This window comes from Chiloscyllium punctatum, chromosome 25 (assembly GCF_047496795.1).
Source record: "Chiloscyllium punctatum isolate Juve2018m chromosome 25, sChiPun1.3, whole genome shotgun sequence".
NCBI lineage: Eukaryota > Metazoa > Chordata > Chondrichthyes > Orectolobiformes > Hemiscylliidae > Chiloscyllium > Chiloscyllium punctatum.
In genome coordinates this window covers 79,552,517-79,624,605 of record NC_092763.1, presented here as the reverse complement: position 1 = coordinate 79,624,605, position 72,089 = coordinate 79,552,517, and positions in this window count along the sequence as shown.

The window sequence follows — 72,089 nt, the reverse complement described above, 5'->3', positions numbered from 1 at the left end:
CTCTCAGATAACTGGCTAATTCCCTTTCAAAACCTTCATTTGTCCCTACTTCCATCGCATCTCTGGCAGTGTATTCTGGACCTCCAGTACCCACTGTGCGAATTTGTTTTTCTCACATCACCTTTACTTTGTTTCCTGATTAGTTTAAATCTGCACTCTCTCTAGATCCTTCTCAAGTAGAAACAGAATCTTCCTATCCATTCTGACCACTCCCCTCATGATTCACGCTGTTAATCGTCTTCTTTTCTCAACGGAAAAAGGTCCCAAATTCTCCAGTTTTTCTTCATAACTGAAGTTCCTCATCCCCGGAACTATTAGAGTGATTTTTTTTTTCTCTCTGCCCTCTCGCCAATGCATTCACTTCCTTCCTAAAATGCAGTTCCTGAATGCAATATTCCAGGGGAGGCCAAACTCATGGAATATGCAAGTTCAATGTACCCTGTGTCCCAATTAATAAAGTGTAAGGCAGTGGATGTTTTATTAACCATTCTTCCATGTGTCCTGCTACTTTCAATAATGTGTGCACATATACACTGAGCTCCATCTGCTCCTGTATCTGCCCTAGAGTATACACTTTCTTTCATATTGTATCTCTAGAATCAACAAATCCCTATAGTGTGGAAACAGGACATTTGGCCAACAAGTCCACGCCAACCTGCCGAAGAGTAACCCACCCAGACCCATTCCCCTACCCTATTGCTCTACATTTCCCTTGACTAATGCACCTAACCTACACAGCCCTAAACACTTTTGGCAATTTAGCATGGCCAATTCACCTAACCTGCACATCTTTGGATTGTGGGAGGGAAGTGGAGCTCCCGGAGGAAACTCACACAGTAATGGGGAGAATGTGCAAACTCCACACAGACATTTGCGCGAGGCTGGGATTGAACACGGGCGCTGTGAGGCAGCAGTACTAACCACTGAGTCACTGTTATTCTGACAGCAGATGTTTTAATTGTATTATCTGTGAATTCTTTTTGTTCGTAAAGTTATCTCTTTATTCTGAAGGAACCTATGGCAATAGTGTATAATGAATTAACCTATAGCCTGTTTAAACAAAGGATGGTAGGTTTCCTTTCACTTGAATGATACAATTGAAAAAGAGGGTCAACCCAGCTTCACTAATTCATAGTTTGCACACTGCATTGTGGACACATCTACTAGTCGTGACACCTATGGTGTGAGGTCTGAACCCACAATCTTATAAATTTCGAAGATTTTCCTGCAGTTATTCAGTATATCAAAATAAGAATATAATTTGTAAGAACTGAGAACCAGAAAGCATTGTGTTAATTTGAAGGTTATTTCATTAAATATTCTGCCCAAAGAGATAACAAATGAACAGAAACTAATCAGATGGATTGTAAAACTGCATTTGGTTCAAGTTTATGTTTAGACAGAATGTGCAGCATTATTGGATTAAAATGTGGCTAATTTAAAACAGAATTCAAGGTGTTTCAAACATTTGGGATTCTGCAGCTTATAAAAATGTATCTATTTGGCTTCATGTAGTCAGGGAGACAAAGAAACCCTTTAAACTTTGTGTCCTTTCTAGGCATCATATTCCATCAGAGTAATTACACAATTGAAAAGCAATTATTAAAAATGCATGAGCTGTCTTCAGTTTTGAATGTGTGAAGGACCTTGGCTTTGTTCACAGTTCATTTAGCTCAGAAAAGGCAGCAAAGAAATCGAGACCTTCTAGACAACTGAACTCCTTCATCATCTGTAAGGGTTGTGGTGGCATTTTCTCAAAAGGATGCCTCTAATTGCACAGCAGTGCACTTACCCTGCACAGTAAATGCAAATTAGTAGCAAAAATATAGACTGTTGATCCCAGCACATCAAACATTGCCTCTCAACAGTGAACACAAATGAATTAGACAACATATATTAGGTCTGCAGAAGCTTTCCCAACTTTCCCAACAGTCTCAGGCAGCAGACAAATGCATTGTCCATCTGGCTTTTAATCGGGGACACATCATTCCTCTTGCAGAAATTCTAAAGAGATTTCGAAAAACGGTTTATGCCTTTTGAAGAACTTTGGGGTTTTTTGACGATTCATTTTAATTCCCACCCTGCGGTTTGTGTTCAGCCCAAGAAGTCTCATTGCTGAGTTGCGGATTCATATCATATTCAGGTTAACTGACAATGCCATTGCAGTGTGATGGGAAATGTGATCAAACTTCCTATGAAGGCAGAGGTAGATGGTGGAATTCATCATGTCAGCTCGGCTATTGGCCCACTAATGAACATAGGAATTAGAATGAGAGTAGGCAATTCAGCCTTTTGAACGTGCTCTGCCAATTAACATAATCATGGCCGATCTTACCCTTGTGTCGACTCCATTTTCCTGCTTTCTCCCCATAGCCTTTTATCTCATGCTCATCAGAAACATATCTGTTTCTTTCTTGAGCCTGTTGATTGATTCTGCCTGCACTGCACTCTGGGGCAGGGAGCTCCACAGATTCCCAGAGGACTGGAAAATTGCTAATCTTGTCTCCTCATTTAAGAAGGGTAACAGGGATGATCCAGGTAAGTATAGACCAGTGAGCCTGATGTCAGTGGTAGGGAAGCTGCTGGAGAAGATACTGAGAGATAGGATCTCTTCACATTTGGAAGAAAATGGGCTTATCAGTGATAGGCAACATGGCTTTGTGCAGGGAAGGTTGTGTCTTACCAACTTAATAGAATTGCTTGAGGAAGTGACAAAGTTGATTGATGAGGAAAGGGCTGTAGATGTCATATACATGGAATTTAGTGAGGTGTTTGATAAGGTTCCCCATGGTAGGCTGATGGAGAAACTGAAGTCGCATGGAGTACAGGGTGTGCTAGCTAGATGGATGGAGAACTGGCTGGGCAGCAGGAGACAGTGACCAGAGGTGGAAGGGAGTTTCCCAAAGTGGAGAACTGTGACCAGTGGTGTTGCACAGGGATTCTTTTTGGGACTATTGTTGCTTGTGATATACATAAATGATCTGGAAGAAGGTATAGGTGGTCTGATTAACAAGTTTGCAGATGACACTAAGATTGGTGGAGTAGCAGATCGTGAAGGGGATTGTCAGAAAGTGCAGCAATATATAGATAGGTGGAGAAATGGCAGATGGAATTCAATCCAGGCAAATGCGAGGTGATGCATTGTGGAAGATCTAATTCAAGTGCAAACTATATGATAAATGGAAAAGGTAAAAACAATGACTGCAGATGCTGGAAACCAGATTCTGGATTAGTGGTGCTGGAAGAGCACAGCAGTTCAGGCAGCATCCAAGAGAAGCTGCATGATAAATGGAAAAGTCCTGGTGAAAATTGATGTACAGAAAGATCTGGGCATTTGGGTCCATTGTACCCTGAAGGTGACAATGTTGGTCGATAGAGTGGTCAAGAAGACATACCGCATACTTTCTTTCATCTGACGGAATATTGAGTACAAGAGCTGGCAGTTCATATTACAGTTGTGTAGGAATTTGTTTCGGCCACATTTGCAATACTGCATACAGTTCTGATTGCCACATTACCAAAAGGTGTGGATGATTTGGAGAGGGTGCAAAGGAGGTTCACCAGGATGGAGGGTGCTAGCTATGAAGAGAGGTTGAGTAGGTTAGGATATCTTTCATTAGAAAGACGGAGGTTGAGGGGGGGACCTGATTGAGGGCTACAAAATCATGAGAGGTATAGACATGGTGGAAGCTTTTTCCCAGAGTGGAGGACTCAATTACTAGGGGTAACGAGTTCAAGGTGAGAGAGGAAAAGTGAAGTGAGGTATGCGTGGAAAGTTCTTTCCGCAGAGGGTGGTGGGTGCCTGGAATGCGTTGCCAGCAGAGGTGGTAGAGACAGGCACTATAGCATTATTTAAGATGTATCGAGACAGATACATGAATTGACAGGGAGCAGAAGGATACAGATCCTTAGAAAATAAGCAACAGGTTTAGATAGAGTATTTGGATCGGTGCAGGCTTGAAGGGCCAAAGGGCTTGTTCCTGTGCTGTAACTTTCTTTGTTCGTTTTTTTATTGACAACCCTCTGACAGAAATAAATTATTCTCATCTCAGTTTTGAACCTACCTCCTCTCACTCGATATCTATGCCCTCTTGTTCCCCACAGGGGAATGACTGTTGAATGTCCACCTTATCAATCCCCTTTAGCATTTTATATTCCTCAATCAGATACCCTCTCATCCTTCTGAACTTCAATGAGGCCCAAACTATTCAACCATTTCTCGTCCACCAGCCCTTTCACCCTGGATCAACCTGGTTACCCTCCCCTGAACTGCATCCAATGACACTACATCACTCCTCAAGTAAGGAGACCAAAACCACACACAATATTCCAGGTGTGGTCTCACCAATGCCTTATACAACTGTCACGTCAGTTCCTTACTTGTATAATCCAGTCCTTTTGCAATAAATGTCAGGATTCCATTTGCCTTTCTTATTATACACTGCACTTACATACTCACTTTCTGTGATTCATGCATAAAGACACCCAGATCCATCTGCACTGATGCTCCTTGAATCTGTCTCCCTTTTAAATAATAATTTGCCCTTTTATTTTTCCGACCAAAATGGACAACCTCGCATTTATCCACATTAAACTACATCTGCCAGATTCAGCCCCATTCTCCCAATGTGTAAATATCCATCTGTAAACTCTATCTGCTCATCACTGCCTGACTTTCCACCTATTTTAGTATCAGCCATGAACCTTACTATGTTACACTCTATCCCTACTTGCAGATCATTGATATCGATTGTAACTAGTTGGGATCTGAAACTAAACCCTGCAACACCCTGCACTAGTTACAGATCGCCATCCAGAGAAGGACCCCTTTATCCTGGTCCTCTGCTTTCTGTCAGTCAGCCAATCCTCTATTCAAGGCAATAATCTCCTCTTAACCCTTTAAGATCTAATCTTCTGGATCAGTCTTTTGTGTGGAAGTTCAGATATACCAGACCCACTGGATTCCCATTAGCCACCTTGCTGATTACGTATTCAAAGAACTCCAACAAGTTTGTCAAGCATGACTTGCCTTTCATGAAACTGTGCTGGTGAATTGAGCTTTGTTTTTTCTAAATGTTCAGTTGTCTCCTGTTTTATGACTGACTCCAGCAAATTCCCCACAACGGAGATCAAACTAACTGGTCTACAGTTTCCCACTTTTTGCCTATCTTCTTTTTCCAATTAGAGTGTCACATTAGCATGTTTCCAATCCATTGATATCAGGGAATTTTGGAAAATCATAACTTATGCATCCACAATCTTCACTGCCACCTTTTAAAGTATCTTAGGATCAATATTTGAGCCTAGGAATCACAGAGCTGAGACTTAGGTAGTGGTTCATGAGGTAGTGGTGTTCACCACTGGTTCCACACATTTTGGAAATTTGGACAAACTGCAGCAGGTACCTCAAAGCACTTGAGAAGTACCACCAGCAGTCTCTACAATATCCTCCAAATCCAATGCCAAGAATAGAGGCCCCAGAGCAGCATTCCCTCAGAAGACTCACCCGCCTCAAGGTATGAGTTACTGAAAATTATTGGCGACCCTGCTGTTTCTATGGCCAACACCTGCAGAACTGTGTAAACAACAGCTCCACTCACAACTTGATCATTAGTTCCTGATGAAGGGCTTATGCCTGAAACGTTGACTCTCCTGCTCCAAGGATGCTGCCTGACCTGCTGTGCTTTTCCAGTGCCACACTTCTTGACAACTTCGTCATAGCCAGACACATCCAAGATGACAGCATGAGGAACATTATCAAATCATCCCTGAAAAGATCAAACATCCTCATCAACAGATCAAAGTCCCTGACAGAAATGGACAAGATTCATGTGGGGAGAACCAAACACATCTCGAGGTCTTATTCTGGAATTTGAAGCATCTGGAAAAAGTGCTCACAAACTACCAAGCAACTCATTTACCCAAAGCTTCCAGACCTCCCAGCCTTCAATTCTGCAGAGACTGGAGATTGTATGTTGGAATTCACCATTATCTCAGATGCCAACAAACACTGGAATAGAAGCTAGTGACCATTGATCTCAAGGGATTGGTCAGGAAAAAAAAAAGTCGAAGAATGAAGCTTACTTAAGGTTGAGGAGACAAGGATCAGACAGAGCTGTTGAGAGTTACAAGGTAGCCAGGAAGGAACTATAGATTGGATTTAGGAGAACTAGAAGGGGACATGAAAAAGCCTTGGCAGGTGGGATTAAGGAAAATTCCGAAGGCGTTCTACACTTATGTGAGGAACAAGAGGATGGCCAGGGTGAGGGTAGGGCCGATCAGGGATAGTGGAGGCAAACTGTGCCGGGAGTTAGGGAGGTAGAAGAAATCCTTAATGAATACTTTGCTTCAGTATTCACTAGTGAGAGGGACCTTGTCATTTGTAAGAACAGTGTGAAACAGGCTGTTATGCTCAAACAGGTTGATATTAAGAAGAAGGATGTGCTGGACATTTTGAAAAACATGAGGATAGATAAGTACCCTGGGCCAGACAAGATGTAACCAAGGTTACTATGAGAATAGAAGGAAGAGATTGCTGCGCCTTTGGCAATAATCTTTGCATTCTCAATTTCTACTGGAGTATTACCAGATGGTTGAAGGGTGGCAAATGTTATTCCCTTGTTTCAAGAAAGGGAATGGGGATAACTCTGGGAATTATAGACCAGTTAATCTTACATCGGTGGGAAGCAAATGATTGAAAAGCATTCTGAGACACAAGATTTATGATTATTTGGAAAAGCATAGCTCGACTAGAGCTTTGTGAGGGGCAGGTCATGCCTCACAAGCCTTATTGAATTCGTTGAGAACGTGACAAAACACACTGATGAAGGGAGAGCAGTGGCTGTGGTGTACAGGGATTTTGGCAAGGTGTTTGATAAGATTCCCCATGGTGAAGTCATTCAGAAAGTAAGGAGGCATGGGATACAGCAAAACTTGGCTGTCTGGATACAGAATTGGCTGCCCCATAGAAGACAGAGGGTGGTGGTAGATAGCAGGTTTTCAGCCCAGAGCTCGGTGACCAGTGATGTTCTGTAGGTTGGGTTAATAAGTTTGCTGACTACACAAAGGTTTGTGGAGTTAGGTGTAGTGTGGAAAGCTGTTGTAGGGGGACATTGACAAGATACAGAGCTGGGCTGACTGAGTTCAACCTGGAAAAGTGTGAAGTGATTCATTTCGGAAGGTCAAATTTGAATGCGGATTACAGGGTTAAATTTAGGATTCTTGGCAGTGTGGAGGAACAGAGGTATCTTGGGATCCACATCCATAGATGCCTCAAAGTTGCCACCCAAGTCGATAGGTTTGTTAAGAAGGCGTACAGTGTATTGGCTTTCATTAGCAGGGGAATTGAGTTTAAAAGCCGCAAGGTTTTGTTGCAACTCTGTAAAGCCCTGGTTGGACCACACTTGGAATATTGTGTTCAGTTCTGGTCACCTCATTATAGGAAGGATGTGGAAGCTTTCGAGAGGGTGCATTAGAGATTTACCAGGCTGCTGACTGAAGTGGAGGACAGGTCTTATGAAGAAAGGTTGAGGGAGCTAGGACTTTTCTCATTGGAGTGAAGAAGGATGAGAGGAGACTTGATCAAGGGGTATAAGATGATGAAAGGCATAGATAGGGCGGATAGCTAAAAACTTTTTCCCAGGGCAGAAATGGCTATCACTAGGGGGCATAATTTTAAGGTGATTTGGAGAAAGGTTTGGGGGTAGTTGTGGTAATAGAGTCAGATACATGAGGGACATTTAGGCAACATTTGGATAGGCACATGGAAGATAGTAAAATGGAGGGTACATAGGTTGTTATCAAGTAGGAGAAAGTGGGGACTGCAGATGCTGGAGATCAGAGTCGAAGATTGGACAAATTCACTGATCTGGGGGTGTAAGGGGATGAAGCTGAGGCCTTTGTTGAGGACTGATCGTTCATCCTCAGTGAGGGGGAGGTCTGGGATATTTAGGTTAGCTTGATCATAGAGTAGGATAAAAGGTCGATGCAACATCAAGGGTCAAAGGGCCTACACTGTGCTGTACTGTTCGATGTTCTCTGTCCTGTGTTTTACGTACTGAGGGGAACCTTCATTGTCACATGAGACGATAGTTATGATCCCAACTGAGGTAATTACTGGACACAGTAGATCCCAGAACAAAATCTAACTTGATGGAGCATATTTTAATATTTCTTCTTCAGTTAACCTGGTGGTCAATCACTTGAGGTTGTAGGCTTCATTTCAATAATAAAACGGATGCATATTACATTGTTTCGCTCTGCACAGATGCTGCCAGACCCGTTGAGTTTCTCCAGCAATTTCTGTTTCAGTTTCAGATTTTCAGCATCCTCAGTTCTTTGTTTTAATTCGAGTAGGTTGGAATTGTACTCATTGAAATACAGAAGAATGAGAGACACTCTTATTGAAACATATATGATTCAAGGGGACTTGAAAGGGTCAATGCAGAAGAGTTGTTTTATCTTAGTTGAGAGTCTAAAACCAGAGGGTATAATCTCACAATAAGGAGGAATTTCTTCTCTCAGAAGGGAGTGAATCTTTACCATTGAGGCCTGTTGAGACTGTTCAATGAAGTAAATTTAAAGCCGAGATAGATTTTTAATCAGTCAGAGGATCAAAGGTTACGAGGAGAATGCTGGAAAATGGAGTTAAGGATTATCAGATCAGCCATGGTCTTGTTGACTGACAGAGCAGATTAGATTATATTAAATTCCCCACAGTATGGAAACAGGCCCTTCGACCCAACAAGTCCACACTGACCCTCTGAACAGTAACCCACCCATTTCCCTCTGACTAACCCACCGAACACTATGGGAGGTTTAGCATGGCTAATTCACCTGACCTGCACATCTTTGGACCATGGGAGGAAACTGGAGCACCCGGAGGAAACCTACGCAGACACGGGGAGAATGTGCAAACTCCATGCAGACAGTTGCCTGAGGTTGAAATGGAATCTGGGTCCCCAGCGCTGTGAGGCAGCAGTGCTAACCATGCTGATGGGCTGAATGGCCTACTTCTGTTCCTATGTCTTATCATCTCTAGGTTTTGGTGTTGGCTATGACACTAATAAACCATCTTGTTTGTTTGAGCAACATTTGGAGCCCCCTTCCCAGCCAGGTATAAGAGAAGTAGACAGGCAGGAGGCTGGAAGAACACAGCAAGCCAAGCAGCATCAGAAGGTGGAGAAGTTGATGTTTCAGGTGTAACCCTTCTTCAGGACTGGGGGTGCGTGTGGGATGAGCTGCAGATAAAGGAGGTAGCAGGGGGGCAGGATGGTGAAGTACGGATAAGTGAAGACAGGTAGAGGATATGACCTGGTTGGTCAATGAGAGGAATGAATCCGGTTGGTGGCAGGGAGCAGTGGAAGGGATAGGGAGGGGCTGGGAGGGAATTGGGGGATGGGGAGGGAGGTTACTTGAAATTGGAGAACTCAGTGCTGAGTCCTCCGGGCTGTAAGCTGCCCAGGCAGAAGATGAGGTGTTGTTCCTCCAATTTGTGGTGTGGTTCACTGTGGCAATGGAGGAGACCAAGGATAGTCATGTCCAAAAGTGAGTGGGAAGAGGAATTAATGTGAGTGGTGGCGGGGAGGTCCAATTGGCTACAGCGAACCAAACCGCAAATTGGAGGAACAACACCGCATCTTCCACCTGGGAAGCCTACAGCCTGGAGGACTCAACATTTAGATCTCCAATTTCAAATAACCTCACTTTTCTGTTGTCAATTTTCCTAAAAGTCATGATTTGTATTATTTATGCAAATTAAGTTGGAAGATGCTGTCATCAACACATTAAATCACTGCTGTTATGATATGTTGTGGTACCTTACGGATCATTAGACGTAGGCTCCAAAATGGGCCCACCATCTACAAAGCACAAGTGCAGACTGTGATGGAATACTCCCCACTTGCCTGGATGGGTGCAGAACCAACAACGCTCAAGAAGCTTGACACCATCTTGGAAAAAGAAGCCCACTTGTTTGGCACTACATCCATGAACGTCCACTCCCTCCATCATCAATGCTCAGTGGTTAGCACTGCTGTCTCATAGCGTCGGGGACCCGGCTTTGATTCTAGCCTCGGGCGACTGTCTATCTGGAGTTTGCACATTCTCCCTACATCTGTAGGGTTTCCTCCAGGTGCTCTGGTTTCCTCCCATAATCCAAAGGTGCGCAGGTTAGGTGAATTGGCCATACTAAATTGCCCATAGTGTTCAGGGATGTGTAGGGTAGGTGCATTAGATTAGATTAGATCCTCTACAGCGTGTAAATAGTCTCTTCAGCCCAACAAGCCCACACTGAAGATTAACCTCCAAAGAGTAACCCAACCAGACTCATTTCCCTACATTTACCCGTGACTAATGCACCTAACACTATGGGCAATTTTGCTTGGCTAAATTAGTCTAGGATAAATCTAGAGCAATAGGGTAGGGGAATGGGTCTGGGTGGATTACTCTTCAGATGGTTGGTGTGGACGTATTGGACGAAATGGCTTGTTTCCACACTGCTGGACTTCAATGAAAACTGTCTCTAGCCAAATAATATGGCTTGGCTCATTGATTGGCCGTAGATTACTGTGACTGATGGGGATATACTTCCCGCTGACCCTTTGGGTGTTTGGGAGAAAGTGAGGACTGCAGATGCTAGAGATCAGAGTCAAAACATGTGGTGCTGGAAAAGCACAGCAGGTCAGGCAGCACCGAGGAGCATTCCTGATGAAAAGCCTATGCTCAAAGCCTCGAAACTCTGCCTTGGATGCTGCCTGACCAGCTGTGCTTTTCCAGCGCCGTGCGTTTTAACTTTGGGTGGTTGGGCAAGAGACCTTGCCATCGGAAAAATGCTGCCTGATGGGATTTGATTTATGTTCCCATTGTGACAGAGATACATTAAGGGATATCAGCACATGTGCAGCCCTGGATACAAGCCAAAATTAAATGCAGAGATTACTCAAAGTGGATGATTAAAAACATCATGTTAATATTCAGATATTACCTATGGCTGTCACATTCATTTCTTTGAATACAAGATGATTCATTTCAGGTATATCAACCAAATAATTGCTCAAACAATTCTAATAGAACCTTGAATTTAAAAAATAGTCTGGAATGTGGAGAAAAGAAAAGTTTTCTTTTCAAGTCCCAATGGCCTTCCAAAGAAGAGGAGAAAGTGAGGACTGCAGATGCTGGAGATCAGAGCTGAAACTGTGTTGCTGGAAAAGCGCAGCAGGTCAGGCAGCATCCAAGGAGCAGGAGAATCGACGTTTCAGGCATCAGCCCTTCTTCAGGAATGAGGAAAGTGTATCCAGCAGGCTAAGATAAAAGGTAGGGAGGAGGGACATTGGTAATGCGATAAGTGGAGGGAGGTCAAGGTGAGGGTGATAGGCCGGAGTGGGGTGGGGGCGGAGAGGTCAGGAAGAAGATTGCAGGTTAGGAAGGTGGTGCTGAGTTCGAGGGATTTGACTGAGACAAGGTGGGGGGAGGGGAAATTAGGAAACTGGAGAAATCTGAGTTCATCCCTTGTGGTTGGAGGGTTCCCAGGTGGAAGATGAGGCGCTCTTCCTCCAACCGTCGTGTTGCCATGGTCTGGCAATGGAGGAGTCCAAGGACCTGCATGTCCTTGGTGGAGTGGGAGGGGGAGTTGAAATGTTGGGCTACGGGGTGGTTGGGTTGGTTGGTCCGGGTGTCCCAGAGGTGTTCTCTGAAACGTTCCGCAAGTAGGCGGCCTGTCTCCCCAATATAGTGGAGGCCACATCGGGTGCAGCGGATGCAATAGATGATGTGTGTGGAGGTGCAGGTGAATTTGTGGCAGATATGGAAGTGTCACTTGGGGCCTTGGAGGGAGGTAAGGGCAGAGGTGTGGGCGCAAGTTTTGCATTTCTTGCGGTTGCAGGGGAAGGTGCCGGGAGTGAAGGTCGGGTTGGTGGGGGGTGTGATCAGTCCTCAGCAGAGGCCTCACCTTCAGTCCCCTACGCTCTCGGATAAACGAGTTCAACATGCGGCGTGACATCGAACAATTCTTCCGTCGCCTTCGCCTCAGTGCCTACTTCTCCAACCAAGATTCTCGCCCACCCTCTGACGACCCTTTCTCCCGCCTCCAACACACCCCATCCACCTGGACACCCCGTGCTGGCCTCTTACCCGCCCTCAATCTCTTCATAGCCAACTGCCGCCACCTATCGCATTCCCAACGCCCCTCCCCCAAGTCCCTCCTCCCTACCTTTTATCTTAGCCTGCTGGACACACTTTCATCATGCCTGAAACGTCGATTCTTCCAAAGAAGAGTCAGCTTTATCCTTATCAATCCCCAAATTGAATCACTTTATGATCAGCAGCCCATTCAATGAAGGATTGCATATTCCTTGAGTGATGGGTTTCTAACAAGGACCTCATGTGAATGAACAGGTTAATTCTCAATCTGTCAATTTTTGAGCTCATGAGCTAGGAAGGTCCACAAGTTAGTGAGATCCAGAGAGGGAGATCTGCTTTCCTTTCTTTTCTTCCAGTTGCCACTCTGCTGTATTATTAAGATGGAGAGAGAGCTGGAGACAGGTTTCCTGCCCCTTACTTGGGCACTAAAAATGTTGTTCTGTTTATTCTTTCATGGGATGTGGGAATTGCCAGTTATTACCTTCTCCCACTGCCCTTGAATAGGTGAATGGAAGCCATCTTTCTTGACCTTTTGAAGTCCACAATACAGTTAGATAGTAAAGTGCAGAAATCTGACCCAGTGAAAGTGAAGGAATGGTGGTATATTTCCAAGCCAGGGTCATGAATGATTTGGAGGGGGACCAACAAGTAGCAGTATTTCCATACATCTGCTACCCTTGTTCTTCCAAATACAGTTAGTTCTCTTATAATGCCATAGTTCTGTTCCCATGCAATCTCACTTTATAATAAAATCGTGCAGGACCAGCACAATTTAAACAGTTAGGGCTGGAATCATGCTAAAGACAGTACAGGTAAGTATCTACAAATATCAGTTCTAAATTTGGAAATTGTGTTATAGAAAGTTCATGTTTTACAAACATGCCCAATAGGAGAACCACCTGTAGTAGGGTTCATGGGTTTGGGAGTGCTATTAAGGAGGCATAGTGTGTTTTGCAATGAATCTTGCAGATGGTTCACATCTCTGCCTTGATGTGCAGTAATGAAGGGAGTGAACGCTTTACATGGTTGATGGCTGTCAATCAAGCAAGCTGCTTTGTCCTGGATAATATTGACACTCTTTCAAGTTTTTGGAACTTAACTCATGCAGGCATTTCTACTATTTATATGGCTGGCTCAGTTCAGTTTCTGGTCAACAACCCCAGAATGTTTATGGTGGGAGAATGCAGGGTTGGCAATGCTCATTGAACATCAAGAGGACATGTTTCAATGCATCCTTTTTGAGGTGATCATTGCCAGGCACTTTTGAAACAGAAATTCAAGTGGGTTTTTTTCCATTTTATAATTTTTGCAGCAGAGAGCAGCGGGAGCTGAGGGCAGTGAAGTTGGAGTGCAGAGCCGATTGGGAAGGTAAGTGATTGTTATTTAAGAACTTACCTCAACACCAATGGTCTTTTTGCAGCAGAGAGCAGTGGGAGCTGGGCGGAAGTGAAGCTGGAGTGCAGAGCCGATTGGGAAGGTAAGTGATTGTTATTTGAGTGGGTGTGTTCTAGACATCGCACAGAGCCGTGGTGATAGGGGACTCCATAGTGAGAGGAACTGAACGGGGTTTCTGTGGCAACAGGTGGGATTTAAGGATGGTGTGTTGCCTTCCTGGTGCCAGGATTAAGGACCTCACAGACAGAGTGCAGGAAATCCTCAAGGGCGAAGGTGAAGAGCCAGAGGTGGTGGTACATGTCAGCACAAATGATGTCAGGAAGAAGAGGAGGAACATACTACAGCGGGACTTCGGAGAACTAGGAAGCAGGCTGAAAAGCAGGACGTCTAAGGTGGTTATCTCCGGTTTGTTTCCAGTTCCTCGGGCTGGTGAGGCCAGGAACAGGGAGATAATGGACTTGAACATGTGGCTGGGGAACTGGTGCAGGAAGCTAGGATTTAAATTTTTGGATCACGGGGGTATGTTTTGTGGTAAGCATAAATTATACAAAAGAAATGGTTTTCACCTTAATAGGTTGGGGACCAGCATTCTGGCAGGCAGGTTTGCTACTGCACCACAGCTGCGTTTAAACTAAATAGTGGGAGGGAGGGGACAAACTGGAAGTTGAAGAAGGAAATTGAAGGGAAAGTTAGAACAAGGGAAGTCAAGAAAGACAATGGTATCAATGTAACAGAAAACTCAAAAAGGGATCATGCCATAAGGTTGAGTGAAATAGGGGTTGATAGGAAGGGTGAGGGCAGTAACAAATTAAAAATACTATCTATGAATGCACGAAGCTTTAGAAATAAAATGGATGACCTTGAGGCTCTTTTGGAAATTGGCAGCTACGATATTGTGGGGATAACTGAGACGTGGCTTCAAGTGGACAGGGCCTGGGAAATTAATATTCAAGGCTATACATGCTATCATAAGGACAGACTGACGGGCAGAGGGGGTGGGGTGGCCCTGTTGGTAAAGGATGATATTCAGTCCCTTGCGCGGGGGGACCTAGAATCAGGGGATGTAGAGTCAGTATGGATAGAGCTGAGAAATTCTAAGGGTAGAAACTCCCCTCTTGGGAGTTATCTACAGGCCCCCAAACAGTAGTATGGATGTAGGGTGTAAGTTGAATAAGGAGCTGAAATTGGCCTGTCACAAAGATGTTACTACAGTTGTTATGGGGGATTTCAACATGCAGGTAGACTGGGAGAATCAGGATGGTATTGGACCTCAAGAAAGAGACTTTGTGGAGTGCCTCCGAGATGGATCCTTAGAACAGCTGGTGCTGGAGCCAACCAGGGAGAAGGCAATTCTGGATCTGGTATTGTGCAACGAACCAGAATTGATCGGGGACCTTGAAGTGAAGGAGCCATTAGGTGGTATTGACCATAATGCAATAAGCTTCAATTTGAAAGATAGGGTACAATTAGTAGTGACAATATTTCAGTTGAGTAAAGGGAATTATGGAGCTATGAGGGAGGAACTGGCCAAAGTTCAATAGTGCAATACCTTAGCAGGGCTGACGGTGGAGGAACAATGGCAGATATTTCTGTGTATAATGCAGAAGATGCAGGATCAGTTCATTCCAAAAAGAAAGAAAGATCCTATGAGGAGGCAGGGGTGGCCGTGGCTGACGAGGGAAGTTAAGAAACATATAAAGTCAAAAGAGAAAAAGTATAACATAGCAAAGATAAGTGGGAAAATGGAGGAATGGGAAGCTTTTAAAGAACAACAGAGGATTACTAAGAAGGAAATATACAGAGAAAAAATGAGGTACGAAGGTAAACTGGCCAAAAATATAAAGGAGGATAGTAAAATCTTTTTTAGGTATGTGAAAGGGAAAAAATGGTTAAGACTAAAATTGGGCCCTTGAAGACAGAAACAGGGGAATATATTACAGGGAACAAAGAAATGGCAGAAGAGTTGAATTGGTACTTCAGATCTGTGTTCACTGGGGAAGACACAAGCAATCTCCCAGAGGTAACAGTGGCTGAAGGACCTGAACTGAAGGGAATTTATATTTGCCAGGAATTGGTGCTGGAGAGACTGTTAGGTCTGAAGGTTGATAAGTCCCCGGGGCCTGATGGTCTACATCCCAGGGTACTGAAGGAGGTGGCTCGAGAAATCGTCGATGCGTTGGTGATTATTTTCCAGAGTTCAATAGATTCAGGATCAGTTCCTGCGGATTGGAGGGTGGCTAATGTTGTACCACTTTTTAAGAAAGGAGTGAGAGCGAAAGCAGGAAATTATAGACCTGTTAGTCTGACCTCAGTGGTGGGAAAGATGCTGGAGTCAATTATAAAGGATGAAATTACAATACATCTGGATAGTAGTAACAGGATAGGTCAGAGTCAGCATGGATTTATGAAGGGGAAATCATGCTTGACTAATTTTCTGGAATTTTTTGAGCATGTAACTCTGAAGATGGACAAGGGAGATTCAGTGGATGTAGTGTACCTGGACTTTCAGAAAGCCTTTGATAAAGTCCCACATAGGAGGTTAGTGAGCAAAATTAGGGCACATGGTATTGGGGGCAAAGTACTGACTTGGATTGAAAATTGGTTGGCTGACAGGAAACAAAGAGTATTGATAAACGGCTCCCTTTCAGAATGGCAGATGGTGACCAGTGGGGTACCGCAGGGATCAGTGCTGGGACTGCAGCTTTTTACAATATATATTAATGATATAGAAGATGGTATTAATAGTAACATTAGCAAATTTGCTGATGATACAAAGCTGGATGGCAGGGTGAAATGTGAGGAGGATGTTAGGAGATTACAGGGTGACCTGGACAGGTTAGGTGAGTGGACAGATGAATGGCAGATGCAGTTTAATGTGGATAAATGTATGGTTATCCACTTTGGTGGCAAGAACAGGAAGGCAGATTACTACCTAAATGGAGTCAAGTTAGGTAAAGGGGCAGTACAAAGAGATCTAGGTGTTCTTGTACACCAGTCAATGAAGGCAAGCATGCAGGTACAGCAGGCAGTGAAGAAAGCTAATAGCATGCTGGCCTTCATAACAAGAGGGATTGAGTATAGAAGCAAAGAGGTTCTTCTGCAGCTGTACAGGGCCCTGGTGAGACCACACCTGGAATATTGTGTGCAGTTCTTGTCTCCAAATTTGAGGAAAGACATTCTGGCTATTGAGGGAGTGCAGAGTATGTTCACAAGGTCAATTCCTGGAATGGCGGGACTATCTTATGTTGAAAGACTGGAGCGATTGGGCTTGTGTACCCTTGAGTTTAGAAGACTGAGAGGGGATCTGATTGAGCCGTATAAGATTATTAAAGGATGGACACTCTGGAGGCAGGAAACATGTTTCCACTGATGGGTGAATCCCGAACCAGAGGACATAGCTTAAAAATAAGGGGTAGGCCATTTAGGACAGAGATGAGGAGAAACTTCTTCACCCAGAGAGTGGTGGGTGTGTGGAATGCTCTGCCCCAGAAGGCAGTGGAGGCCTAGTCTCTGGATTCGTTTAAGAAAGAGTTGAATAGAGCTCTCAAGGATAGTGGAATCAAGGGTTATGGAGATAAAAACAATGACTGCAGATGCTGGAAACCAGATTCTGGATTAGTGGTGCTGTAAGAGCACAGCAGTTCAGGCAGCATCCAAGTAGCTTCGAAATCGATGTTTCGGGCAAAAGCCCTTCATCAGGTTATGGAGATAAGGCAGGAACAGAATACTGATTGAGGATGATCAGCCATGATCATAATGAATGGTGGTGCAGGTTCGAATGGCAGAATGGCCTACTCCTGCACCTATTGTCTATTGTCTATAGTCTATAAATAGAGATCAAACCTTCCAGGCAAATTTGAATCATAAAAAAAAGAGGTTAAATTCTGTCTTTTAAAAGTGGAACTATTTGCCCAAGAACCTCAATATACTAAAGCTGAGAGCATGATTGACGATAGATTGACGATATAGTGAACGGCGAAAAAGAGTCAATGTCATTGCTGTTGCTTCCCTAGTCAAATCGCCCAATACGATGGACAACATGGTGGCTCTGTGGTTAGCACTGCTACCTCACAGTGCCCAGGGAACTGAATTCAATCCCAGTCTCAGGTGACTGTCTGTGTGGTGTTTGCACATTGTCTGTGTGCTCCAATTCCACCGACAGTCAAAAGATGTGCAGTTTAGGTGGATCAGCCAAGCTGTTATGTGTTGTGATGTGTAGGCTAGATTGGGTTAGCCGCAGGGTTACGTGGATGGGGTGAGTTTGGGTGGAATGCACTTTGGAGGGCCAGTGTGGACAAAATGGACTGAACGGCCAGCTTCCATATTGTAGGAATTCTACCAAATGTCTTTCAATCAGTTATTAAGGAATTTTCATTGAATTTTCATTAGCAACATTTCCAAAGTAAGGTTGCATGACTCTGAAAAGCATCAGAAATGTTCTTATCAATAAATACGCCTTCCATTACAGGTCTGCTTGTTTACAGGCATGGTGAAACAATATGCTTGAGAATGTAGGTGCAAGTATCGGCTGAGCCAGGAGAAAATGATTTCTATTTGAATGTTAATTGTAAAATCTATTTGGTCTGGAAGATCATTATAAATTTCCACCTAGCCCTGTAATTCATGGGCAGTTCTGCAACTCAGCCAGCATAATTCTGGTCAGAGTCTGTTAACAACCGATGGAACACATCCTAATTATATTGACTTCAGTCCCATCTCCCGAAGTCATCTACCAGTTACTGTCAAATGTGGAGCAATCAACAGGACTCGTGCTTTCAGTTTTAGATGCCCTCTTTACTAAGGAAATATATTGTCCTGCGTCCTACTTGACTACCAATGAAATGGAGGCAAGGAACGTGCTTTCATGTCAGACCAATGTCAAGCAATGATCACCTGCAACAAAACAGAACCTAATCATATCTGGGAGCAAATTACTGCAGTTGTTGGAATCTGTACTGAATACAACAAATGCTGGGGATCACAGTGGGTCAGACAGCATCCATGGAGAGAGAGAGAGGCTAGATGAGCATTCATCACAGCTTCAGCTCGAGTGAAGAGTTATCTAGACTAGAAACATTAGCTTGCTGTCTCTCCCTGGATATTGTCTGATCCTTTTGCTGTTTTCAGTATCAAATCGTGTCTCCTTAACATTCATTGGCATGATCCTTACTGAATACTTCATCTTCAATATTCTGGGGTTAGGAGAAACTATATTAGTTATCATTGACCAGAAATTGTACTGAATCAATCACATTAATACTTTAGCTACAAGAACAGATGAGAGACTGATAAAAGTAATTTGGTTCAAGCATCATCTGGAGATGTATGTCATGAATGCTGACTTCAAGACTCTGATTCTGCCTTTTAATGAGATGTTATATTATGAAGATTAATGATATTGATTTATCATTACTTGGAAACTTGGGATCAAAGGAAGACCGAGCTTTAAGTCTGATTGGGATTTCATTATTTGCATTGAGAAAGTGTGCATACTTTGAGATTCATTTCTGAGTTTTATGAGTGATACCATGTTGTCAAAACTTCTTTGCTGTATATGTAGCAGAGGTCTTTAATAAAAGCAGATTAGTGCTTCAGACGAAACAATGAGTAGAATAGAGAAAAGAATTAGGATCAAAACCAGAGACTGCTGGAGAAATCAGCAGGTCAGGCAGCATCTGTGAAGACAGAAGCATTTCGGGTCAAAGAACAGAGAATAAACAAAATTACAGCATAGGAACATGCCCTTCGACCCTCCAAGCTTGTGCTAATCCAGATCCTCTATCTATACCTGTCATCTATTTTCTAAAGATCTGTATCCCTTTGCTCCCTGCCCATTCATGTATCTGTCTAGATACATCTTAAATGAAGCTATGGTTCCCGCCCCTACCACCTCCGCTGGCAATGCGTTCCAGACACCCACTAGCCTCTGCGTGAAGAACTTTCCATGCATTTCTCCCCTAAACGTTTCCCCTCTCACTTTGAACACGTGACCTCTGTTAATTGAGTCCTCCATTCTGGGAAAAGGTTTCTTGCTATCCACCCTGTCTACACCTCTCATAACTTTGTAGACCTCAATCAGATTCCTCCCCAAACTTCTTCTTTCCAATGAAAATAATCCAAATCTACTCAACCTCTCCTCATAGCTAGCACCCTCCATAACAGGCAACATCCTGGTGAACCTCCTCTGCACCTTCTCCAAAGCATCCACATCCTTTTGGTAATGTGACGACCAGAACTACATGCAGTATTCCAAATGTGGCCAAACCAAAGTCTTATACAACCGTAACTTGATATGCTAACTCTTGTACTCAGTACCCTGTCTGATGAAGGAAAACATGCTGTCTGCATTCTGGACCACTCTATTGGCCTGCTTTGCCAGCTTCAGAAAACAATGGATCTAAACACCCAGATCTCTCTGTACATCAATTTTCCCCAGCAATTTACTCTTAGCTCACTCTTGAATTGGATCTTCTAAAATGCATCACCTCACTTTTGTCCAATTGAACTCCATCTGCCATTTCTCCGCTCATCTCTCCAGTCTATCGATATTCTGCTCCATTCTCTGACAGTCCCCTTCACTATCTGCTACTCTACCAATCTTAGTGTCATCTGAAAACTTGCTAATGAGGCAACCTTCACCTTCTCCAGATCAATTATGCATATGACAAACAACAGTGGTCCCTGTGGAACCTCAATGGTCACATTTCTCCATTGCGCAAAACTCCCTTCCACTACTACTTTGTCTCCTGTTGCCCAACCAGTACCCTAACTATCTAGCTAGAACACCCTGGACCCATGCAACTTCACTTTCTCTAACAGCCTACCATGGGGAACCTTATCAAATGCTTTACTAAAGTCCATGTATATGGCAACTACATCTTTTCCCACATCATCAACTATGTCACCTCTTCAAAGAATTCTATTAGGTTTGTAAGAAATTATCTTCCCTGCACAAAACCATCCTGCTTATCACTGATAAGCCCATTTTCTTCCAAATGGGTATATATCCCATCCACTGTCAGTACCCTTCCACTGATGCACTTATTTGTTTGGCTGAACTGTTCCTCACCCTGAATAAGTTCTCCTTTGAGTCCTCCCACTTCCTCCAGATGAAAGAGATAGCTATGGGCACCCACGTGGGCCCCAACTATGCCTGTATCTTTGTTGGCTACATAAAACAGTCCATAGTTACACCGGCACCACTCCCTATCTCTTCCTCCGCTACATTGATGACTGCATCGGCACTACCTTGTGCTCCCACGAGAAAGTTGAGCAGTTCATCAACTTCACCAACACACTCCACCCTGACCTTAAATTCAACTGGACAATCTCTCCTTCCTGGATCTCTCCATCTACATCAATGATAACCGACTCAAAACTGACATTCTCTACAAACCCACCGACTCCCACAGCTCCCTAGGTTACACCTCCTCCCACCCTGCCTCCTGTATAAATGTAATCCCTTATTCCCAATTCCTCATCCTCTGCCGTATCTGATCCCAGGAGGACCAGTTCCACCACAGAACACACCAGATAGCCTCCTTCTTTAGGGACTGAAATTTCTCCTCCCACCTGGTTGATGATGCTCTCCAGCACATCTCATCCACATCCTGCACCTGCCCTTGAATCCTACCCCTCAAACCACAACAAAGACAGAATGCCCCTCGTCCTCACCTTCCACCCCACCAACCTCCGTACGCATTGCATCATCCTCCGCCATTTCCGCCACCACATAACGGAACCCACCACCAAAGACATATTTCCCTCCCCACCCCATCCGCTTTCTGTAAAGACTGTTCCCTCCGTGACTCCCTCATCTGGTCCACACCCCACCAGCAAGCCAACCCCCTTCCTGGTACCTTCCCCTGCTACTGCAGAATTCTAAAACCTGCGACCACACCTCCCCTCTCACCTCCGTCCAAGGCCCCAGAGGAACCTTCCACATCCATCAAAGTGTCACCTGCACTTCCACGCATGTCATTTACTGTATCCGTTGCTGCCGATGTGGTCTCCTCTACACTGGGGAGACAAGACGCTTACTCACAAAGCTTCAGATCTGTGAGCCTGACTCAGCGGTAGGGAAACTACTGGAGAAGATACTGAGAGAGAGGATATATAGGAGAAAGTGCGGACTGCAGATGCTGGAGATCAGATAACATCACCAGAACACCCACGCCAACCAACTCCACTGCCCTGTGACGCCTCCTCCATCGCCACTCCCTAAAGACCCAACGCCTGGAGGAAGAACACCTCATCTAATGCCTTGGGACCCTCCAACCCCATGGCATCAACTGGATTTCGGCAGTTTCCTCATTTCCCCTCCCTCCACCTAATTGCAGATCCAACCTTCCAGCTCATCACCCCTCTCATGAACTGTCCTACCTGTCCATCTTCCTTTCCACCTATCTGGTCCACCGTCTCCTCTGACCTATCACTATTACTCCCACCTCTATCCACCTCTTGCATTTTCACTTACCTTCCCGCCAGTCCCACCACACTCCCATTTATCTCCCCACCCCCGAGGCTCCCAAACGTATTCCTGATGAAGGGTTTTTGTCTGAAACATCAATTCTCCTGCTCCTCCGATGCTTCCTGACTGGTTGTGATTTTCCAGCACCACATATTTAGACTCTGATCTCCAGCATCTGCAGTCCGCACTTTCTCCTATATATCCTCTCTCTCAGTATCTTCTCCAGTAGTTTTCCTACTGCTGAGTCAGGCTCACAGATCTGTAATTACCTGGATTATTCCTGCTACCCTTCTTAAACAAGGGGACAACATTAGAAATTCTCCAATCCTCTGAGACCTCCCCAATTTTCAAGGATGTTGCAAAGATATCTGTTAAAGCCCAGCTATTTCCTCTTTCTTCTTTCCTCACTAACCTGGGATAGATCCCATCAGACCTGGGGACTTGTCCACCTTAATGCCTTTCAGAATATCCAACACTTCCTATCTTTTTAGGCCAACTTGACCTAGAGTAATCAAACATGTGTCCCTAACCTCAACATCCAACACATCCCTCTCCTCGGTGAATACTGATGCAAAGTACTCATTAAGAATCTCACCCATTTTCTCTGTCTCCCCACATAACTTTCCTCATTTGTCCTTGATTGGGCTAACCCTTTCCCAAGTTACCCTCTTGCTCCTTATATATGAATAAAGGCTTTGGGATTTTCCTTAACCCTATTTGCTAAGAATATCTCATGACCCCTTTTAGCCCTCTTAATTCCTCATTTCAGATTGGTCCTATATTCCCAATATTCTTCCAAAACTTTGTCCGTCTTCAGTCACCTAGACCCTATTTATATATCTTTTCTCCTCTTAACTCATCTCACAATTTCATCTGTCATCCAAGGCTCCCTAATCTTGCCATTTCTGTCCCTCATTTTCACAGGAACATACCTCTGCTGAACTCCAATCAAACTCTCTTTAAAAGCTTCCCACATATTGAATGTGGATTTCCCTTCAAACAGTTGCTCCCAATCTATGTTCCTCAGCTCCTGCCAAGTTTTGGTATGCTTGTCGTTCACCCAATTTAGCACTCTTCCTTTAGGATCACTCTCATTTTTTTTCCATGAATATTGCAAAACTTATGGAATTCTGATCACTATTACCAAAATAATCATCTGCTGAAACTTCAAACACCTGTCCGGGCTCATTTCCCATCACCAGGTCCAATATGACCCCTTCGCGATTTGGGCTATTTACATACTGCTCTAGAAAACCCTCCTGGTTGCTCCTGTCAAATTTGGCTCCATCCAGACCTCTAACACTAAGTGGCTTGGGATCTCACAGCAATTACAGAAACATGGCTCAAGGATGGGCAGCTGGAAAAGCGCAGCAGGTCAGGCAGCATCCAAGGAGCAGGAGAATCGTCGATTCTTCTGCTCCTTGGATGCTGCCTGACCTGCTGCGCTTTTCCAGCAACACATTTTCAGCTCTGATCTCCAGCATCTGCAGTCCTCACTTTCTCCCTCAAGGATGGGCAGGACTGGCAGCTTAATGTTCCAGGATACAAATGCTATAGGAAGAATAGAAAGGCAGGCAAGAGAGGAGGGGGAGTGCCATTTTTGATAAGGGAGAGCATTACAGATGTGCTGAGGGAGGATAATCCTGGAAATACATCCAGGGAAGTTATTTGGGTGGAACTGAGAAATAAGAAAGGGATGATCACCTTATTGAGACTGTATTATAGACCCCCTAACAGTCAGAGGGAAATTGAGAAACAAACTTGTAAGGAGATTTCAGCTATCTGTAAGAAGAATAGGGTGGTTATGATAGGGGATTTTAACTTTCCGAACATAGACTGGGAATGCCATAGTGTTAAGAGTTTAGATGGAGAGGAATTTCTTAAGTGCGCACAAGAAAATGTTCTGATTCAGTGTGTGGATGTACCGACTAGAGAAGGTGCAAAATTTGACATACTCTTGGGAAATAAGGCAGGGCAGGTGACTGAGGTGTCAGTGGGGGAGCACTTTGGAGCCAGCGACCATAATTCTATTAGATTTAAAATAGTGATGGAAAAGGATAGACCAGATCTAAAAGTTGAAGTTCTAAATCGGAGAAAGGCCAATTTTGAGGGTATTAGGCAAGAACTTTCAAAAGCTGATTGGGTGCAGATGTTCGCAGGTAAAGGGATGGCTGGAAAATGGGAAGCCGTCAGAAATGAGATAACAAAAATCCAGAGAAAGTACATTCCTGTCAGGGTGAAAGGAAAGGCTGGTAGGTGTAGAGAATGCAGGATGACTGAAGAATTGAGGTTTTGGTTAAGAAAAAGAAGGAAGCATATGTAAGGTGTGGACAGGATAGATCGAGTGAATCCTTAGAAGAGTATAAAGGCACTCAGAGTATACTTAAGAGGGAAATCAGGAGGTCAAAAAGGGGACATGAGATAGCTTTGGCAAATAGAATTAAGGAGAATCCAAAGGGTTTTTAACAATACATTAAGGACAAAAGGATAACGAGCTAGAGAATAGGGCCCCTCAAAGATCAGCAAAGCGGCCTCTGTGTGGAGCTACAGAAAATGGGGGAGATACTAAATGAGTACTTTGCATCAGTATTTAATGTGGAAAAGGATGTGGAAAATATAAAAAGTAGTGAAATAGACACCTTGCAAAATGTCCAGATTACAGAGGAGGAAGTGCTGGATGTCTTGAAACGCATAAAGTTGGCTAAATCCCCAGGACCTGATCAGGTGTACCCTAGAACTCTGTGGGAAGCTAGGGAAGTAATTGCTGGGTCTCTTGCTGAGGTATTTGTATCATCAATAGTCACGATAATAGTCTCATCGAGGTGCCGAAAGACTGGAGATTGGTTAACGTAGTGCCACTCTTTAACAAGGGTGGTAAGGACAAGAACTATAGACCAGTGAGCCTGATGTCAGTGGTGGGCAGGTTGTTGGAGGAAATCCTAAGGAACAGGATGTACATGTATTTGGAAAGGCAAAGATTGATTAGGGATAGTCCACACTGCTTTGTGCATGGGAAATCATGTCTCACAAAATTGATTGAGCTTTTTGAGGAAGTAACAAAGAGAATTGATGAGGGCAGAGGGGTAGATGTGATCTATATGGACTTCAGTAAGGCGTTCGACAAGGTTCCCCATAGGAGACTGGTTAGCGAGGTTAGATCTCACGGAATAAAGGGAGAACGAGCCATTTGGATACAGAACTGGCTCAAAGGGAGAAGACAGGGTGGTGGCGGAGGGTTGTTTTTCAGACTGGGGGCCTGTGACCAGTAGAGTGCCACAAGGATCGGTGCTGGGCCCTCTACTTTTTGTCATTTACATAAATGATTTGGATGCGAGCATAAGAGGTACAGTTAGTAAATTTGCAGATGACACCAAAATTGGAGGTGTAGTGGACAGCGAAGAAGGTTACCTCAGATTACAACAGAATCTTGATCAGATGGGCCAATGGGCTGAGAAGTGGAAGATGGAGTTTAATTCAGACAAATGCAAGGTGCTGCATTTTGGGAAAGCAAATCTTAGCAGGACTGAGACACTTAATGGTAAGGTCCTAGAGATTGTGTTTCTGAACAAAGAGACCTTGGAGTGCAGGTTCATAGCTGCCCGAAAGTGGAGTTGCAGGTAGATAGGATAGTGAAGAAGATGTTTGGTATGCTTTCTTTTTTTGGTCAGAGTATTGAGTTCAGGAGTTGGGAGGTCATGTTGCGGCTGTACAGGACATTGGTTAGGCCACCGTTGGAATATTGTGTGCAATTCTGGTCTCCTTCCTATCAGAAAGATGTTATGAAACTTGAAAGGGTTCAGAAAGGATTTACAAGGATGTTGCCAGGGTTGGAGGATCTGAGCTAAAGGGAGAGGCTGAACAGGCTGGGGCTGTTTTCCCTGGAGCATCAGAGGCTTACGGGTGACCTTATAGAGGTTTACAAAATTATGAGGGGCACAGATAGGATAAATAGACAAAGTATTTTCCCTGAGGTGGGGGAGTCCTAAACCTAGAGTGCATAGGTTTAGGGTGAGAGGGGAAAGATATAAAAGGGACCTAAGGGGCAACATTTTCACGCAGAGGGTGGTACGTGTATGGAATGAGCTGCCAGAGGATGTGGTGGAGGCTGGTACAATTGTAACATTTAAAAAGCATTTGGATGGGAATATGGAATAGGAAAGGTTTGGAGGGATATGGGCCAGGTACTGGCAGGTGGGACTAGATTGGGTTGGGATATCTGGTCGGCATGGACGGGTTGGACTGAAGGGCCTGTTTCCATGCTGTACATCTCTATGAGCCTATGACTCTAATCCCAGTCAACGTTGGGAAAATTAAAATCTCCTGTCACCACCACCCTGTTGCTCCTACATCTTTCTATGATTATGGTCCAATGACACAAGGGCCTGAGCACCTTCTCCCATGTCCTTACCCCAATTCCCCACACGCCAGGCCTTGTCATCACATGGGCTACTACCACAACCAACCCATTGTCAGCCGCAAATGGTCCCCAATAAATAGTGATTAATTCTTCCATGGCTGACCTTTAACAATTTCTTTGTCTGTTCAACTATTGTTCATACTCTTTCCCTTGGCCCCATCTCTATCGACTGTTTACTCATCCCCCCTCTCCTACGCCATCTTCAGCATATATATCAACTTTTTCCTTTCTCCAATCAGTTCTGAAGAAGTTATTATACCCTTGTTCAAGAAGGGGAGTAGACACAACCCTGGTAATTATAGAGCAGTGAGCCTTATTTTGGTTGTGGATAAAGTGTTGGAAAAAGCTATAAGAGATAGGATTTATAATATCTAGAAAGGAATAAGTTGATGAGGGATAGCCAACACGGTTTTGTGAAGGGTAGGTCGTGCCTCACAAACCTTATTGAGTTATTTGAGAAGGTGACCAAACAGGTGGATGAGGGTAAAGCGGTTGATGAGGTGTATATGGATTTCAGTAAGGCATTTGATAAGGTTCCCCATGTTAGGCTATTGCACAAAATGTGGAGGCATGAAATTGAGGGTGATTTAGTGGTTTGGTTCAGAAATTGGCTAGCTGAAAGAAGACAGAGGATGGTGGTGGATGGGAAATGTTCTCCCGGTGTTCAGTTACTGGTGGTATACCACAAGGATCTGTTTTGGGGCCACTGCTGTTTGTCATTTTTATAAATGACCTAGATGAGGGAGTAGAAGGATGGATTAGTAAATTTGTGGATGACACAAAGGTCGGTAGAGTTGTGGATTGTGCTGAAGGGTGTTCCAGTTACAGAGGGACATAGATAAGCTGCTGAGATGGGCTGAGAGGTGGCAATTAGAGTTTAATTCGGAAAAGTGTGAGGTGATTCATTTTGGAAGAAGCAACAGGAGTGCAGAGTACTGAGCTAATGGTAAGATTCTTGGTAGTGTAGATGGGCAGAGAAATCTTGGTGTCCATGTACATAGATCCCTCAAAGTTGCCAGCCAATATGATAGGGTTGTTAAGAAGGCATAAGGTGTGTTAGCTTTTATTGGTAGAGGGATTGAGTTTTGGAGCCATGAGGCTATGCTGCAGCTGAACAAAACTCTAGTGCAGCCGCATTTGGAGTATTGTGTACAGTTCTGGTCACCATATTATCAAAAGGACATGGAAGCTTTGGAAAGGGTTCAGAGGAGATTTACTAGGATGTTGCCTGGTATGGAGGGAAGGTCTTATGAGGAAAGGCTGAGGATGTGAGACTGTTTTTACTAGAAAGAAGAAGGTTGAGAGGTGACTTAATTGAGATGCATAAGATAATCAGAGGGTTAGATAGGTTGGACAGTGACAGCCTCTTTTTCCTCCAATGGTGATGGCTCACACGAGTGGACGTAGCTTTAACTTGAGGAGTGATAGACATAGAACATAGAACATAGAACATAGAACATTACAGCGCAGTACAGGCCCTTCGGCCCTCGATGTTGCGCCGATCAAAGCACACCTAACCTACACTAAGCCACTATCCTCCATATACCTATCCAATGCCCGCTTAAATACCCATAAAGAGGGAGAGTCCACTACTGCTACTGGCAGGGCATTCCATGAACTTACGACTCGCTGAGTGAAGAACCTACCCCTAACATCAGTCCTATATCTACCCCCCCTTAATTTAAAGCTATGCCCCCTTGTAATAGCTGACTCGATACGTGGAAAAAGGTTCTCACTGTCAACCCTATCTAACCCCCTAATCATCTTGTACACCTCTATCAAGTCACCCCTAAACCTTCTTTTCTCCAATGAAAACAACCCCAAGTGCCTCAGCCTTTCCTCATAGGATCTTCCTACCATACCAGGCAACATCCTGGTAAACTTCCTCTGCACCCGTTCCAGTGCCTCCACATCCTTCCTATAGTATGGCGACCAAAACTGCACACAATATTCCAGATGCGGCCGCACCAGAGTCTTATACAACTGCAGCATGACCTCAGGACTCCGGAACTCAATTCCTCTACCAATAAAAGCCAGTACGCCATATGCCTTCTTCACTGCACTATTTACCTGGGTGGCAACTTTCAGAGATCTGTGTACATGGACACCAAGATCCCTCTGCTCTTCCACACTACCAAGTATCCGACCATTAGCCCAGTACCCCATCTTTTTATTACTCTTACCAAAGTGAATCACCTCACACTTAGCTACATTGAACTCCATTTGCCACCTTTCTGCCCAGCTCTGCAGCTTCTCTATATCCCGCTGTAACCTGCCACATCCTTCCTCACTGTCTACAACTCCTCCGACTTTCGTATCATCTGCAAACTTGCTCACCCAACCTTCTAACCCTTCCTCCAGGTCATTTATAAAAATGACAAACAGCAATGGTCCCAAAACAGATCCTTGCGGAACACCGCTAGTGACGGCACTCCAAGATGAACCTTTGCCATCAACTACTACCCTCTGTCTTCTTCCAGCCAGCCAATTCCTAATCCAAACCTCCAACTCACCCTCAATGCCATATCTCTGTATTTTCTGCAGTAGCCTACCATGGGGGACCTTATCAAACGCCTTACTAAAATCCATATATACCACATCTACCGCTTTCCCCTCATCTACCTCCTTAGTCACCTTCTCAAAGAATTCAATAAGGTTTGTGAGGCACAACCTGCCCTTCACAAAACCATGCTGACTATCCTTGATCACATTATTCTTATCCAGATGTGCATAAATCCTATCCCTTACAATTCTCTCTAAGACTTTGCCCACAACAGAAGTGAGACTCACTGGCCTATAGTTACTAGGATTATCCCTACTCCCCTTCTTGAACAAGGGAACCACGTTTGCTAGCCTCCAGTCCTCTGGCACTACTCCTGTAGACAAAGAGGACACAAAAATCAAGGCCAATGGCTCTGCAATCTCCTCCCTTGCTTCCCAGAGAATCCTAGGATAAATGCCATCAGGCCCAGGGGACTTATCTATTTTCACCCTTGCCAGAATTTCCAACACCTCTTCTCTACATATCTCAAAGCCATCCATTCTACTTATTCGTGCCTCAGTATTCATATCGACAACAATGTCCTGTTCCTGAGTGAATACTGACGAAAAGTATTCATTCAGTGCCTCCCCAATCTCTTCAGCCTCCACACGCAGCTTCCCATTACTATCCTTGATTGGACCTATTCCTACCCTAGTCATTCTTTTATTCCTAACATACCTATAGTAAGCCTTACCTTACCTTCCTACCAACTAAGGACCTCTCATGTCCCCTCCTTGCTGCTCTTAGCTCTCTCTTCAGGTCCTTCCGGGCTACCTTATAACTCTCAATCGCCCCTATTGAACCTTCACGCCTCATCTTTACAAAGGCCATGGCAACTAAGCTATTGTCTGCTGAACAAATTCTTGAAGGTATATGTAGGTATAGATATTATGACTACTTGGACAGTGTGCTCTCAATCAAGCTTCACTGTTCCCAAGTTGTACCAAATGTTTTGTTGGTGAATATCATCTCCAAGTAGATTGGAGAGTGAATCAATTCTGAACAGAGTTCCAGCTGCTCTTACATCTAGCCAGAAAGGCAAGATAGAGGAGCTGCAAAACATGGGAGTGATCCAGAAAGGAACATAGGACAGATGTCAGAGGTAGTTTCTTTACTCAGAGAATAGTAGGAGCATGGAACAAACTGCCTGCAACAGCTGTAGATTCGCCAAGTTTAAAGGCATTTAAATGATCATTGGTTAGACATGTGGATGAAAATGGAATAATGTAGGCAAGATAGGCTTCAGACTGGTTCCATAGGTCGATGTGATATCAAGGGCCAAAGAGCCTGTACTTCACTGTAATGTTCTATATTCTATGTTCTAAGAGATATGGACTGTTTCTGTGGCAACTAAGCCATTGTCTGCTGAACAAATTCTTGAAGGTATGTGTAGGTATAGATATTATGACTACTTGGACAGTGTGCTCTCAATCAAGCTTCACTGTTCCCAAGTTGTACCAAATGTTTTGTTGGTGAATATCATCTCCAAGTAGATTGGAGAGTGAATCAATTCTGAACAGAGTTCCAGCTGCTCTTACATCTAGCCAGAAAGGCAAGATAGAGGAGCTGCAAAACATGGGAGTGATCCAGAAAGGAACAACTCTGTTGGACTGGACAAGCAGCATTGAGGCCCTGAAACGACCTGAAAAATTATGAGTCTGTGTAGATCCAAAGGATTTCAATAAAGCTTTGAAGTAATCTCACTACCTCATTCCAACAATTGAATGAATGCTACCACAACTTGCCATGGCAAGGGAATTTTAATATCCTTAATGTGAAAGATAGTCACTGACAGTGAAGCAAGATGAAAGAAACAGTTTTATAACTACACACTGGACATCATTTGAAATGGACAGATGGAGGCTGTCACGGATGATCTGTTAGTCTATGGATGTGAAGATATGATGGAATAATCCACACAGAGAGCAAGTGGAATCTGATGCGACTGCTCGAGAGAATTTGCCAGATCAACATGATGTTGGGCAAGAGAATAATGCAATTAAAAATGCCTGAATTCAAATGCTGGCAACAAAAGGATTTTGCCTGGATTTGGACCAGGCTGAAATTGCAAAGATGTCAGGAACAACAGTTGTGAAAGCAGTACAATAATTTGAAGGATTTGTAAACTATTTAGCAATGTTTGTGCCTAACTTGTCATCGAAATGTGAACAATCTATGCAAGCTCATTACTAATGATGGGCACATAACAAGAAAAGGTTTCACTGAAGTCAACGGTAGTGATGATAACACCAGTGCCTCAGTGTTACAAAGTCAATGAAGAAGTCACTTTGCAGTGTGATGCCAGCACGATAGGACTTGGAGGAAGCTATAAGCAAGAAGGACACCTAATTGCATTTGCATTCAGGATTGTAATGCAAACTGAGCAATGCCAGCACCAATTGAGAAAAAAGGTGCTTGTCTTTGCTTGTGAGCACTTTAATGGAGACACAGTGATAATACAGTTTTACTATAAGTCACTTCAGAGCAACTCTTTCAAAGCACTTCCATCAGTTCCAAAACATCTACAAACAATGTTCCTTCTTTAACAGAGATATAACTAGGAAATTATATGATGTACAAGCAAAGGAAATAGCAATACATACCCAGCATGTTACTGCAAACAGCACTGCATATGAGGAACATTGAAGATGCTAAATCTTCTCGATTCAACAATGCTCTTTAAATTATCAATTCACCAGAGACATAGAATCTAAAGGACAATGCCTTGATGAAATCAAACAAACTATATGACAAAATGCAAATTTCCATACACTGTAGGAAGTAGTGGTGGAAAGGATGGTCAGGAAGTAACATGGATACCACAGTTGCTATGAAAGGGTATGGAAAATAAAGAGATGAAGTGATAATTCACAATGAAATAATGTTATTAACCCCAAAGCAGATGAGAAGTGCTAAAATGCATCTATGTAAGGCATCAAGGAATTGAGTCAAGTTTGAGGAAGCCAAGAGCAGCTCCATTAACTACACATGTGCAATAAGATTAAGGACCACATCAACCACTGCAGTACTTAGAAAAAATCGACAGGGGAAAGAACCACTCATGACTACAACTTCATCAACAGACCATGGATGAAGCTTGGAGTAGATCTCTTCACTCTCACAGGAATGGAATGCATTACCTTTTCCCTGTTGATGACTACTCTGACAACTGGGCATTAGACCAGTGCACATTAATGGCCATTAATGAAATTGGGGAATGACTGAGAGCACCCTTCAATTACTGTAGTATTCCAGAGGTTATGATGAGTGAAACGGACCCTCTGTTCATGAGTGAATCTTCAGGCACTTCACAAAGATTGGTAAATGCAGCACCTCATCTCAGCTCCACACTTTTCCAATCAAATAGAAAACAATGAAAATCAACATAGTGATCAAGAAAAAAAATGACGTAATCCAAATCAGATGTGTACAGGGCAATCCCAGAGTGAAGAAATACACCTATTAAAAATATGAACAAGTAGACCAAAGACTAATATAGAGTCATTGAGTCATAGAGACGTACAGCACAGAAACAGACTCTTTGGTCCAACTCGTCCATGCCGACCAAATATCCCAACCCAATCTAGTCCCACCTGCCAGCACCCAGCCCATACCACTCCAAACCCTTCCTATTCATATATCCATCCAGATGCCTTTTAAATGTTGCAATTGTACTAGCCTCTATCACTTCCTCTGGCAGCCCATTCTACGCACACACCACCCTCTGTGTGAAAAAGTTGCCCCTTAGGTCTCTTTGATATCTTTCCCCTCTCACCCTAAATGTCTAGTTGTGGACTTTCCCACCCCAGTGAAAATCCCTTGTCTATTTACCCTCTCCATACCCCTCATGATTTTTTAAACCTCTATGAGTTCACTCCCTCAGCTTCCAATGCTCCAGGGAAAACAGCCCGAGCCCATTCAGCCTCTCCTTACAGCTCAAATCCTTTCACCCTAGCAACATCCTTGTAAATCTTTACTGAACGCTTCTAAGTTTCACAATATCCTTCAGGTAGGAAGGATACCAGAATTACATTAAATTTTCCAACAGTGGCCTAACCAATGTCCTGTACAGCTGCAACATGACCTCCCAACTCCTATACTCAATACTCTGACCAATGAAGAAAAGCATACCAAACGCCTTCTTCACTATCCTATCTACCTGCAACTCTACTTTCAAGGAGCTATGAACCTGACTCCAAGCTCAGTTTGTTCAGCAATACTCCCTAGGACCTTACCATTCAGTGTATAAGACCTGCTAAGATTTGCTTTCCCAAAATACAGCACCTCGCATTTATCTAAATTAAATCTGCCACTTCTCAGCCCATTGGCCCATCTGATCTTGATCCCATTGTAATCAGAGGTAACCCTCTTCGCTGTCCACTACACCTCCAATTTTGGTGTCATCTGCAAACTTACTAACTGTACCTCTTATGTTCACATCCAAATCATTCATATAAATGATGAAAAGCAGTGGACCCAGCACCGATCCTTGTGGCACTCCTCTGGTTACAGGCCTCTAGTCTGAAAAACAACCCTCCACCACCACCTCCTGTCTTCTACCTTTCAGCCAATTCTGTGTCCAAATGGCGAGTTCTCCTTGTATTCCATGAGATCTAACCTTGTTAACCAGTCTCCCATGGGGAAACTTGTCGAACGGCTTATATTGCATCCAAACCATTCTTTCAATCTTTAAATCCAGAGCAATAGCAGGAAAAGGTGACAAAATCAAAGTGATTTGATAAGTACATTTCATTTTAATAGAACTGCAAATCTTTGCCAGAGCTGAGCACTGGAGAACCAGTCAGGATGCGAACATTAGTCATATTCAAAAAGAACCAGCCCAAATGGCAACTTAGGACCTATATAGAGCATTTCTTACCTCCATTAAAGATAGTAAACAAGAGTAACCACAAACACATGAAGTACAACTGAAGAAACAGCTTCTTTGCAACAGACAGCTCATGAGAAAGATTTGATATTGACAATGGTACTGAATACAGAATAATTATTCATCCCAGAGGTCCACTATTTTCGAACAAAAGCAATGGATCTACAACAATAGGTAACACAGTAGAATTCAACAAGGGAATGGCACTTCCTAGAGGCCGAAGACCACCCAAGAAAAATCAGGTACCAAATTCATCAGGGTTCACCTGATGTTGTGAATAGAAAATAACACACACACACACACACACACACACGTACCATTAGAAGATTTGCACAGTTTAAAGATTTAAGTATGCAATGCATGTGAAGAGACTGATGAAAATCGAACTGATTAGAATTATAAAAAGTTTCATTCAAGAAAGTTTTTTTTTGCTATTGTTTATACACATTAATAAATTTCTCACTGCAAATTCTAGGAGGGGCATTCTTTATTGAAAAGGGAGAAGATTGAAAAAATATTTTTGTACAATGCATAATTCGAGCCCATGGTGGATTTGCTTTAGCCTTAGCTATAAGTTTTTAAAAATACATTGCAACTCCAGGGAGAGCAATGCTCATTTATAATGGCATTCTCTTTCCTCAGTGCTGACCCAACCTTCCAGTGCTGGTATACACCAGTGGGATCAGAACTCAAATGTGGTCAATGCTAACTTGCATTCCATATTCACATGTCTCTAAGAACCAATAAGAACATACAACTATTAGTTTTGCTGGAAAAAAAATACAATGTCTGGCTAAAAATAAAATCACACTGGTATCTAGAGAGAATGGAAACCCTTTAACTCACCATAAGACCTAAGGTAGATGGCCACTTTTTGAACAGGAAGATTTATGGTGACATAAAGCAGTTTCACGTGAATTGATTTTTCCACAGCCTTGTGAGAAAGCAATTACTTTCAACCAAAGCTAGCCTGTACAAAGAAACAGAGGATTCGCTGGTGAATAAAAGACCAAGTTCTTGCTAGTTTCTCTGCTGTTATCCTGGTAGTCACATACAGTTATACTTCTGAATATACACCAAAGATTTGTTTATTTTGCAATTATTTATGACAATGTGGGAATCACTGGTAAGGTCAGAAGTCACATGACCACCAGACTATAGCACTGTTCCAAAAGTTTGTGATCTCAAATAAAGTTGTTGGACTTTAACTTGGTGGCGTGTGGCTTCTGGCTTTGTTCTTCCAGTCCAACAGTGACACTTCCACATCATCACTGGAATGGTCAGCAGTAATTGTTGATTCCAGGAAGACTATAACAAGGGAGTGATGAGCGTTCTTCTCTATCACTGAAGCCCATGTATTATGACACAGGCTAAACTCTCCTGCTTAATTTAAACCAGCAACACAGAAAAGATTTATCCCGTGCAGTAATCTGTGAAAATTTGAGAGGCCAAGAACTATTTAAAGTAAAAATTAGCATCTTAAAGTATAACAGAGAATAATTAACTCACAACTATTTACACCTCCTTACTCTAACCTAGCTTTACCTTTCCTTCAATAATACTGATCTGATAAAACTCCCAATTAAGATTTACAGAAAAATTCAAATTTTAAAACCAACCAGCACTCAAATCTTCTCTTTTTCATTGACTGTGGATTGGCTCTCCAGGTTAGTGTTGAGGTTTTTCTCTGTGCAAACTCCTTTTCTAGACAGGTACCTCTCAGAGAGTTCTGACTAGCAGTCTACAACTATTGGCCTGCTGGCAGTTCTCCTCCCAATTGTTCAATTTTCCTCGGTCTTATATCCCAATGTATGGGATTGTGTCATTGACTTTTAAAATTGTCAATATACTCAATTCAACCTTGATTGGAATTTGGCATTTTTGGGATTTAATTTAAATGGATTGGCCTAATTCAAATCTGTTTCATTGTTTCCAGGCAACTAGCTACCCTAGTAGCTGGAGCACATGTTACATTGCATCTTATTGAGAGCACTTGGTGCTGTCACTGCTAGCTTTTATTGTCTTAAAGGTACAGTACACCCACATCTTCATAACACCTCCCCCCTTTAGAAGAAATGAACTATCGTAATGAAATTTACAAGTTGGCTGATGACACCACTATATTCAGTCGAATCTCAGATGGTGATGTAACAGACTACAGATGGGTGGTGGAAGATCTGGAAAAATGGTGCACTGAGATCAACCTAGCTCTCAATGCTGGCAAAATGAAGGAACTCATTATTGACTATCGGCGGGATATTGCTCACGCACCCCTACACATCAACAGCACAGAGGTGGAACAAGAGGAGAGTGTCAAACTCCTGGGAGTGGTCATCCACAACAAGCTTTCTTGGACTCTTTCTTATCACAGTCTTCAACCATGTCCTGAAACGAACTCGCTACCACAGCCACATTCGCTTCCTCAGTGCCTGCCTCCGTAACCAACTCATCCCACACAGACTCCCGACCACCTTTAACCAGCAGAGTTCGAACCTGAACAGGACAAATAGTACAGACTACAGATTCAAAAACACCAGCAAAAGTTCTCCTTCAGGATCCTCCGCTCCTTGCTCACAGCAATGCTTCGGCACCTAACCTCTCTACAGTCAGCCCTGCCTCAGCTGAGGGCCACACTCTCTCAGAAGTGCAAAGGACCCACTCTGTACTACATCCTCAGGAGAATTCATACTCTCAACAAACAGTATTTCAATTCCATCTCAAACATCAAAAACTGTAAGTACAACAAAGTTTTATCTACCCACGTCCATAACCAGCGCTCCTCAAACATTCCAGAAGATGCCCATGGCCTCTGGAACTGCTCGGATGCCATTAGCCATGCAGCTGCCACCCACACGCTGATTGATGATGTCACTTCCAACCCCATCATGGCCACTCCCATAGCCACTTCTGCCCCTCACATCATCGCTGACGTCACACTCTCAGTGACTCCCACCACCTACTGCCGTGTCTGCCACCACTTGCTCCCCCACCAACGCCACTCACCTGCATTATGCTGACACGCCCCCCACAGATTCCACTGTCACTATCCCCACCCCCCAGAACCCTGAGGGGAACACCACCCCTACTCATGACTCCAACCCCATTCCCCCCACCATCACACCCACTCCAGTTACCAGCTCCGCCCCCACTCCCAGCTCCACACCCACACCAGCCCTGCCGGGTTTTCACCATCCCTTCAGACCTCCCCCTCACTGAGGACGAATGATCAGTCCTCAGCAAAGGATTCACCTTCATCCCCCTCCGTCCACGCATCAATGAATTTAATACACGCCGTGACGTCAAGCACTTCTTCCGCTGCCTCCACCTCCAAGCTTACTTTCACAATCAGGACTCCTGCCCACTTTCCGAGGACCCCTTCGCCCACCTCCAACACACTGCATCCACCTGGACACCCCGCGCTGGCCTATTACCTGCCCTCGACCTCTTAATTTCCAACTGCCGCCGGGATATTAACCGCCTCAACCTGTCTACCCCCCTCCCCCACTCCAACCTCTTACCCTCACAACGCGCAGCCCTCCAATCCCTCTGCTCCAATCCCGACCTCACCATCAAGCCAGCAGATAGAGGGGGCGCAGTGATAGTCTGGCGCACTGACTTCTACACCGCTGAAGCCAAACGCCAACTCGAGGACACCTCTTCCTACCGCCCCCTTGACCATGACCCCACCCCCCATCACCAAAACATCATCTCCCAGACCATACAGAACCTCATCACCACAGGAGATCTCCCACCCACAGCTTCCAAACTCATAGTCCGGGAACCCTGCACTGCCCAGTTCTACCTCCTTCCCAAGATCCACAAGCCTGACCACCCTGTCCGACCCACTGTCACAGCATGCTCCTGCCCCACTGAACTCAATTCTACCAACCATGATACTGTCCTATCCCCCCTAGTCCAGGAACTCCCCACATACGTTCGAGACACCACCCACACCCTCCACCTCCTCCAAGACTTCTGTTTCCTCGGCCCCCAACGCCTCATCTTCACCATGGATATCCAATCCCTCTACACCTCCATTTGCCAAGACCTCCAAGCCCTCCAATTTTTCCTCTCCCGACGTCCCCAACAGTACCCTTCCACCGACACTCTCATTCGTTTGGCCGAACTGGTCCTCACCCTTAACAATTTCTCCTTCAAATCCTCCCACTTCCTCCAGACTAAAGGGGTAGCCATGGGCACACGTATGGGCCTCAGCTATGCCCGTCTCTTTGTTGGCTACGTAGAGCAGTTGATCTTCGGTAATTACACTGGCACCACTCCCCACCTCTTCCTCCGCTACATTGATGACTGCATTGGCGCCACCTCGTGCTCCCACGAGGAGGTTGACAAATTCATCAACTTCACCAACACATTCCATCCTGACCTTAAATTTACCTGGACCATCTCTGAAACTTCCCTCCCCTTCCTGGACCTCTCCATTTCCATTAATGATGACCGACTTGACACTGACATTTTTTACAAACCCACCGACTCCCACAGCTACCTGGATTACACCTCTTCCCACCCTATCTCTTGCGAAAATGCCATCCCGTATTACCAATTCCTCCACCTCCGCCGTATCTGCTCCCAGGAGGTCAAGTTCTACCACAGAACACACCAGATGGCCTCCTTCTTTAGAGAGCGCAATTTCCCTTCCCACGTGGTTAAAGATGCTCTCCAACACATCTCATCCACATCCCACACCTACGCCCTCAGACCCCATCCCTCTAACCGTAACAAGGACAGAACGCCCCTGGTGTTCAACTTCCACCCTACCAACCTTCGCATAAACCAAATCATCCGCCGACATTTCCATCACCTCCAAAAAGATCCCACCACCAGGGATATATTTCCCTCCCTACCCCTTTCCGCCTTCCGCAAAGACCGTTCCCTCCGTGACTACCTGGTCAGGTCCACGCCCCCTACAACCCACTCTCCCATTCTGGCACTTTCCCCTGCCACCGCAGAAATTGCAAAACCTGCGCCCATACCTCCTCCCTCACCTCCATCCAAGGCCCTTAAGGAGCCATCCACATCCATCAAAGTTTTACTTGCACATCCACCAATATCATTTATTGTATCCGTTGCTCCTGATGTGGTCTCCTCTACATTGGGGAGACTGGACGCGTCCCAGCAGAGCGCTTTAGGGAACATCTCACCAATTAACCACACCGCCCTGTGGCCCAACATTTCAACTCCGCCTCCCATTCTGCTGAGGACATGGAGGTCCTGGGCCTCCTTCACCTCTACTCACTCACCACCAGACGCCTGGAGGAAGAACGCCTCATCTTCTGCCTCGGAACACTTCAACCCCAGGGCTTCAATGTGGACTTTAACAGTTTCTTCATTTCCCCTTCCCTCACCTCGCCCTAGTTCCAAACTTCCAGCTCAGCACTGTCCCCATGACTTGTCCTACCTGCCTATCTTCTTTTCAACCTATCCACTCCACCCTCCCCCCTGAACTATCACCTTCATCCCCTCCCCCACTCACCTATTGTACTCTATGCTACTTTCTCCCCACCCCCACCCTCCTCTAGCTTATCTCTCTACGCTTCAGGCTCTCTGCCTTTATTCCTGATGAAGGGCTTTTGCCTGAAACGTCGATTTTACTGCTCCTCGGGTGCTGCCTGAACTGCTGTGCTCTTCCAGCACCACTAATCCAGAATCTGGTTTCCAGCATCTGCTGTCATTATTTTTACCTCTTTCTTGGATACACTGGTTACAAAGCCCCAGTGCTGAGGAAATTTGGCATGATGGTGAATAGCCTTGCCAACTTTTATATGTGCGTCATCGAGAGCATTCTATCTGGATGTATCACTACCTGGTGCGGCAACTGTACCATTCAAGATCGAAGACGGTTACAGAGTGTGGGGAACTCAGCTCGGACAATAACAAAGGCCAACTTCCCATCTATAGAATCCATCTACCAGGCCCGCTGTCAAGGAAAGGCCGCCAGCATTCTCAAAGATCCAGCCCACCCTGGTAATGTTTTCATCCGACCTCTACCATTGGGGGAGAAGATTCAGAAGTCTGAACATGCTCCAGCTGGTTTCAAAACAGTTTCTACCCCACTGTTGTTAGAATACTGAATGGACTCACAAACTCTTAACATCTGCCTGTACCTGTGTTTTTGTTTTTCTGCTGTTCACCTACTGTTTACTTATCCATGTTCCTTAACTCTGTGGGCTGCCTGTATTGCTCACAAGACAAAGCTTTTCACTTTGCCTCAGTGCACATGACAGTAAATTCAATTCAATTCAATTCAACATTACCCTAACATACAGATGACTTTAATATAAGTTCACTTAACTTCTTCCCATATACCTGTGTGTGTGTAAATAAAGACAAAAGTCATCTCAACTCTATCAGCTAAATCCGCGATAACTCATCTGTGATTTTATTCTTCCAACCCGCAGCATGTATGATTTTTAAATTAAATGTCTGTAACATAAGACTCCAATGAAATAGTCTCATATTCTTGTCTTCAAAGCGTTCTAAGAATGTAAGCAGATTGTGGTCAGTGTACACAACCCACCTCCGACATACACATTAAAATGTTGCAAGGCCAGTACCAAACTGAATAGTTCTTTTTCAATCTTGGATGTTGATCCAACTCCCACAGCTTCAACTCCAATGTCACTAGCATCAATGGCTAAAAGGTTTAACTTTAGAAAGGTTTAACCTTTTAACTTTAAAAGGTTTGAAAAGTTTGGTGTAGCTAAAACTGGTTTGGTGGTTAATATTGTTTTTAAGTAGTCGAATCCCTCCTGGCATGGTTCTCTGCACTGAAATTTTGTGTTCTTCTTCATCAGATTGGTTAATGGTGCCACGACATAGCTGAAATTTGAAACAAACTTCTGATAGAATCCGCTGAGTCCTAACAATCAAAGCACCTCTTTCTTTGAGGTTGGTCATGGAAATTCCTTGATGGTCTTCGTCTTTGCGTTCTGTAGGGTCAACCTTCCATGACCGATGTATGTCCCAAGAACATCAGCTCTGCTTTTACAAATTCAGTTTTGTTTAAGTTGATCACCATTTTTGCTTTTTATAGTCGTTCAAAGAGCTCTGCCAATTATACAATGTGATCTTTCCAAAGCTTACATTTGAACGATCACTACATCGTCCAAATAGACTGTGCAGTTTGTTAAACCAGTCACCACCCTGTTTATGAGTCTTTGGCATTTCCTGCTCTTTACCTTATACTGCACTTCCTTTAACTGATGAATCGGTTCTCCTCAATGGTGAACAATATTTAGTGAAAACTCTGATTGTGACAAGGGTGTAAAATGTAAAATGGTTGTGGGAATTCAAAGTCTATTACCAAGACTAGCTAGATAGAGCCAGTATTGACCAAACTGGTCATGTCCTAAAGGATATAACCACCAGGCTGGACCTGCAGTAGATGTTGGGAGAACCATCAACAGGAAAAATAGTACTTGAGCACAACCTTATCAATCTGTCGGCTGCAGATGTATCTTTCCTTGACTGTATCAGTAATAGCCACCACCGCACAGTCCTTATGGGGGTGAAGTCCTACTGTCACATTGAGAATAACCGGCATTGTGTTGTGTGGCACTATCACCACACTAAATGGGATAGATCTTGAAAAGATCTCACACCTCAAGACTGAGCATCCATGAGGCACCGTCGTCCATCAACAGCAGCAGAATTGTACTCCAGCACAGTCTGCAACCTCATGGCCTGGCATGTCACCCACTCAACCATTACCATCAAGCCAAGGGGTTTAACCCTTTTTCAATTGAGAGTGAAGGAGGGCATGCCAGGAGAAGAACCAGGCAGAGCTAAAATAGATAGATGGAGCTAAACAATTCCACAAACAAGGGATTGGAACTAAGCTCTGCAGTCCTGCTTTATCGAGTCATGAATTTTGGTGGACAATTAAATAACTCACTGGAGAAGGAGAGTCCACAAATATCCCCATCCTCAATGATGGAAGAGCCCAATATATCAGTGCAAAAGATAAGCGTTTGCAGCAATCTTCAGCCAGAAGTATCAAATGGATGATCCATCTCGGCCTTCTCCTAGGTTCCCTCATATCACAGGTAGCAGTCTTCAGCTAATACAATTCACTCCACATGATATTAAGCACTAGCTCAGGGCACTGGATACTGCAAAGGCTATGGGCCCTCTCAACATTCCAGCTATTGTACTGAAGACTCGTGCTCAAGAATTTGTTGCTCCCGTAGCCAAGATTTTCCAGCATAGTTACAACACTGGGACCTACTCAACAATTTGGAAAATTGCCTGGGCGTGTCCTGTACATAAGTAGAAATATATATCCAACCCAACCAATGATTACCTAACTATTCTCAATCATCCTCAAAGCATTGAAAGGAGTTGATAAAAGTGTGGTGGGGTGACACTGACAAAGGAATAACCTGCTCACTGACATCCAACTGTACAGTTGCCAGGACCACTCAACTACTGACATCATTACAGTCTTGGTCCAAACATGGACAAAATAGTTGAACTCCAGAGGTGAGGTGAGAGTACCTGCCCTTGACTTCAAGGATAGACTAAAATGAGTGTAGCCCTCACAGAAAGAATAAGTGGGAATTGGGGGAAAACTCTCTGCTGTTTTGAATCATACCTGGCAGAAAGGAAGATGACTGTGGGTGTCAGTTCACAGACATCACTGATGAAGTTCCTCGTGATAGTGTTCTAGGCCCTACCAACTTCAGCTGAATCATCAATGATTCAATTAGAAACAGAATCATCAATGCTTTTTGACCAGCATGGATGCAATGGGCCAAAGGGTCTTTTTCTATGCTGACTCTCTGACTCTATGACCTTTCTTCCATCACAAGGTAGAAAGTGGTACGTTCACTGATTTTTGTAGATCCTTCAGCACCATTCATGATTCCTCAGCTACTGAAAAAGACCATAGCCACATGCAGCAAGACTTAACTAATATCTAAGCTTATGATTGGAAAGTTAAATTTGTGTCTCTCAAGGCAATGACCATCACCAACAAAACAGAAATTAACTATCTCCCCTTGATGTTCAATGGCACTTCCATCACTGAATCTCTCACCATTAACATTCTGTACAATACGATTGACGAGTAATGGAATTGGACAAGTTATATAAATACAATGGCTACAATAGCACGTCAGAGATGAGGAGTTTTGTGAAAATAGCACCACGGGTAGACAGAATGATGGAGGAGGTATTTGGCATGTTTGCCTTCATTGGTCAGTGCATTGAATAAAGGAGTCGGGATGTCATGTTGCAGCTGCACAGATCGTTGGTTAGGCCACTTTTAGAACACTGCATACAATTTTGATTGTCTGTCTATCAAAAAGATGTTGCTAAATTTGAGAGACTGCAGAAAAAATTTAAAAAGCTGTTGCCAGAATTGGGGGGTTTGTGTTATAAAGAGAGGCGGAACAGTCTGGGTTTTTTTTTCCCTCAGGAGCATTGGAGTTCAAAGGGTGACCACACAGAGGTTTATAAAATTATGAGGGGCATGGAAAGGGCAAGTAGTCAAGATCATTTTCTCAGGGTGGGGAAGTCTAAAACTAGAGGGCATAGGTTTGAGCTAAAAGGGAAAAGATTTAAAAAGGACCTGAGGGGGAAATTTTACATGGAGAAGGTGTATGGCACGAGCTACCAGAGGAAGTGTTGGGGGGGTATAATTACAGCATTTAAAAGGCATCTGGATGGGATTTAGAGGGATGTTTGCCAAATGCTGGCAAATGGGACGAGGTCAGATTGGAATGTCTGGTTGATGTGGATGAATTGGACCAAGGGGTGCTCGCCTTATTGAATATATCTAAATTAAACTGAACTCCCATCTGCTGTCTCAAATCTACATGACAGGTTTCATTTCACTATTTCGAGAGTGACAACAGGAATCAACTTAACTTAAAGGCAAATGTTTATCCCATCAACAGAATCATTAAAACCGATTGCAGTCTCCTTCCAATGTTCACAAGGGATTCACCATGTCATGAACAGTGAATTTTGTAAACAGTGAACATAGCAGCCTGTGCCCATATAAATGAGGCATATACATGGCACATACTTCCTCCTCTAGTCAGGAGGTATTCTTTTGTTTTTCTTAAGTCATGTATAAGCAAACTTTAGGTTTGCAATGGGTGAAAAGATGGAAAGTAGGTTTGTGCAGATCAAATAATTCCCAAAATGTGGAGGTACGATAAGCAGACCTTCACAGTACTGGATACGTCCCACAATGATGTTGGTGGGAGCTTACTTTGAGCAAATTGGCTGTTATATTTCCCACAGTACAGCAGGGATCACTCTACAAGGAGCACTTCATGTTCGATATCATGAAAAGTGCTATAAGATCATAAATTATTTCTTTCCTTCTTCTTTCCATGGAAAATGAAAGATTTCCAGTTAGATTTTAACTCCTTTATAATGCAAGACCAGTTATAATAGTTATAGGAGTAGAATTAGGCCATTCAGCCGATCAAGTCTGCTCAGCCATTCAATCATACTGATCTATTTATTTTCCCCATTCTTCTGCCTTCTCCCTGTAACCCTTGATCCCCTTACTATTTCTGTCTTAAAATCAATCAATTACTTGGTCTCCACAGCCTTCTGCAGCAATGTGTTCCAGAGATTCACCACCCTCTGGATGAACAAATTCCTCCTCCTCTCAGTCCTAAGGGATTGTCTTTTCACTCAGAGGCTGTGCCCGGGTCCTAGTCATTCCTCATAGTGGAAGCATCCTATGCAGGTGTCTCAGTATTCTCTAAGTTGCCATCAGACCCATGCTCATCCTTCTAATCTCTGCTAAGTATAGGACCAAAAGTCTGCAATGCTCCTCATATAAGACCATAAGACGAAAGAGTAGAAATTAGGCCATCCAGTCCATCAAGTCTCTTTTGCCATTCAATCATGGCTGATAAATTTCTCAACCCCATTCTCCCACTTTCTCCCTGCGACCCTTGATCACCCTGATACTCAAGAACCGATCTATCTCGGTCTTAAATATACTCAATGACCTGGCCTCCACAGCCTTCTGTGGTAATGAATCCCGTAGATTCATCACTGTCTGGCTGAAGATGCTTCTCCTTATCTCCAGTGTAAAAGTTCCTCTATTTACTCGAATGCTGTGCCTCGGATACAGGTTTTTCCTACCAGTAGAAACAGCTTCCCAACATCTACTCTGTTCATATATGACAAGTCTTTCATCCTTGGGAATATTCTTGTAAATCTCCTTGGACACCATTCAATGGCAGCACACCCCTCCTTAGATACGGGAAATATAACTGCTCAAAATATTCCAAATACATTCTGACAAGACCTTTATGCAACCTCAGCAGTATGTCTCTTTGTTCGGCAACAATACCCAGGACCCTACCATTAATTGTATAAATCCTGCCCTGATTTGCCTAACTAAAATACAACCCCTCACATTTATCTAAGTTAAATTCCATCTGCTCATCCTTTGCCCATTGATACTACACCACAGAAGGAGATTTGGTCAAAAACATTATTCTGAAGGGGAACCTTAAAGAAAAGGAAAAGGAATCAGAGAGCTAGAATTGTTTACAGAAGAAATTCTGAGTTATGTATCTAAAGACTCTCAAAGCTGACTGTTGTGATCATTGATTGGCCGTTCACTGTTATAATCAGTCGCATTGATTATTCCAGAGTTACAATAACTAATGACTTGATGTTGGAAGTTCACTGTGAATAATGTGCAAAGTCATTCCTGCTCCTAGTTCTGATACTGAGTGATAAAATGTTGTTTTGAATGCTTTCTAACTGTTAATGAAATAAGCCGTACTCCTCACTAATATAAATTGATCTCTTGGCTGGGTCCAAGAAATGATTGTGTGAATTTAAATCTTGCAGAATTTTGGTACAATAACTGCCTTCAACCTCCCAATACCTATCCTTCCTTTCCCACTGTCCTGATGAGAGGAATGAGAGCATTGACATTGTCAGACTGCGAACAGTTCTGCTCCAATAACACAAAGTTGTTCCTTCACGATTTCTGGATTTATATCCAGATATTCAACAATTCTGTGTGTCTCAGCTTCAGAATGTTCCAAATGAAACAGGAATTTCTCGTGAAATTTAACAGATCTGACAGCATCTATACAGAGTGGAACAGCATAAATGTTTTGAGTTAGCTTTCGGAACTGTCAACACAAAAATTAAAGTTTTAATCACATTATTGAAACCACTCCAATTTTCCTGTCTGATGGACTCAGTTACATTTATCAAGTTTCTGCATTTAACAATTACTTAGTATTTATTACAAATAGTTAAGCAAATATGAATGATCAACTTATAACTCTCTAATTTAAACTATAGCCCTTCTTAAACCCCAAGACACATGCAGAAAATTGACAAACAACAACAAATAAGATGTTATTAATTTAAAAAAAAGGGAAACACAGTTCTCTAGCACCAGCCCAGAGGATTCACTGAGTTGTCCTTTGCCTCTTATAACTCCTTCAGATCTCTGATCCTCTTCAACCAAGTCCTCTCAGTTCTTAATAAAAGCAAATTACTGCGGATGCTGGAATCTGAAACCAAAAGAGAAAATGCTGGAAAATCTCAGCAGGTCTGGCAGCATCTGTAAGGAGAGAAAAGAGCCTATGTTTCGAGTCTAACTGACCCTTTGTCAAAGCTGGTCATCTCAGTTCTTTACTGAAGACATTATGATTGCAAGACCACATCAGAGGATGGAGATTTTGGAGTAACTCATATTCTAACTCACTGAAGCTTAGCTGCCATTTAAAAAGGAGGAGTGCTGTGGAATATGCCCCACTTGCCTGCAGCTCCAACAACACTCAGGAAGCTCAAAGCCATGCCGATCAGACCATCCTGCTTGACTGGTAGCACATCTATCATCTTCAACAATCACCCCTCAACTATTGAAGCACATGCTATACCATCAGAAAGATGCCCTGTAGGAACACACCAAGGTATGTTCAACAGCACCTTCCAAATGTGAGATCTGTACAACGTGAAATGATGAAGGCAGCAAGTACCACTTGCGAGTTCTCCTCCCAGTTATGTATTATTTATATCACCATTCCTTCACTGTTACTGGATCAAATTGTTGGCAATTGCTAACAGCCCTGTGAGTATACCAACACCAAATGGATTGCAACAGTTTAAGGGGCTGGCTCATCATCATTTTTATAAGAGCAATTAGTGTGAGACAATAAACATTGACCTTGCTAGCTGCTCATACATATTTAAATGAATTTAAAACGTTGAGCTTGTACTTTATGTTGAAAAAAAAATGCTGGAAAAAGCAGCAACTCTCAAGGGGTAGTGTTGGGAGTGACCTGGCATTCACACTTGCTGCAAGGGATTGACATGAGCCTGCATCACAGAGAGCAGGAGGAACAGACCACCCAGAGAACCTACTCTTCACACAGTCAAGTGACTCCTTTTCAAATATGTATGCTTCTGCAGTACTGGAGGTGCCATTTTCCAGATGAAATGTTAATTTGAGACCTTCTCAGATAGATCTAAAAGTATCCTTGCAATTATTTGAAGAGATGAGTAGAAGATTTCCACCATGGTACTAGCCAATATTTATCCCTGAATCATCACTATGATGGGCTATTGGCATAGTAACGATCTGTGGAGTCGGAGCTTATTGTATCTATATTGACTGCTATGGTATCCATATGCCACATGAATAAGGTACCTCATTAGTACAGAGTGCTTTGAGAAGGTCTGAGATCATAGAATCCCTACAGTGCCGATCGAGGCCATTTGGTCCATTTGTCAGTGCCAACCTTCCAAAGAGTATCCATCCTTGTAACCCTACATTTCCCATGGCTAATTCACCTAGCCTACACATCCCTGGCAATTTAGCAAGGCCAATCCACCTAATCTGCACATCTTTGGAGTGTGAGAGGAAACCAGAGCACCCGAAGGAAACCCACACAGACATGGGAGCTGTGCAAGCTCCACACAGTCACCCAATGGTGAAATCAAACTGGGATCTCTGACACCCTGAGGCAGCAGTGCTAACCACTGAACCACTGTGCAGATCATGAAAGGTGCTGCACAGTTCCAAATCCTTTCAAATATCCTTCTTCTTAAGTCATTTTTTCTTAGTTATATTTTCATGGAATGTGAATTGCTGCCCATCCCTAGTTGCTCTTGAATGGAGTGGCTGTTTGGCTATTTCAAAGATTTGATTTATTGTGGTCACATGTACCTAATTACAGTGAAAATCTTTGTTTTGTAACTAGTACAGGCAGATCATGGTGAACAAGGACATACAGATCATAGGGTGCTTAGACAGAGTGAGGCATACAAGGTTACACTGCACATGAGGTGTGAAACAAGATCAACATTAACAAGATCAACATTATTTGAAGTTAGACAGTCCATTCATCAGTATAGTAATGACAAGGAAGAAGCTGTCCTGGATAAAATGGTCCACTGAGAACAACCTAGCTTTCAATGCAGGCAAAACCAAGGAACTCGTTATTGACTTTCGGTGGGACGTTACTCATGCCCCCCTACACATTAACAGCACAGAGGTGGAAAAGGTGAAAAGTGTCAAGTTCCTGGGAGTGGTCATCCACCACAAGCTTTCTTCGACTCTTCATGTGAATGCTCTGGTTACAAAGGTCCAACAATGTCTCTTCTTCCACAATGTCTTTGGCATGACAGCAAATAGCCTTGCCAACTTTTATAGGTGCGCCATCAAGTGCATTCTATCTGGGTGTATCACTACCTGGTATGGCAGCTGTACCACTCAAGATTGGAGATGGTTCCAGAGCGTGGTGAACTCAGCCCAGACAATCACAGAGGCCAACCTCCCATCTATAGAATCCATCTACCAGGCCCTCTGTCAAGGAAAGGCCGCCAGCATTCTCAAAGATCCATCCCACCCTGGCAATGTTTTTCTACAACCTCTACCATTGGGGAGAAGGTACAGAAGCCTGAACACACACACACACACCAGCTGGTTTTGTAACAGTTTCTACCTTACTGTTGTTAGAATACTGAATGGACTCACAAACTCTTGACATTCTCCTGTATCTGTGTTTTGTTTTTGCCGCTGTTTACCTATTTCTTACTTGTCTACGCTACTTAACTCTGTGATCTGCCTGTATTGCTCTCAAGACAAAGCTTTTCACTGTGCCTCGGTACATGTGACAATAAATTCAATTCAATTCAATTCAAAACCTGTTGGTGCGTGTGTTCAAGCTTCGGTACCATCTGCCTGACTGAAGAGGTTGGAGGAGAACATTACCAGGATGGGAGAGGTCTTTGATAACATTGGACAATTAAGAGTCAGTCATATACTCACATGTGGGTCAGGAAAGATAAAGGCAGCACAGAGGACATTAGGGAGACAGATTGGTTTATTCAATAATTGCCGTTCTCTACAGATCATCCAAGATCACAGCGACTGAAACTAACTTTGAATTCCCAATTGAATTAACTTAACATATTTTCCCCTAATTGGTTGTGTTTGAACCCTCTTCCCCAGAGCATTAGCCTGAACTTTGAATTTCTTATTCAGTCATATCAGCTACAATCTTTATCATGAATCCATTTGCCAATAACAAGAAATGAGCCTGTTTCGTGACTAATTTAAAAAGCTGAAAGTTGCTACTTTATTTCAGGCATAAACACTGACTAATTTAAGCACCGAGCAGAACTTTCCTGAAGTTTGCAATTCATCTTAATATAAGACATATTTGGTTGAATAAGTATTCACCATTCTAATCTAGAGTTATTTAGTAATTTTCAGTAATCTGTCAAGTGGTTTTCATGTATTTCTACTTGTTTATAAATCCATTGTAAATTAATATGGAGCTTCAAACTCCAGGCAAGACTTTGTGCCCTGGAAATGTTGCAATAATGGTGAAAGTAGGTTCTTGAAATTTATTTGTTTTGCAACATCTAAAAATATCCTAACTACATATAAGCTTAATGACTTTTGAAATGTCAAGGTTAGTGAGAGTGATTGTTCCATGTGGCTCCACGAAAGAGTTTGTACACATCCTGACAATAAAGGTAAAGGTAAACAGATTACTTGCAATGTAAGAAAGTGGATTATTAATGACAGAACTGAGACAACTTAGAATGAGAGCTTCGAAATGTAGCACTCACCAGAGGCATTACCTTTCCAGGAGTAATAATCTCTCTGTGCAACTCAGTAATTAAATGAAGAAACTTCAGGGTTCTGACATACTTACAAGTCTGCTCATTATTGAAAATTTCTGCTTTGCAGAATGGAATTCAATTAGTTTCTCTAATGCAGGGAGAAAATGCAATGAGATCTATTGTATCCAGTTACACATTGCCACTTCCTACATTACTTTGAAAGCAATTTCTTTTAACTCTCTACAGATCATCCAAAGGTAAGATTTAAGTATTAAGTATTCAAACAAAACTGGCCCATAAACCTGGGAATTAATATGACCCACAAATACTTAATGCCTTCATCTCAAATTCTCCTCAGCTGTAAAATCACAGAATGTTGCAGCTCCATTCAGGTCATATAGTCTGTGCTAAATATTTGGTAATACTGTCCAGCTGAATGCACAATACTGCCTTTTCCCCATAACCCTCCATTTTATTCCCTTTCAAATATTTATCCAAATCTCTTTGGTGTTATTGCTTAATCTTTCTCCAGCAGATTACTTAATTCTTTCAGTCAGCACTTCGCAGGTTATTGCAGTTTCCTGTTTGACCAAAACGGTTTTGATTCCCCTCCACAACTGCCCAGATTGTGGTTGCCTCTGATCCTTTTCCCAATCGCTTCAAATCTCTATCATCTGATTACCGACGCCTGTAACAAGTTTTTCCTGATCTAATCTTTCCAAGCCAGGCATGATTTTGAACAGCTCGATCAAGTCTTTTCTTAATCTTCTCTGCTCGGAGAACAAATCCAACTTCACCAGTCTCCCACATGCCTGGCATCCCTTATCCTGTGGTAATGTTTATTGAGTCCCTCCAGTGTGAAACAGGCCACTTGGCCCAACAAGTACACATCGAATCTCCTAAAGGCATCCCGCCCAGACCCCTACTTTATAACTCTGCATTTTCCATGGTTAACGTACCTAATCTACACATCTCTGAACACTATGGGTAATTTAGCAGGGCCATTCGATCTAACCTACACATCTTTGGATTGTGAGGAAACCAGAACACCGGGAGGAAACCCACACAGACATGGGAGAACATGCAAACTCCACATAGGCAGTCAACCAAGGCTTGAATCAAACCCATGTCCCTGGCGCTGTGAGGCAGCAGTGCTAACCACTGAGCCACCATGTTGCCCATTCACACAGAGGCTATCTCCACCTTCTCCAAGATTTTGGCAGACAGAGGAAGGGTTGGGCAGCTTGTGAAGCCTTCTGTTTCTATTAGTTTGTTTAATTGGTCCCTATGTTGGTTGGAATCATACCTTCAATAAAGGAAAATGGTTGCGATTGTTGGAGGTCAATCATCTCAATTCAACAGCATCAGCACAGGAACTTCTCAGGGTCATGTCTGAAGCCTAAATATCTTCAGTTGCTTCATCAATGACTGCAAAATGTTCAGCACCCATTCATGACTTTTCAGATACTGACGTAGTCCATTTCCAAAAGCAGACAGACCTGGACAATATCTGGCTTGAGCTAATAAATATCAAGTAACATTTGTGCCAGGCATATGCTGGGCAATGGTCATCTCCAACAAGAGAGAATCTAACCATTGTCCTTTGATATTCAATGGTATTACCATTGAGATGGCAACAGAGTAGGACACTCTAACTGGAGCTCCTTTGCTCTTTCTGTTTCCTTCACATTTTTCCTCATTTTGTCTCCTTTTTCTCCCTTTGGTTTCTCAATGGCTCATGGCGGGTTCCAGCTTGGTCTCTCAGCAGCTCCTGATAGGTCCCGGCCTGGTCTGTCAATGGCTCATAGCGGATCCTGGCCTGGTCTCTCAGCAGCTCCTGGCAGGTCCCAGACTGGTCTCTCTGTGGTACATTGACTGGTCTCTCAACGGCTCCTTACTGGTCCTGGCCTGATCTCTCAGCAGCTGCTGGTGGGTCCCGCTTGGTTTCTCTGTGGTACATTGGCTGGTCTCTCAGTGACTGCTGGTGGGTCCTGGCCTGGTCTCTCTGCGATACGTTGCCTGGTCTCTCAGTGGCTTATGGTAATGTCTTGGCTCGGCATGAGAGTGGATCCTGCCTAGGCATGTTCCCGAGACACCAGGGGAGATTGGAGAGGTGGCAGTTCCACCAGCTGTGACGGTATCTGCAATGGCGGTATTAACAACACTCAGCTGAGGTCTCTCCAGAGACTGAGATATGCAGAGGATTTATTAAGATTGTTGAACTTTTAACCCATTCCTTTATTTTCCTCATTTAAACTATGAAAGACTTTAATGTTAACTATTCTCTTATTTCTTTATTTTTCTACATATTATATGAGGTAATACTTAACTCTTTAACTTTCATTTCTCTTACTACTTTGTACCTAACTTTATCATATGCCCAGGTACCATGGTACTAAGATGTCATACACTTTTCACTGTGCTATGCACCTCTGTACTTGAGTACATCTGACAAGAAAATCTAAAATCTAAAAATCTCAAATTGTTGCTGAATCCGCTACTATCAACGTCCTGGGGCTGACCATTGACTAGAAACTGAACTGAACCAGACTTAGAAATGCTTTGGTACAATAACAGATCAGAGGCTGTGATTTCTGTGATCAATAATTCACCTCTTGTTTCCCCAGCCTCTGTCCCACTATTTAGAAAGCACAAGTCAGATCTGTGATAAAATTCTCCCCACTTGGCTTGATTGATATGGTAATAATAACGCTTCAGAAGTTTGACACCAGGGCAACGCAGCTTGATTAATTGGCACCACATCCATCACCTCCCGTATTTACTCTCTGCACCGCTGACGCACCGTGACAACAGTGTGTACCACCTGCACAATGCAATAACTCAGCAAAGCACCTTTGGCAGCAGCATCTCCCAAATCCGAGTCCTCTATCATTGTGAAGGACAAGGGCAGCAAATACATGCAGCTCTCCTCTCTGCAAATTCCCCTCCGATCCACACACACATGAACATAGGAACTTAGTTCCAGAAGTAGACTATTCATCTCCTTGGGCCTGTTCTGCTATTCAATGAGAGAAGACTGATCTGTGACCTAACTCAATATGGTGAAAGTGAGTACTGTAGATGCTGGAGATCAGAGTCAAGAGTGTGGTACTGGAAAAGTACAGTAGGTCAGGCAGTTCCAAGGAGCAGGATAACTCACATACCTAACTTTGGCCCATATCCCTTCACAGCTCTGCTAAACAAGAAAAAAGTATCTCAGGTTTAACATTAACAAATCATCCTGCATCAGCTGCCATTTGTGGAAGAGAGTCGAAGAGTGTGGTGCTGGAATAGCACAGCCTGTCTGGCAGCATCCGAGGAGCAGGAGACTCGACGTTTCGGGCATAAGCCCTTCATCAGGAATGTTAGGAAGAGGAGGGAAAGGGGGCTGGGAGATAAATAGGAGGGTGGGGATGGGGGTAGGGGTGGGGATGGGGGGAAAGTAGCTGGGGAGGTGATAGTTAGATGCAGGTGGGGAGTGATGGTGATAGGTCGGAGAGGAGGGTGGAATGAATAGTTGAGAGGGAAAATGGACAGAGGGTGGTGCTGGGTTTGAGGGGTGGATCTGGGATGAGTTGAGGGGAGGAAACTGATTAAATTGACGTTGATGTATGTGGTTGGAGGGTCCCAACACAGAAAGTGAGACGTTCCTCCTCCAGGTGTCAGGTGGCTTGGATTTGGCAGTGGAGGATGCCCAGGACTTGCAAGACCTTGGTGGAGTGGGAGGGGGAGTTGAAGTGATTGGCCTCAGGGTAGTAGGGTTAGTTGATGTATGTGCCCCAGGGATGTTCCCTGAAAAATGCCACAAGTTGGCGTCCTGTCTCCCACAATGTAGAAGAGACCACATAAAGATCAATGGATACAGTTGATGAGGAGATTGGATGTGCAGTAAAATCTCTGCTGGATGTGGAAGAATCCTTCGGGGCCTTGAATAGAGGTGAAGGTGCAGGTTTTACAGTTTTTGCGACGGCAAGGGAAGGTGCTGGGAATGGAAGGTAGCTTGGTGGTGGGGGTGGGGGTGGGGGGGGGGCGGGGGAGCGTGGACCTAACAAGGGAGTCACTGAGGGAATGGTCTCTGCGGAGTGCATTGGTGCCAAATATCTACCACCCTTTGTGTGTCGAAGTGCTTCCTATTATCTCTCCTGAACCATTTGGCCCTAGTTCTAGAATCTTCAACCAGTGGAAATAGTTTATGTTTATCTACCCATTTTTCTCCTGTTAATATTTTGATCTTCATTCAGATCATATCTTAGCTCTCTAAATTCAAAAGAAAACAGGACAATTTGTACAATCTCTCCTCATATCATAACCCCTGAAATCCAGGTATCGTTCTTGGAAATCTGCATTGCTCTCCCTCCAAGGTGAATCTATCCTTGCTGAGGTGTGGTGCCCAGATCTGCCCACAGCACTCTGGGGAGGGGTAGGTTCCTATACTTTCAATAGGTCAATATCCTGGAATTCATGACCTGTACTGAACACCTACGTAGCAAGAACTGGAGCAATTCAAAAAAGCAGCTCACCATCCCCTTCTCGAAGGTGATTCGGGATGGGCAATAAATGTTGCCTGAGCCAGTAAAACCCACATCCCACACACAAAAAGAAAACAGCACTCACAATTGAATAACCTAACGTTAATTGCAGAGCCAGATCCATTGGCTGTGATTTTAAAGGTCTGTCTATTGTGTGCTATGTCAGCTCTTTGAAGTGCATATAGCCTTGTTTTGTAGTCTCCCATATTTAGCATCTTGTTTTTGGATATGCCTAAAGCTATTCCTGGCATGTTTCCCCGCACTCATCAGTGATTCAGGCTGAGTGAGTTGTAAACCAAACCATGAGATTACAGATAGAACCCGTACAGTGTGGATACCAACCATTCGGCCCATCAGGTCCACACAGACCCTCCATACAGCATCCCACCCAGACTCACCCCCTACCCTGTAACCCTGCAGTTCCCATGGCTAATGCAAATTGCTGGACTGTGGGAGGAGCACCCAGAAGAAACCTGCACAGACTTGAGAGAACATGCAAACTCTACACAGACAGTCGCCCAAGGCTGGAATAGAACTCGGGTCCCTGATACTGTGAGGGAGTGATGCTAACCACTGAGCCACCGTGCCGCCCACAATTGACATTGTTGAGCTTGTTGACATCCTTCTCTGGAATTAAAGGACACTACATGCAGAGTCAGTAAATGTCTGATCTAATTTATTCAGAAGGTAGGCCATCAAATCTCTCTGCATTGTAAAAATGATCATGAAGCAGACAACTTACAGCATTACAATGTGTTTATGTAAAAGCTTTAACATTTTAAAAGCCACAAAGCATTTCACAGAAGAATTATCTATCAAATTTGCAATGAAGACTCATAAGGGACAGATGACTGAAAACTGAATCAAAGAGGTCCATTTTAAGAAGGAACATGCAGGAGAGAGGTAGAGAGATTGAGGGATGGGATTCCATGGCTTAAGGGCTATCGATGTTTAATGCCGTATAGTGAGAGAGAAGCTGTACAAATCGATTAAAGAGAATGTCAAACATGTTTCCTCATGAATTTAAATACAAGGAGGAGTCTGAAACGTGCACAGCAAAACAACATCAAACTGAGTTACCAAACATTAATTTGGTAACAGCATTTATTATAAAAGCAAATAGTATGAAGGGCACAGGCGAAATAACCTGTTACCAGATAAACTTAAGGTGTATCTTTGTGTAGCTTGAGTTAGATGTCACTCAACAAGATCAAATTGCAATTATACAACATCTTTCACATTGTAAAGTATCCCAAGATCCCAGGAAGACAAGTTGGGCCAATGTAAACTTCCAGACGGGAGATTGAGTGTTTGGAGGAAATGCTAGAATTCCACAGCAGATCAAGCTTTGCTCATGGAGACTCAAATAGACCAGATGAGCTGAATTTACAATTAAAGTCATAGCTAGGTAGGTGCTGAAAATGTGTTGTGGAAAAGCGCAGCAGGTCAGGCAGTATCCAAGGGGCAGGAGAATCGACGTTTCGGGCATCAGCCCTTCTTCAGGAATCCTGAAGAAGGGCTGATGCCCGAAACATCGATTCTCCTGCCCCCTTGGATGCTGCCTGACCTGCTGCACTTTTCCAGCAACACATTTTCAGCTCTGATCTCCAGATCTGCAGTCCTCACTTTCTCCTCGATAGCTAGGTAGGTGGGCAAGCTTGCCACTTGATGCCAGTCCCTCACCCCAATCCCAACCCCCAGATTTTTTTTTAACAATTAGAATCCTTACAGTGTGGAAACAGGCCCCTCAGCCCAACAAGTCCACACTGACCCTCCGAAGAGTAACCCACCCAGACCCATTCCCTCACCCTATATTTTGCTCCTGACTAATGCACCTAATCTGCACATCTCTGAACACTATGGGCAATTTAGCATGGCCAATCCATCTAACCTGTACATCTTTGGACTGTGGGAGGAAACCAGAGCACCCGGTGCATGCAGACATGGGGAGAATGTACAAACTCCACGTAGACAGTCACCTGAGGCGGGAATTGAACCCAAGTCCTTGGCGCTGTGAGGCAGCAGTGCTAACCACTGAGCCACAGTGCCACCCATTTTGGGAAGGCTTTGTCAGTTCATAAATGGTTGCCAGTCGACACGTTGACAAATTTATGAATTTAGTGTAATCAGATGGCTACACTCCCATACTGAATAAGATTTTCAGCCATCACACAAGTAACCCATAGCCAAAAGTCTAGGGTTTAAGCCCCACCAGCTCCGAAGGTGTGTCACAACACATCTGTACAAGTTGATTAAAAGTAAATACAAGCAACACACCAAAGTTTCAAATATCCACGTTAGTATCCTGGGTTGAGTTTGGAAAAGGTGGTGAGGGGAAATCTATCCTTGTATTGCAAAGAACTGTCTCCTCAGCATTCATAAAAGATGTGAGAATGCAACATGGACTGAAGGAATTGAATTGAGAATGTAACTAATTCATTCTTGACTGCTTAATCTGACTGCAGTTAGGAATATTATGTAGTGTGAAGGCAGCTAGGCAGGCCACTATTGAAGCTGTTAGCTTGATCTTTGTGGGAATAAAAGGGTTGATTCACTGCATCATAGAAAGTCTTCAAAAGGATCGAGGTAGTAAAATGACCAACAGACTGACCCAGGCCTGAGTTGGGCTGTAATTGCTGACATTTCCAAAGGGACCTATCATTACCAAGTTACTCGCAGGATTGACACCAATCAGAAAACCTTGAAACTTCAAAAAATTGAAAGAACTGCAGATGCTGGAAATCAGAAGCAAACCAGAAATGAATGGAAAAATACTCAGCAGGTCTGGCAACATCTGTGGAGAGAAATCAGAGTTAATGTTTTAGGTCCAGTAACCCTTCTTCAGAACTCTGAATCTTGAAACATCCCTGATTTCTTGGGGCCATTAATGTGGTCAAGAGAGTGACAAGGCTAGAAGCAGCATGAAATGGCATCCATGTCATCGTTATCAACCACATTGAATATTTGGGACTCCTGTCATCATCGAAAAGGACATGTTAAAATTGTTCATTGGGACTTTGTCTCTGAAGTATGACATTGTCTTTCACCATGTAGAGCTAACCAAATGGAAGTAGTCAAACCATTGGGCCCACCATATCAATACTGTGGTTACAAGAGCAGACCAGAGGCTAGGAATTATGAAGCAAGTGCTTGGTGTTGTGGTGCAATGAGAACAACCCCTCTTTCAATGTCAGTAAAACAAAAAAAAAGATCATTGACTTCAGGAAGAAAGGAAGAGCACACACCCCTATCTACATCAATGCAGCTGAGATGGAGAGGGTTGAGAGTATCAAGTTCCTAGGGGTGACGATAACTGCCAACCTGTCCTGGATTTCCCACATAGATGTGACAGTCAAGAAGGCAGAATAATGCCTCTTCTTCCTCAAAAGCTCAAGAATTTTGACATATCCACAAGGACCCTCACCAACTTCTATAGATGCACCATTGAAAGCATACTGTCCAGGTAGACAATGGCCTGGTATGGCAACTACTCTGCCCAGGACCGTAAGAAACTCCAGAAGGTTGTGTGCACAGCCTAGGCCATCATGGAAGGCAACCTTCCACCCATTTACACTTCTTGTTGCTGCAGAAAGCCTGACAATTTCAACAACGATGCCTCTCACCCCAGTAATGCTCTCTTCCAACCTCTTCCATCAGGCAGAAGATGTACATAAGCTTGAGCACATGCACCAACAGATTCAAGAACAGTTTCTTCCCTGTTGTCATTCTACTGATGAATGGACCTCTCTAAATACACGTAATATTAATCATGTTGTGTGTACCTCCTGTGCAGCCATTACCCTGTATCTCTCGCTCTGACTCAGCACCCTATGCTCTGTACGCCCTTATTTTCTGTGATCTGCCTGTACTGCTTGCAAAACAAAGCTTTTCACTGTAGTTAGATATATGTGACCGCAATAAATCAAATAAAGTCATTTCCTGGCCCTGGAGGACTGTTGGAAGAGTAGGACAAGTCTTAAACAAGGAATCAAGTGGGCTAAAAGGGGTCATGAAATAGCTTTAGCAATTTAGAATTAAGGAGGATCCCGAAGCACTTTATTCTTATATAAGAAGCAAGTGGTAACTAGAGAAAGGATTGGTCCATTAAAAGATAACAAAGGAAGGCTGTGTGTCGAACTTGAGCGAATGGGTGAGATTCTGAATGACTACTTTGCATCAGTGTTCACTGAGGAAAGGAACATGATGAATATTGAGATTAGAGTTAGAAGTTTGATTAGTCTGGATCACGTTGACATAAGTAGGGAAGATGTGTTGGGTAGGCTAGAGGTTATTAAGGTGGACAAATCCCCAGAGCCGAATTGGATGTATCCCAGGTTGCTGAGGGAGGCAAGAGAGGAAATAGCTGGGGTCCTGACAGATATCTTTGTGGCATCCTTAAATACAGGTGAGGTACCGGAGAACTGGAGGGTTGCTCATGTTGTCTCCCTGTACAAGAAGGATAGTAAGGGTATTCTGGGTAACTACAGACCAGTGAGCCTGACGTCAGTGGTGAGAAAGTTGCTGGAGAAGGTACTGAGGGATAGGATCTATTTACATTTTGAAAAGAATGGGCTTATCAATGATAGGCAACATGGTTTTGTATGGGGGAAGATGGTGCCTTACCAACTTAATAGAGTTCTTCGAGGAAGTGACCAAGATGATAGATGAAGGAAGGGCTGTTGATGTCATATACATGGACTTTAGTAAGGCGTTGATAAGGTTCCCCATGATAGAATAATGGAGAAAGTGAAGTCACATGGTGTGCAAGGTGTTCTAGCTACGTGGATAAAGAACTGGTTGAGCAACAGGAGACAGCGAGTAGTAGTTGAAGGGAGTTTCTCGAAATGGAGAAAGGTGACCAGTGGTGTTCCACAGGGGTTAGTGCTGGGGCCACTGTTGTTTGTAATATACATAAATGATCTGGAAGAGGGCACTGTTGGTATCATCAGCAAGTTGGCAGATAACACGAAGATTGGTGGAGAAGCAGAAAGCATAAGGGACTGTCAGAGAATACAGGAGGATATAGATAGACTGGAGAGTTGGGCAGAAAAGTGGCAGATGGTTTTCAATCCAGACAAATGTGAGGTGATGCATTTAGGCAAGACTAATTCTAGAGTGAATTATACAATGAATGGAAGAGCCTTGGGAAAAGTTGATGAGCAGAGATCTGGGAGTGTAGGTCCATTGTACCCTGAAGTTTGCTGCACAGGTGGATAGAGTGGTCAAGAAGGCATATACTATGCTTGCCTTCATTGGACGGGGTGTTGAGTATAAGAGCTAGCAAGTCATATTAAAATTGTACAAGACATTGGTTCGGCCACATCTAGAATACTGTGTCCAGTTCTGGTCACCACGTTACCAAAAGGATGTGGACGCTTTGGAGAGGGTGCAGAGAAGGTTTACGAGGATGTTGCCTAGTATAGAAGGTGCTAGCTATGAAGAGAGGTTGAGTAGGTTAGGTTTATTTTCATTAGAAAAAATGAGATTGAGGGGGGACCCAATTGGGGTTTACAAAATCATGAAGGGTAGAGACAGGGTGGATAGAGATAAGCTTTTTCCCAGGGTGAAGGATTCAATAACGAGAGGTCATGCTTTCAAGGTGAGAGGTGGAAAGTTTAAGGGGGATACACGCGGCAAGTACTTTACACAGAGGATGGTGGGCACTTGAAAAGTGTTGCTGCAGAGGTAGTAGAGGCAGGCATGGTAGATTCATTTAAGGTGCGTCTGGACAAATGCATGAGTAAGTGGGGAGCAGAGGGATACGGATGCTGAGGAATTGGGCGACAGGTTTAGACAGTTGATTTGGATCAGCACAGGCTTGGAGGGCCGAAAGGCCTGATTCTGAGTCGTAAATTTTCTTTGTTCTCTTTGTTCTTTCTTTGTCCCTGACTCCTCAAAGCCTGTCAATGATCGATAAGACACAAGTTAGGACCAGTTCAAGGTTCACTGGACTTGAAATGTTAATGCTGTTTTCTCTTCTTAGATGCTTTCAATTACCCACTGAGATTCTCCAGCAGCTTCTATTTTTGTTTATTTCAGAAGTGTGATGGAATACTCACTACTTCCCGAAAGCTCCAAAAATGTTCAAGAACCCTGACACCATCCAGACCAAAGCAGTTCTCTTGATTGGCACCATGTTTACAAATGCATTCACTTCCTCCCTCACTGGTGCACATCAGCAGCAGTTTGTATTATGAAAAGGATACACTGCAAAAATTCATCCAGTCTCATTGGACAGCACTTTCCAAACCCACAATGTCTACTATCTAAAAGTGATGAGGAAGTGCCAGTGTTAGACTGGGGTGAACAAAGTTAAACTCAGTGTCTAGATTAGAGTGGTGCTGGAAAAGCACAGCAGGTCAGGCAGCATCCGAGGAGCAGGAAAATCGATGTTTCGGGCAACAGCTCTTCATCAGGAATAGAGATAAAACTCACACAACACCAGGTTACAGTCCAACAGGTTTATTTGGAAGTACTAGCTTTCAGAGCGCTACCTCTTCATCAGGTAACTAGGAGCATTGCTCCGAAAGTTTGTACTTTCAAATAAACCTGTTGGACTGTAGCTTGGTGTTGTGTGAGTTTTAACTACTATCACAAAGGACGACAGCTGATATAGGGAAGCACCATCATCTGAAAATCAATTGCTCTTTTTGTGATTTCCACTGGCTCATCAATCTCCAGGCAAAGAAATTCCCCGTCATCTCAGTCTAAAATTTTCCACTCCACATTCACCATTCTCTGCCTGAAGTGATTTCTCCTCATGAATGATGATGATGCGACAATGAATTGCCGTCAGAAATGTCAGACTGGTTTTATTTGCTGAGGTGGAGTTGTTAGGTGTGATTCTGAGATATTTTTCCTTTGTGGGGTGGGGCAGTGAGTGTGTTGGGTGATAACTAACGTGCCAACCCCCACTCCACATCGGCGAGATTACATAATCAATCATCTTGCCAAGAGCTGACACGTAGCGTGAGGATGAGTTTTTCATCCTATCACAGCCCTCAAGACTGGTGTCCTGAGCTGCCAGAAGCTATCAGCCAATCAGGAGTCAGCAATGTCTGGGTCCTAAACTCCTCCAGTCGATGCCTACACTTCAGGGCATTCAGAAGTGAGAGGTTATCATTTTTTACTGACTCGATGCTGAGGAGGGGTTATAGGGAGAAGAGTCTGGGAAACTTTCCAAAGTGACCCTCTTGCATTATCTGTGGCTCTGATTCATAGAATCATGAAATCACACAGTCCGGAAGATGCCCTTCAGCCCATCTGGTATGTCCCAAAAAGAAGACATCACCGTCTACACGAGTCTCGACTTCCTCCAACTTGGCCTAGATTGGAGTAGCTGGAATTCCCTCAGCCCAATCAGAAATATATCAATGTTTCTTTCCTATTTTACAGCCAGTGGATGGGATATCTGGTGCACCAAGGCCTTTATGTGGGTATTAATTGTCCTTTTAAGTGCCTAAATTGCTGGCAAGTTGAAAGTCTTCAATGATTATGTTGGTCTAGCACTTAATTGCTGCTCCAAGGTCAACCGTCATGGGGAGGTCATGCCTGACAAATCTGTAGGAGTCCTTTGAGGAGGTAACAAGCTAGTCAGTCAAAGGAGAGTCAGTGGACAGAGCGCTACACAAGAGGCAGCTAAAAAAGATGAGCCCATGGTGTTAGGTATGAAGCATTGGTATGGATAGATGATTGGCTGACTGGCAGAAGGCAGGGAATAGACTTAAAGCGGCCTTTTTCACAATAGCAGCCAGTGACTGGTGGAGTTCTTCTGGGGTCCGTGATGGGACCACAATTCATGTTAGACATTAACGATCTGAAAGAAGGAGCTGAGGGAGATGTTGCTCAGTTTGCAGATGCCACAAGGATAGGTCAAGGGGACAGAATGACCTGGACAGACTGGGAGAGTGAGCAAAGAAATGGCAGATGGAGATGCAGATAAGTGTGAGGTTACAGACTTTGGTAAGAAGAATAGAGCATGGACTATTTTCTAAATGGGGAAAGGCTTTGGAAATCTGAAACAGAATAGGGCTTGGGAGTCCCAGATCAGCATTCTCTTAAGATTAGCATGTGGGTTCAGTTGACAATTAGAGGGCAAATGCAATGTTCGCATTCTTTTCATGAGGACTAGAATACAAGACCATAGATGTGTTGCTGAGGATGTCTAAGGCTTTGGTCAGAATGCATTTCAAATATTGTGACCAGTTTTGGACCTTTTATCTAGGGAAGGATGTGCTGGTCTTGGAGGTTTTTAGAGGAGGTTTACAAGAATGATCCTGAAGTTGAAAGGCTTGTCATATGAGGAGCAGTTGAAGACTCTGGGTTGATACTCAGTGGAGTTGAGGTGGATGAGGGGGTTTTGATTGACATTTATGGAAACCTAGAAGCCTGGTTTGAGTGGAAATAGAGATGCTTCCATTAGTAGCAGAGACTAGAACCTGAGGGCACAGCCTCAGAGTGAAGGGACGACCCTATAGAACAGAGCTAAGGAGGAATTTCTTCAGCCAGAGGGTGGTGACTCTGTGGAACTCATTGGTGCAAAGGGCTGTGAAGGGCAGGTCATTTAGTATATTTAAGACAGAGATGGATAGGTTCTTCATTAGTAAAGGGGATCAAGGTACATAGGGAGAGGGCAGGAGAATGGGAATGAGAAACATATCATTCCTGAAGAAGGGCTGATGCCAGAAATGTCGATTCTCCTGGTCCTTGGATGCTGCCTGACCTGCTGCGCTTTTCCAGCAACACATTTTCAGCAGATGAGAAACATATCAGCCATGATTGAATGACAGAGCAGACTCAATGTGAGTGGCCTAATTCTGGCTCTATATCTTATGGTCTTATCCTAATATTTCCCTTTGTCACCAGGAGTGGAAACCTGCTCCTCTTGAACACAGGGAGAAAGTGAGGACTGCAGATGCTGGAGATCAGAGCTGAAAAATGTGTTGCTAGAAAAGCGCAGCAGGTCAGGCTGCATCCAAGGAACAGGAGAATCGACATTTCGGGCATAAGCCCTTCTTCAGGAATTCCTGTAAATCTCTTTCAAGCTTTTCTGTCAGGCAGTACATGCAAAAGCTTCAACACATGAACCAACAGATTCAAGAACAGCTCCTTCCCTGTTTTTATTAGACTTCAGAATGGATCTCAAATTTCAAATGTAATGATGATCACACTCTTTGTGTACTTCTCTGCAGCCGTAACATTGTATTCCTCACTCTGTTCTATTACCCTCATGCACTTTGTATGGTACAATCTGCCTGTATTGCACACAAAACAAAACTTTTCACTGTACCGAGGTACATGTGACAATAATAAATCCAATCAAATCAAAAACATAACAATGATTCAAGGGAAATTGAGGTGCTGACATTGAGGCCTGAGACTGAATATTTTCTTTGAGGACCAGAAACCTACTTGGGAAACAAGTGTTCATTGGTGCAGAGAGTATGGTAATCAGCATTCAGCATTGCAGGAAGAACAAGCAACATGGGATACCTTGTCATCTTTGATACTGTAAATGGTGGAGCTGGCTGAGCCCTGATGTTCAGATACCTGAGCAGATTCTGTGATCAGGGATGTACAACCCTACTCTGATAAACTACTGTTGGGCTTTAAACCAATTCACCTGACTCAGATGGGTGGTTCAAATTGATTCAGAAAAAGGTGGATGCAAGATGAAAATGAAATAGAAATTGTATCCATGCATCAGTGGCAAAGCTAACACCTATTATCCATGAGAAAGTGGTGGTGAGTTGCCTGCTTAAGTTGTTGTAGTCCACCTGATATATCTATACCTTGTATTATTAGAAAAAGATTCCAGGAATTTAATCCAGTGATAGTGAAGCAACACCAGTATATTCCCACTCCGTATGTTGACTGTATTGGGGGAATACTTGCAGGTGACATACAAGCAACTGAGGTCATTACTTTGGATGATAGCCCTTTTGAAAACTATTGCTTCATTGGAAATGACCATCACTGGGAAGATCAGCATTTAGAGTCCTACAGTATGGAGACAGGCCCTTCAGCCCAAACTGGTCCATGCCAACCAAAATGTCCGTCCACGCCAACCAAATTGTCCGTCCACGCTAACCCCATTTCCCTGCACTTGGCCACATCCTTCTAAACCTTTTCTATCCATATATTTGTCCAAATACCTTTTAAGTGTTGTTCATGTATCTACCTCGACCACTTCTACTGGCAGCTCATTCCCTATGCGCATCACCCTCTGTACAAAAAAGTTTCCCCTCAGGTTCCCTTTTAGTCTTTCCCCTCTAACCTTAAACTGATGCCCTCTCGTCCTTGATTGCCCAACCCTGGGAAAGGCTGAGTGCATTCACCCTATCCATGCCTCTCATGATCTTATACATATCTATAAGATCACCCCTCAGTCCCCTAATCTCTAAAGAAATATGTCCTGGCTTGTCCAACCTCTCCCTATAACTCAGTCCCTTGAGTCCCGGCAACACCCTTGTTGCCCATTTCTAACTGACCTTGAGCTGAGTTTCTTGATGGGTCATTTCAGAGGACAGCTAAGATTCAACCACATCTTTGTGGGTTTGGAGTCACATATTAGCCAACCCCAGCCAGGGTGACATGAGCAAGTAGTTTTTACAACAATCGATAACAGTTTCATGCTCATTAGTACTGAACCTAGCATTTAATTCCAGATTTGTAAATTGTTCAAATTCTACTTACAGTCTTGGTGTGGATTTTAAGCTGTATTCCCAGATTATTAACCAAGGTGTTTGGATTAATAACAGGAACATTATTGCAATACCATGTTCTTCATCACCAAATACGCACAAAATAGATGACAGTCAGTCGACAGCCTGTAGATATCTCTTCCATTTTAAGTCAAAGGAGAAAATAATGGTGATAGAAGTCAAAAGTCAAGTTACGGACTTGTGATCACCTGGTTTATACCACAGGTAGTTCTTCTATAAGGCAATAGTTCCGTTCATGTGCAACCCCGCATTGTAGAAAAATGCTCTTTAAGTGTTGGCAATGTAATCACGTTACAGCCAACGCATGTTTTAAAAGTTTGAGCTTTAAAAACAGTGTCCCCAATTCATCAATTGTGTTACAGCAAATTTGCATTAACGAAAGGCACATTATAGCAAAACGACCTATATTGTGTAATGTTAATCATAGAATCACCCAGTCCCTACAGTGTGGAAACAGGCCATTTGGACCAACAAGTCCACACAGACCCTCCAAAGGGTAACCCATCCAAATCCATTTGGCAGTGAACTGCCTTTTTGAACCATCGTAGATAGTGGACCATAAGACATAGGAGCAGAATTAGGCTATTCAGCACATTGAGTCTGCTCTGCCATTTGATAATGACTGATGTTTCTCAAGCCCTTATCCTACATTTACCCCTGACTAATGCACTTAATCTACACATCCTTGATGATGGAAGGAACTGGAGTATAAGAAAAGCAGTGTTCCCCAGCTGGATGACCAGACTTTGATGGACATGTACATATCTAACATTAGTAATATTCTGACAACACGTGGCAAGAGGCTTCACTTATTTTGCTTTATTTAACTATAACTTTAAGCACAAGTTTACTAGAGAGCAAATAGGTTTTTGGATATGTTAATTATATCTTGTGTGCTCCGCATGGTTGCATAATTCCATTCTTAATAAGTCTTTCATAATGGCTGCGAATTTCTGTGAAAATATTTGCTGCTACATATCTTCTCAATTACTGTCATATGGACAGGACTCATCATGAAGATTCTTTCAAAACAAATTATCATGGATATTTCTCTGCTTATTGCTGCAGCTCCAGCTTCTAATTTCACTGCTCCTGTGTGTCTGTAAGTAAATGAAAAGGAGAGAGGAAACCTTTTGTCATTTTTTTTCCCACTTTTGTGGGAACCATACCAGGATCAAATCAAAATATGGTGGATGCTGAATATCTAAAAACAAGCCCAGAAAATCTGGAGACATTCTGCATGTCTAACAGTGTCTTTTATTCCAGTCATGCAACAAGTCTGTCGCTGGATGGGCCAACATTTATTGTCCATTTCTGGTTGCCTTAAGAAGGTGTCAGTGAACTGCCTTTTTGAACCATCATAGATAGTAGACCATAAGACATAATAGCAGAATTAGGCTATTCAGCACATTGAATCTGCTCTGCCATTTGATAATTGCTGATGGTTCTCAAGCCCATTCTCCTGCCTTCTCCCTGTAACCTTTGATCCCCTTACTAATCAAGAACCTATCTCTCTGTGTCTCAAATACATTTAATGACTTAACGTCCATAGTCCTCTGTGATAATGAGTTCCACAGATTCACCACCATCTGGCTGAAGAAATTCTTCCTCATCTCAGTTCTAAAAGTCAACCCTTCATTACAAGGCTGTGCCCTCAGGTCCTATTCTCTCCTTTATTGGAAACATCTTCTGTACTTCCAGGCCTCTCTGGATTCTGTAAGTTTAAACTGAGATCCCCTCATCCTTTTAAACTCCATTGAGTATAGACCCAGAGGTCTCAACTGCTTCTCATATAACAAGCCCTTTATCCCCAGGATCATTCTTGTAAATCTCCTCTGGATCCACTTTAACACCAACAAATTGGCATGGTGACTCAGTGGTTAGCACCGCTGTCTCACAGCACCAGGTTCGATTCCAGCCTCGGGTGACTGTCTGTGTGGAGTTTGCACATTCTCCCCGTGTGTTCATGGGTTTCCTCCGGGTGCTCCGGTTTCCTCCCCCAGTCCAAAGATGTGCAGGTCAGGTGAATTGTCCATAGTGTTAGGTGCATTAGCCAGAGAGAAATGGGACTGGGTGGGTTACTCTTCGGAGGGTCGGTGTGGACTTGTTGGGCGGAAGGGCCTGTTTCCACACTGTAGGGAATCTAATTTAATCTAATCCTTTCTTGGACATGGGTCCCAAAACTGCTCACAACATTCCAAATGCAGACTGACCAGAGCATTCCTGGTGAAGGGCTTTTGCCTGAAACGTCGATTTTCCTGATCCTCGGATACTGCCTGACCTGCTGTGCTTTTCCAACGCTGCTCTAATCCTGACTCTGATCTCCAGCATCTGCAGTACCCACTTCTGCCTGCCTGGCCAGACCCTTATGCAGTCTCAGCATTAAATCTCGACTCATCTATTCTAAGAGTTGTCCCATGATGACCAGTGTGACCCTGTGACTCACTGCACCAAGCCTGACCTACAATGTTTTCTACACTTACCCAATCAAAAATGTGAAGTGGAAATGGAAAACAGGAGATCTACGCTTGGAGTTGATGGAGTGAGGGATTGGCATAGTGGCTCAGTGGTTAGCACTGCTGCCTCACAGCACCAGGGACCCAGGTTTGATTCCAGCCTCAGGTGATTGTCTGTGTGGCGTTTGCACATTGTTCCAGTGTCTGCGTGGGTTTCCTTAGGTTTCCTCCCACAATCCAAAGATGTGCAAGTTTGGTGGATTGGCCATGTTAAATTGCCCATAGTGTTCAGGGATGTGTAGGCTAGAGGCATTAGTCAGGGGTAAATATCGGATAATAGGGTAGGGGAATGGGTCTGGGTGGATTATTCTTTGGATGGTCAGTATGGACTTGTTGGGCCGAAGGGCCTGTTTCCACACTACAGAGATTCTATGATTCTAAGATCTCAAAGGCTGCACAAAGCCATGGAACTGATGCCCTCTCACCTTGAACTATAAGCATTCACCAGTATACTCTGACATTACTAATTTGAGGATGAAAGAACAAAATCCTCTCTACAATGACAAATCCCATGGGAGGGATCCATTTAAGATGAGGAAAGGTTTTAATCAGGGTCAGAAAGGACAAAGTATTTCCTTAAGTGTGGGAGCCAGAACTCTCAACAACATCTTTGAAGGACCATTGCACTGGGGAGAAATACTATTATTGTCTGAAGGATGACAATCAAGATGACAATCACCTGATGAAGGAGCAGCGCTCCAAAAGCGAGTGTGCTTCCAATTAAACCTGTTGGATTATAACCTGGTGTTGTGTGATCTTTTAACTTTGTACACCCCTGTCCAACACCGGCATCTCCAAATCATATTATTGTCTGTATCATGTCAAAAAAGAGATCACACTTTGGAAAGAAAGGTAGGATTCCTGATGTATGGCATTTTGTTTTTCAAAGGCCTGGGATAATTTTGAACACAAATCTAGGAGGAGAAAAGGAACTGGATAACCATGTTTGTGTGACACATCAGGCAGATCCTCCTTTTCAAGTAAAGGTGCTGTATTTAGATGCAGCGTCAACAAATGGTATCAGTTAATCCTGTCATCCAATGTAAGTCTATCTTTCTCATTTAATGTGACTTCTCCCTTTCTTTGCTGGAACATTTCACAGTAATATGTTTTCTTCCTTGGAGCAACAGTGTGAATATTTCATTATAATTACCAGTGGAGGAAACAAAATTACCAACTGTGTCACTAGTTTTGTAAAAAAATCACAAAACATCTGTTTTGTAAATATATTTCCTTTCTGACGGCCTAAATCTATAACTGTTGCTTTCCTTAATGCTTATATAAGGGAAAACAAATGACGAAGTTGACAATCTAAGTTTCAAATTATTTGAAGTTGCTCCCTTTAAATTGAGATACATTCATCAAATAAAATATTTCTGACAACTTGACCACAGTCATTTCAGAAAATATTTATCATTTCAAAAATCACATTTTACTGGAGATTGGGTGCAGGGTTGGAGCATATGAGATGGTTACTGTGTTATTAGCAAAGGAATGCTACACATCCCCATGTGTCAATTTGCTTTGCAATATCATACTGTTAAGCTTGCTTATTTTCAATTGGTTTGATCAGAGCTCAGAGGAACATCTTGCTAGCAGTTTTTAAAACACATTTAACCATTACTTTTTCTCAACATTTTAAAACTTCAAATTTATTTTAGGCTACTGGCATCTTCGTGAAATGCGATTCTGACAGAATTTTTTTTTTCACATGAGATACTAAACCAAGATTCCATTTATTATTTCCAATGGTGGTGAAAGATCGTCTGAGACTGATTAAGGCCACTCATCCAAGATGAGTTCTCCTGGATTCACCAGGTAGCTTTTTGAGATGATGAATTTACCCACCGGAAGACTAGGTTAGTCCTATATTAGTTGATTCTGGATTAGTGGTGCTGGAAGAGCACAGAAGTTCAGGCAGCATCCAAAGAGCAGCGAAATCGATGTTTCGGGCAAAAGCCCTTCTGTCCAAAGCACTATTTCTTTGTGTTTTCTCATGTGTCAATGGCCAAAACTTCATCTTTCGACATACTTTGTCGGGTTGCTGACAATGTGACATAAGAATATGAGAAGTGGAAGCTGGAGAAGCCAATTTAGCCTCTCAAGCCTTCTCCGTTGTTTAATTTGATCATAGGTAATCTCACCTCGGCCTGAACTCCAGTTATCTACTTGCCCTCTACAACTTTTTAAACTCATTGTTAATTAAAGACTTGTCGATGTCCTTCTTAAATTTCTTCATTGTCCTGAAGTCTATTGTACTCTGGGGTACAGAAATGCACAGAGAGAAGTACTTTCTCCACATCTCTATTTAAAATCTCTGCTCCTTACTCTAAAATAATAAGCTCTCATTCTAGATTGCTCCACAAGAGGAAATGTCCTCTCTATGTCTCTTTTGTCAATCCCCTTTAGTGTCATTATTGCCTTCATTAGATCTCCTCTCGTCCTTCTTATCTGGAGTGAGTATTGGCCTAGATTGCTCAATCTCTCCACATAAAACAAGCCTTTCATGTCTGGAACGAATGTATGGAGTGAGCTGTCAGAGGAGGTCATGGAGGCTGCTACAATTATAACATTTAAAAGGCAGCTGGATGGGTATATGAAGAGGAAGGGTTTCGAGGGATATGGGCAAAGTGCTGGCAAATATGACTAGATTAGGATATCTGGTTGACGTGGACAAGTTGGACTGAAGGGTCTGTTTCCAAGCTATATATCTCTATGACTTTATCATTCTATGACTAATCTAGTAAACCTTCTCTGAACCAGTTCCAATGCAAAGATCTCACATACAGTTAGTGACAGGGTCCTGAACAGCATTAATTTACAGAGGGATCTTGGGATTCAAGTCCATAGCTCCCTGAAAGTGGCCATGCAAGTGAGTAGGATAGTTAGGAAGGCAAATGGCATGCTTGACATTATTGATTAGGGAACTAAGTACAACAGTCAGGATGTCATGTTGCAGCTTTATAAAAATTGATTGAGCCACATTTTGAGTACTGCGTTCAGTTCTGGTTGCCACATTACAGGAGGACGTGGAGGCTTTGGAGAAGGTGCAGAAGACGCTTCCCAGGATGGGGCCTGGATTATAAGGTATGAGCTATAAGGAAAGGCTAGAAACACTTGGGTTGTTTCTCTGAATGGCAGAGGCTGAGGGAAGACTTGATCAAAGTCAATAAAATTATGAGGTGCAGAGATAGGGTTGGTGGTCAGAATCTTTTCCTCAGACTTGAAATGTTTAAAACTAGGGGGGTATGCATTTAAGGTAAGAGAGGGAAAGTTCAAAGGAAATGTGAGGGGCAAGATTTTTACACAGAGAGTGGGAGGAGGCTGGAATTTGCTGCCAAGAGTGATTATGGAGGCAGATATGGTAGGTATGTTTAAGAGACTTTTAGGTAAGTGCATGAATATGTATGGAATGGAGGGATATGAACCGAGGGCAAGCAGAAGGGATTAGTTTAATTTGGCATCATGTTCGACACAACATTGTGAGCCGACAGGCCTGTTCCTGTGCTGTACTGTTCTATGTTCTTTCTACAGGATCCAATCAAGGAAATATTTCAACTTTCTCTTGTTCTTTAGAGTTTCTATCTCTCAAGTTCAAAATAATACCACAGAGGCCGGTATCCCATCACCAAGTAACCATTTAATTACACTGATCCAGTTCCCTCAGAGTCAGCTCTCAGACTGAATAGGAAACTCCTGTTCCAACAAGTTTATTTGGAGGCACCAGCTTTCGAAGCACTGTTCCTTTATCAGGTAGTTGTTGAGTATAAGATCGTAAGACACAGAATATATCCTGTGTCTTATGATCTTATACTCCACAATTATCTGATGAAGGAGCAGTGCTCCAAAAGCTAGTGCTTCCAAATAAACCTGTTGGACTATAACCTGGTGTTGTGTCTCACGTTTTACTAAGAGAGGCTGCGGATATTCAAAACTGCTCAACCGCAATTTCACTGGATGATCTGTTCGGGTGATTTGTAAAGTAATATCGAGGGATCATCCTTTTCCTTGGTGTGTCTGTATGATTTGGCTCATTCCTAACTGTTGAATCACTATGCCTCCATATCCCTTTGACTAATGAATCAGTGCTCCTTCAATATTTTACTGAGTTGGAGGAAGCACTGGGATTGATAATAAGACCATAAGACCAAAAGACATAGGAGTGGAAGCAAGGCTATTCAGCCCATCAAATCCACGCTATCATTCAATCATGGCTGATGGGCATTTCAATTCCACTTACCCTGACTCTCCCCGTAGCCCTTAATTCTTTATGAGGTCAAGAATTTATCAATCTCTGCGTTGAAGATACCTAACGTCCAGACCTCCACTGCGGTCTGTGGCAATTAATTCCACAGGCCCACCAGTCTCCAGCTGA